Source organism: Mirounga angustirostris, unplaced genomic scaffold (genome assembly GCF_029215605.1).
Source record: "Mirounga angustirostris isolate CCGP_5_RB_7025 unplaced genomic scaffold, mMirAng1.0.hap1 SCAF_14, whole genome shotgun sequence".
Lineage (NCBI taxonomy): Eukaryota > Metazoa > Chordata > Mammalia > Carnivora > Phocidae > Mirounga > Mirounga angustirostris.
In genome coordinates, this window is record NW_026991722.1 from 9,607,519 (window position 1) to 9,674,003 (window position 66,485).

A 66,485-nucleotide genomic window follows, 5' to 3' on the forward strand; every position below is an offset into this window, starting at 1 on the left:
TAATCGGGATAGTTATTGAAAGAGCAAGGAGACACCATCAGATCACATTAGCAAAGAATGTAGTATCTTACTAGTCAACAAAAGCCGGCGTGCACAGATAGTGACTTTAAAACCTAGAAACCATATACTCTCATTCCTCGCTGTTTGTGTCCAAATCCACTCGTGTGAATGATCATGACTAGTTTATACCTAGAATCAAACATTTACAGAGGATTATAGTTGCAGATCACAGAAGACGCAGTGTTTGATGGTTGGTTTCCAAAACTGACCGTGCATCAGAATCTGCTCAGCCGTTTTTATAGATATGTATTCCCCAGCTTCCTGAGTTAGAATATCTAGAGGAGGAGCCTAGAATTAATATTAAAACAAACAGTGGACAAAACTCGAGGTGTTTTGCATGCATGGCCAAATTTCAGAAACATTAATCTAAACTTTTTTTTTTTTTTAAAGATTTTATTTATTTATTTGAGACAGAATGAGAGAGACAGAGAGCACATGAGAGGGGGTAGGGTCAGAGGGAGAAGCAGACTCCCTGCTGAGCAGGGAGCCCGATGCGGGACTCGATCCAGGGACTCCAGGATCATGACCCGAGCCGAAGGCAGTCGCTTAACCAACTGAGCCACCCAGGCACCCAATCTAAACTTTTTTATATGGCATGTGTGGTCACCTTTACATCTAGATTTCTGTGCATGAATACACACTCTATGGGGGTGTCTTAGATTTAGGGATTATGATTTTCCAAAGTTTAATGGGAAATAATGATGATGATGGAGAGGAGGATTCCATGACCACGGTCTGCTCCTTCTTTAGCTTTAGCAGCTGATATTTAGAAATATTCTAAAATACTTCCCAGTAACATCACCCAGCTACAATAAATTGGAATTGTGTATACGTGTCAAATGGGTTACAATAACTGTTCTTTGATGTTTAGTGTTTAGTGTAATCCTCAAAGGATTTATAGTTCAATTAGCATGCTAAATTGATAAATACCAAGTGATGGCTGGAAAACCATTAATTCTTTTGAAAATGCTGAAAGGGTTGGTGGGCTCAAAATCATTTAAGAGTATGGTTGTAATAAATAGCTCCTCTCTGAAAAAAATATGGATATTATTTTTAATTTGTCTCTGCCACTCAAGATTTGCAATTTATTCATTTCATTTTGATCAGAAAATTAATTTAAAAGGTATTTGCTCATTGATAGTTACTCTTTGCACTTAAAATGTTACACTGTAAAAGGCAAATGTTGTCCCTGTAAGGCAAGGGTGTTAAAATTCTCACACAAATAATACCTACACTCCTAAAAAGAAGGCTAATAGCCAAATGAATTCTAACTAAACAGAAAAGCCTCCTAAACGAATGACATAGTTCAAACATGGGTAAGTGCTCTAAATTATATATTAAAGTTATATCCAAAATCCTGCCTTTGAACTGATTCATAGTTAATCAAATTCATCTGGCATGAATTCACAAGCCGCTCACCTTTTTAGAAGATGGGCAGTCAGTATGTAGAGTCAGGCCAGATCGAAAGGTAAGTAGGAGTGAATCAAATTGTATTATCTCCGAAAAGAACTTAGGAACCGGTATCCGTGATTCGACAAAATTATATAATACAGAATTCATGCTACTAGAAAATACATTTAGTCCCCACAATTTTTAAAACTTACCATGGTTCATACATTACTCACCAGATGGATGCCATCCCCACACTTGGCAGTGACTCACATTCCACATTACTCGGAATGTGGAGATGGTCCAAGGTGCCTTCATTCCCATTTCATAATTAGTTTTCTCTGAATCTTTTAGGAGTGTACTTATGCGATGGTTGTTCATTAGTTAAATAGTTTATTGTATAACTTGTACTATTTTTGTTAGGTTTGTAATTCATGACTTTTGACTTTATTAAATTTTAACTTTTGTCATTGTTAGACTATTTTCCATTAAAAATGATCTGTTATTAATAGAAAAAAAAGTAAAATTTTGGACCACTGCACTGTTTTTATTTTGAGGTAATATTTAGATTTTTTTTCCTGTTTATTTTAAAATTGTTTATCCTGATTACTTCTTCATGTTCATTTTAGACACTGTTGTAGGGAATTTCGAAATCACAAAATCACTGCCTTCAAAAAGGTTATATTGTTGTAGAAGTAGGCAAAAAAGCAAATAAATAAATTGAGAGTAGAGGAGAAGGTTAATTTTAAATAGGATGGCCAGGGAAGGACTCACCCAAAATTTAAGCAGAGGCCAGGTAGCAGAAGCTTCTGGATTGTCACCCCATTTCCTTTCTGCACACATGTCTGTTTAGTTACAGGCTACCTTTTCTAATCACCCTGGTAACTGTATGTGACTATTTGCAGTGAAATATCACTGGAAGTAATCCATGTGATTTCCACTGCACTTTATTTGTTTAAATAAATCCTTTGACTTTTATCTCTTTCTTCTTGTTCATCCATGAAGGTGGCAACGATGCAGAATGAAAATGGAAGAAAGAAGCATCTCTCAACAATGACGTGGAACAATGATGTGCTTACAGATGGAAGAATGTAAATGAGGCAGATACAAACATCTACTCATTTAATATATTTTACTTAGGATCTCTTTGTCATAAAACCTTAGCCTTTGCCCAAATAACACAGGACTAAGAAGTAAAGCTGGAAGATGGGAATATTTGGGAACAAGTTCTTTGGAAAGGGACTAACCTCATCATGAAATCCCCATCCCTATGGCCTCATCTAAACTTAATTACCACCCTAGGGCCCATCTCCAACACCGTCACACTGGGAGCTAGGGTTTCAACATATGAATTTTAGGGAGACATTCAGTTCGTAGCACCATGTGTTACTTAACATAATGTTTTATACATAGTAGTTTCTCAGTAAATACTTGTTGAACTGAATTGTGATAGAAAAACTTTCAAAAAAGAAATTGGAGATAATGGTGGTAATGACAATTTTTCTGACTTTCAGCTTCCTTCTACATCAGCTCTACACAGAGAGAGAGAGAAGAACTTTTAGTCTAAGGAGTCTCTAGTAGGAAGGCAACCCATCATCACACCTAACAGGTAAAGAAAGGACCCTGGGAAAGCAATTTAAAAATCATGTTTGAGGGGCACTTGAGTGGCTCAGTTGGTTGGGTATCTCCCTTTGGCTTGGGTCATGGTCTCAGGGTCCTCGGAGTCCATACTGGGCTCCCTTCCCTACTCAGTGGGGAGCCTACTTCTCCCTCTCCCTGCTGCTTCCCCTGCTTCTTCTCACTCTCTCTCTCTCTCTCTGTTGAATAAATAAATAGAATCTTAAAAAAATAATAAAAAATAAAAATCATGTTTGAATAAGCTATAATATTTTGCAGAACAATTCAATGATTTCTTTAGAAAAGTAGACCTTACCTTTGGAAAGATGGTTATGATAAAAAAAAAACATATTTATAATGGAAAGTAAGAGAAGTTAAATAATAACAGTTTTGAAACAATTTCTTAAATCTATGTAAATAAGCTCAGGTTTTGTCTATTCTGGCAAAACGCCATGCAGACTTAACTAACTTGCAATTATAAGTCATATCACTACTTGTATTATTCAGTATTGAAAGCCCTTTTTCCTTCCTAATTGTATAGATCATTATTCTGTCTTATTCTTCATTGTATTCTCAAATAAATCTATAAAAGAACTCATTATTTTGTAGTGCAAATCTAAATATTAAAAGAAGTTATAACATTGTATGGTAAGTATTTAAAGCGAGAAAGGAAAATATAACTCTCCCAGGAGAATTAGGTCATTATATGACAAATCCTGTGATAGCCAGAGACCTACAAATTTTCTTCAAAACATAGGGGCTACAATCTAATAGCCTCACTAAACTGTACACCTACAAACACCTTACTAAATTCATCACGATATTGCAAAGATACTATACTATCCAGGTTATAGGAACATAAAAGCTACCTTGGAAGTAACCATATATTAAATACAAGGCAAGAAAGAACAAGGATATGGGCTCAGATGGAAGGAGATTGTATAAATATGAATAGTACTGTATTTAAACTATAAGCCATGTTGAAATGATATTCAATGTCTGCTCTATTTCAAAGATAAAACAGACAGGATCACTGCATTTGAGTATAGCCAGAAGAAATGATTGCAGTCAAGAAGGTGGGGATTTTTGATGAAAAACATCTGATTGGGTTTCCTTCCATGTCCTGTCCCCAGTGGGTTGGCTCTTGCTGCCAAATGAGAGCTGAGTCATTGGATACTAATACTGTTGATACGGGATTCTACAAATTTGGCTTTGGTTTCTGCCTTCCAGTGTCTCTTGATTCCCAGAAAAGAAGGTAAATTATTACAAATCTCAAAAACTTAATGGTTATTCCATACTGATGTGCTCTGACTCTGAGATTGTTGACACATACACTTAAGACTTATAAAACACTGATGTATAAATCAGTATGGCAAATCATAACCTTGTAGCATGAATTCAGCACTTTGGTATGGTGGTGGAAATATGCGCTCTAGAGACAGACTGCCTGGGTTGAAGCTCCAGCTGGACAATTTACTAGCAAGTTATTTAAGACCCTGTGTCTCAATTTCCAAATCTATAAACAATGGAAATAATAGCACCTATCTCATGCCCTTGTGTGTGAATGAGCTAACATCTATAAAACACTATTTACAGTGTTAGGCACAGAGTATATATATATAATAGGTTGGCACATAGCGATTTTAGAATTGTGAGAAATGAATGTAAATTATTAGTGTTAATAATAGAGCAATGCCTAGAAAACTAAAATTAAGTAAACTGGTTCATCTGTTTTCTGTAGTCAAATTCACTGGGAAGAGTTTGAAAATTGTTATGTTTTTGTTTGTTGAATAAAGTCATATAAAACACTTGAGCTAACTCCCTCTACTATAAGGAAAATGTCTCTACATAAATTGGCATTTTTGTCTCTAATTATTGAAAAAGACATCAGTGTTTCCAGATATTGAAAAAATAAAACTGATATTATTTCCCCCATTTTAAAAAAGAGTTCTTTTTTAAAAAATTTTATTATATTATGTTAATCACCATACATAACATCATTAGTTTTTGATGTAGTGTTCCATGATTCATTGTTTGCGTATAACACCCAGTGCTCCATTCCGTACTTGCCCTCTTTAAAACCCATCACCGGGCTAAACCAGCCCCCACCACCCTACCCTCTAGAACTCCCAGTTTGTTTCTTGGAGTCCATAGTCTCTCATGGTTTGTCTCCCCCTCCAATTCCCTCCCTTCATTTTTCCCTTCCTGCTATCTTCTTCTTCTTCTTTTTTTTTTTTTTTAACATATAATATATTACTTGTTTCAGAGGTACAGGTCTGTGATTCAACAGTCTTACACAATTCACAGTGCTCACCATAGCACATACCCTCCCCAATGTCTATCATCCAGCCACCCCATCCCTCCCACCCCCCACCACTCCAGCAACCCTCAGTTTGTTTCCTGAGATTAAGAATTCCTCATATCAGTGAGAACATATGATACATGTCTTTCTCTGATTAACTTATTTCACTCAGCATAATACCCTCCAGTTCCATCCACGTTGTTGCAAATGGCAAGATTTCATTCCTTTCGATGGCTGCGTAATATTCCATTGTATATATATACCACATCTTCTTTATCCATTCATCTGTTGATAGACATCTTGGCTCTTCCCATAGTTTGCCTATTGTGGACATTGCTGCTATAAACATTGGGGTGCACGTAACCCTTCGGATCCCTACATTTGTATCTTTGGGATAAATACCCGGTAGTGCAATTGCTGGGTCGTAGGATAGCTCTATTTTCAACTTTTTGAGGAACCTCCATACTGTTTTCCAGAGTGGCTGCACCAGCTTGCATTCCCACCAACAGTGTAGGAGGGTTCCCCTTTCTCCGCATCCCCGCCAACATCTGTTGTTTCCTGACTTGTTAACTTTAGCCATTCTGACTGGTGTGAGATGGTATCTCATTGAGGTTTTGATTTGGATTTCTCTGATGCCGAGCAATGTTGAGCACTTTTTCATGTGTCTGTTGGCCATTTGGATGTCTTCTTCAGAAAAATGTCTGTTCTTGTCTTCTGCCCATTTCTTGATTGGATCATTTATTCTTTGGGTGTTGAGTTTGATAAGTTCTTTATAGATTTTGGATACTAGCCCTTTATCTGATATGTCATTTGCAAATATCTTCTCGCATTCTGTCGGTTGTCTTTTGGTTTTGTTGACTGTTTCTTTTGCTCTGCAAAAGCTTTTTATGTTGATGAAGTTCCAATAGTTCATTTTTGCCCTTGCTTCCCTTGCCTTTGGCAATGTTTCTAGGAGGAGGTTGCTGTGGCTGAGGTTGAAGAGGTTGCTGCCTGTGTTCTCCTTTAGGATTTTGATGGACTCCTGTCTCACATTGAGGTCTTTCAACCATTTTGAGTCTATTTTTGTGTGTGGTGTAAGGAAATGGTCCAGTTTCATTCTTCTGCACGTGGCTGTCCAATTTTCCCAACACCATTTGTTGAAGAGACTGTCTTTGTTCCATTGGACATTCTTTCCTGCTTTGTCAAAGATGAGTTGACCATAGAGTTGAGGGTCCATTTCTGGGCTCTCTATTCTGTTCCATTGATCTATGTGTCTGTTTTTGTGCCAGTACCATACTGTCTTGATGATGGCAGCTTTGTAATAGAGCTGGAAGTCCGGAATTGTGATGCCGCCAGCTTTGCTTTTCTTTTTCAACATTCCTCTGGCTATTCGGTGTCTTTTCTGGTTCCATACAAATTTTAGGATTAAGAAACCCTCTTCTATTTACATATTGTTACATGTTTAAAACTTCCAAGCCTGGGATTTCTATAGACTGGCAGGCTTTGTGATATTGGGTCATATTATAGAATGACTTCTGTGAGGATGAATTGGATATTACTATTCAATCTACTCCATACATTGCACACTATTTGCTTTATAATCGTGTTTACCATAAAGTACTTACCAAAAATATAAATGGCTTAATGCACAGTGCAGGCTTAGTCATTCCAACAAATCCTTTATAGCTTTTAAAGATTCCCTTGTTAATGAACCCTTCACGCATTGCTAAATGTAGATATTTGAATTGATGAGGCATCAATTAATGATCCCATTCAAAATTCTTGCACCTGGGTAATCAAAAATTTTCTTTTTGGGCACCCGGGTTCTGTGCACCCCTCCTATGTTGGAGACCCCAACCTTCAAGGCACTCCTGCTTTGTGGAGTATGAAGAGAACCTGAACATGTCAAAGTCTGGCTTCCCCAGCCTTCCTTATAAGACGCTGCCAGCCTGAGACACGGGTTCTGTAGCTCAGAAACCACTCCCTGATGGGGCAAAACCGGGTCCGGCTGGGGAGAAGGAATGATGCAGTACCCACTCTGGCCACGGGGAGGGGCGCAGGTACAACAGTGGTGGCTCCTTCCAGGGGCGACAAAGACTGCAATTCCCACAGGGGCACCGAGCTCCCAGAGCTGCCAGAGTGCATGGGGCCAGCCCCTGGGACTGTGCCATTTGGTCACAGCAGCATGAAGACACCCGCTCTGTGCTGTGACATTGGACATGGTTCCTCACTCTCCCTCGAGGCTTAGATCTCCTGCCCTCCTAGATTCTGTGAACTATGCAAAATTCTGGTAACAAATCTCATGTCTTCCTTAAAATAGTGAGGCTCTGCTTGCATTGCTGCCAGTCAAGAACCCTCACTAATACATGAGCTGCAGAATGTGCCTTACGGAAAGCCTCCTGAGTGCAATCTCTTCTCACCTGGGCAGGTGATTCATCGCACTCTCTTCATCATGACTCATCTCAATGGTATGGGGAATGTATACTTCTCCACATTTTGGTATTTATCAAAGTTACACATTCTTGTCTCAGACTTCGTTCTGCTAGGAGCCTTATTATTAATTAAGCTTTCTGGTTATTCTCATACAAGAAAGGAATCCTCTAGATGCATGCACTCAGGTTATTCTCTTTCATATTCTCCAACTGCCTATAGAGAATTGTGTAAAACAATCTCCCCAGAATAAATCAAGTCCAAGGTACTTAAAAGACTAAAGGGCCCTAGGACATCCCTGCTTGTCCAGGAAGTAATTCTTCTGGGGTCGGATTGCCTATTGATGGCTCCTTGCAAACCTCACCAGAACTATTTCCTGCCTCTGATTTGCCTTATCATTCTGGTCTGTTCTACACAAATATTGAGATTTATGACTGTGTTGCTATAGCTAATAGTCACTATGATATCATGACTTTCCATTTATCAGATGGCTGGGTGGCTTTGATGGATATGATTCCCTGATGAGAAGTGATGGAGTATTTCCTCTCAGAAAATACCAAGCCCACAGCTGAAGCCTTCTCTGCTGAGAGCAGGGCCTGGTGTCCTAAGTGTCTCCTCTAAAAAGACCTTCTAAGCATTCAGCAAAATGGACGAAAATAGAACCATATCATTTATACTATTTCATAATACTGTAAGCAATGGAAAGGATATGCAAGCTTCCCCCAGACAAGGAAAGAAAAAGGGTTAATGAAAATTTTAAAGAATCAGAATGGATTCAATATTCCAAGTACAGAAATTTCTGTATTTCTTTCTTCTAAGAAAGAGATCTAATGACAAATTATTTCTAACCAAAGTTGTCCAACAAGCCAATAAGCAGAGCTGGAAGATCTGGGAAACTTTTTTTATAAAAAAGGAAATAGAATATTTAATTCATGTGAAGAAATTAAAAGATTTTCACAAGTGAAATTAAATTTGATGCTGAACTCGCAATAAATAAACAGGAAACTAAATATGCAAACATACTACAGCCATCACAGAGCAAGACAAGAAGTAGTTTCAGACAAAATGCATGCTTGTGCAGGATAGAAAAAGCAGAAAGGGACTTCTGTCCAGCAAAGGTGGAACGATTTCAGAGAAAAAAACTACTTCGTACTGTATGCTGGTAGGCAGGACCTTCTACAGTTACACTGAATTTCCTCTACCTCAAGGGCCCAGAAGAAGCCAGATGATCTGTGTGTGCATGAAAAGATGATCTGTGTGTGCACAGAGTAGCAGAAGGAGCCACCACCCTGGAGGTGGACATGCGGTGGGGGCGTGGAAAGAGTGTGTAGGGTCCAGGTGGAGTGTTGACAGCAGTCTTGACAAGGTGTTGGGTGGAGAGATGCCCAGATGATCCCAACACCAGACGTCTACAGCCTCTGTACTCGCCATGCAGTGGTGGTGTTTGAGGACTTGTTTGAAACCCTAAGAAAATGGGAACGGAGATGAAGTTTATGCTTATCCAGAAAAAAAGACTTAGTGTATAAATTAACAGGTTTATTAAAACTAGTTATATTTATATGTGTAACATGCCGACTGTGTTTATATATATATATATACAAACACATACATGCATACTATATTGTATATATAATATGTTTATTTATGTGTTTATATATACATACACACACATACATGCATACTATATTGTATATATAATGTTTATTTATGTGTTTATATATACATACACACACACATGCATACTATATTGTATATATAATATGTTTATATATATGTTTATATATATACACACACATACATGCATACTATATTGTATATATAATATGTTTATATATATGTTTATATATATACACACATACATGCATACTATATTGTATATATAATATGTTTATATATATGTTTATTTATGTGTTTATATATGCATACACACATACATGCATACTATATTGTATATATAATATGTTTATATATATGTTTATATGTTTATATATACGCACATACATGCATACTATATTGTATATATAATATGTTTATATATGTTTATTTATATGTTTATATATACACACATACATGCATACTATATTGTATATATACTATACATGTATGCATGTGTTATGTCTGATATATATTCATACTACATATATACATAATGCATATATATGTGTTTGAGGGAAGATACACAGTGAGAAGAGGCTCATTGGTGCAACAGGAAGCAGACTCTCCCCAGATATCAGATTGGTGGCACTTTGATGTTGGCCTTCCCAGTCTCCAGAACTGTAGGAAATTAAATGCCATGGACTGTCACCCAGTCTGTGGCATTTTTGGTACAGCCACCCAATGGACTGAGACACGTATATTCAATATTCCTTTGATTTTGTGATTATATATTTAAACACTAAATGTCAAAAGATGTGAGATCAACTTATTTTAATCTCCAAAAGACTATTAGCACAAATTAAAAATAAATTGTGATAATTACATTGTACCATCCGAAAACATAGACAAGTCTTAGAAATGTGTCCCTACTTAAGCAGAAAATGTATGAAATTGCTAAAATACAACTCAAAATGTCCAGGAAAACAAATCCTATAATAAATTTGCCTAACTATTTGTAAAGATATTTTAAAGTGACTTCAAGGACATATTTCTTTGGGAACAATTTGCAATGATTTTAAAATAGTACAATTATAATTAGACCCTGAAATATTTTTCTAAAATCTTAGCATGAGGAAGAAGAATGCAAAAAGGTATCAAGTCCAACCTTCTCACTTTGTTATGTATTTTTTCTTAGAGCTGTAATATTTTGCTTGTAACACAAGTATTAGCCTGCATCAACTCAGCCTTGATCTCGTCATTGTCCATTTGCCAAGTGATCCCATGCTCGCTGGGCTTCACTGTGACCCTCATTAAAATGTCACTGTTCACCTGTGTGTATCTAAAATCTCTCTAACACAAATTGGAATCAATAGCACCTCACTCCTTTGGAACCCAGGGTTCTTGTAAATTCTCGAATCCATGTTTAAATCACAAATATAAACGAATCAGTAAAACAATACTATCAAGCTAGAAGAATGTGACAGGGCGCTCCAAAGTGCAGTACCAGACTTAAAGCCAAAGCTTTTCAGAATATGATTTATGGACTTCCATCAAGCCTCTGACTGAAGAGTATGGTGTAGCCGCTATGAGTCCAGAAGGATGCAAAATAGAGAAGCCTGAATATTTAAGGGTAGGCGTTGCCATGTTCACCTGATCCTAAGTTCTTTCTTCACATGATTCTAAAATTTCATGTTGAATGAGTATGGGAGAGTTTTTATATACCAAAGCTACCAAAATTTCCATTGTCCCTTCTACTTTTTCTTAATCCATTTATTCTCCAGTGCTTTGGATGATGATTTTGTATTTTGTCTTCTCTATTCAAACGCCTAACTCCTCCTCACCTAAGTTCATTCTCACACATGACTATTTCTTGCTTCACTGAGAAAATAGGAGCAATGAGAAGAGATGATCTATAGGCTCCTGACATCACCATACCCAGTTACGAGGCTCCCTCTCCATGAATTCTGCCCTCAATCCTGTTCATCTAGATGCATTTTCTGCCACTGTCTACAATTAGGCTTGTACACTAAATACCATTGCCTCCCACTTTCCAAGCATAAAAGTCCAGAAATTGCCTCCATTATCTCATGCATAATCACTTTTTCTCAGTCAGCTGACTCATTATCTTCAGCAACAACAACAAAAATTCTGATCTTGAAAAAACCTCTTTTGCTTCCCATGTCTCCCTTTAGAAACCTCCCCACTTCTCCACCCTCATTCACTGTAAAGCTTCTAAAAGGGTGCACTTACTGTCTTCAATTCCTCTCCTTCTATTTTCTCTTTAATCCATTTAAACCAACTTTGTTCCTACTATTTCACCAAAACTTATCATGGAAAGATCTATGGCTTCCATCTTACAAAATCAAAGGGTGTATTCTGAGCTGTCATATTAATTGACCTGAGAGTAGCATTGGAAGCCATGAATCCCTTAGCCCTCTGAGAAATTCTTTCTTACCTTGTTCCAAAATGCCACACTCTGCTGATTTTGCTCCTCTATCTCCATTGATCCTTCCACGTCTTCTTTGCTTGTTCTTCGTTTATCCCTATCCACTAAACATTGGGATGTCCCAGATCTAGTAACTTTCCCACACACTTACTCTATTCTTTATCTTCTGTAATCTGATGATTTTAAATAATATGCAAACAACCTCTAAATTTATGTGTAGTACCTGAGTTTCTCCCTTAAACTTCAGGCTCAACCATGCAAGGGTACACTCAACATCACTACTGGGATTGGCATAATCCACATCTGAAAACTTTTTTAATTGAATTAATCATCCCAATTCCCTGTCTGTCCAGTTAATAGCATCTCTATACCAAAATCAAAGGTAACTACATTCTCTTATTGCTATGAAACTATATCAAGATTCACCTTCTAACCCCCTCCATGCTACTACTCTGGACCAAACTGCAAATAACTCTTGCCTATTTTTATTTTCTAGAAAAGATCCTTGCTTCCTTCTTTACTCTCCTATAATCTATTCTTAAAGCGAAGCTAGAGTGATCTTTTAAAAACATGTCAGACTATGCTCCTTTGCTCAAAACTCTCCCATGGTTTTTCATCTCATTAAGAGTAAAAGTCAAGTTTTTGTGATGGCTTATAAAGCCCTACATAGCTGAACCTCTACAGTTTCTCTGACTCATCTGCTCCTATTCACCCCTTGCTTACTTCACTCCAGCTACACAGAATTCTTTGCTCTTTTGTACCTGGATACTTGCCCCCAGATAATCTGTATGATCACTCTCTCATCCTCTTTAGGTTTTTGCCCACAAGCTACCATATCAATGAAACCTGATTTTCCAACTTGTTTACATCAACACACACACACACACACACAGCCTCTATACTTCCTATATTCCTTTGTACTTTATATTTCTTGATAGAAATTTTCATCATCTGAAACATATCATTATTACTTATTTCATTAGCAACTCCCCCACCTCAGTGGAACACAACTCCATGAGGTCATAGAACATTTGTTGGATGAGTGAATGAAAAGCAGTTGGTAAAATGATGGTGCATTTTAGAGTCAAGAGCACTTCAGAATAGAGGAAATATGGCAAATCCTACATTTTAAGTGTAGGCTTTTGAGATTATTTTTGAACGAGTTAGGGACATAATTGCAAATATTCACATTACAGTGAAAGTGCATCTTATTATAAATAACTGCCTCTAATCTCAGCTCAGCCCTCAATGGCATTCAAACATATCTCTTATAACCTTGGTCACATCTCGATTATTTTCTCTGGAGCAGCTATTCTTAATACTGGTCCTGTTAATTCACTTACATTTCTTAAATCACCTCACTCTCAGTAGATAATCCCGTCTTTTACTTCAAAAAGTCATTAAAAGCGAAAACACCCTGGCAGCCTGAAGTTCTGCCTTGTACAGAAGCTGGTTTGAGACATAAAGTCTACAGGGTGGGAGGGGAGCATGGGCAAGAGACAGAGAGGGAGTTCTGATTATATTTTTGTTTTCTTTCTAGTTCTGTGCAAGGGACATACCACACACCTGTCATCCCCAGAGTTTCAACCAAACATTTCTTCCTTCATAGTACCAGTATTGACTCATGGATATTTATGATAAATTCTGGGTTATAATCCAATTATACTTCATTTTCTGTTCAAATTGTTCCAGGTTTGGCCATTAGTAATGCTTTCATCTGTCTCCTGTGTTCCACTGACATTATTGTGGGTTGGTGTTTTTTGTTGTCATTCATTTGCTTGTTGGTTTCTTACTTTGGGGCACTATAATATGCTCCAGACTTATATATCCTTCACCCCATCCTGGAATTAGTCATTTCTCTGAAGAGTCTTCATTCCGATTCTGCAAGAATGGTATGACAAACCAAGATCTGGGTGATCTCAGCTGACAGAGAAAGGGAATATATGTATGTATAATGCCCTGTGTGTGTACCATTATCCATAAATGTGTCTATATGTAACCATCTTTACATATATTAAGCTTCCTGTGAGTTTATACTGATGTGTCCAACTCTAATCCATAACCACAGGGATCATTCCAGCCTTCTTTCTGGCTTACCTCTTATCTTCCATTCCAACACTGAGAAATCTGGTTCCTATCATCCTTCATCCATTTATATATTGTTCAGTTCCAGAATACATGTATAGCAATTTAAGAATTGCTTTCCATGCTCCAATGGAAAACAAATTTGCTAACCAGAGTTATTAGAGTAATTCTGTGTCTTAGGTTTCTTCTCTGTAAAATGGGATAGCAACCATATCTACTGCACACGATAATTGCAAGTGTTACAGAATAAATACATGTAAATTACTCAGTAAAGAGCCTGTCATATATCGAGTATCCCGTAGTTGTTGGCATTTGTTGTTTTGTTACTATTAATTATTAGGACATGTGTTTTCTAGCCCTGACTATTGTATACTAGCTGGGTAACCTTGACTAAATCACTAACTTCTTAAAAATATAAGTATCTTTATTGTTAAAAATGTGGGCAGTACAAAAAGTCTTTCAAAGTTGATATAAAATAAGCCAGAGCTTATTTACATAAGAACATTGAAACGGGTCCTGGGTGGCTTAGTCAGCTAAGCATTTGAGTCTTAGGTTAGGTCATGGTCATGGGTTCGTGAGATTGAGCCCCACATTGCACTCTGCCCTCAGCATCCCCACTGCTTCTCCTCCTCCCCTTCCTGTCTGCTTCTCTCCCTCTCCCTCTGCCCTTCCCACTGCTCATGTGCTCTCTCTCTCTCTCATAAATGGATAAATCTTTTTTAAAAAAGAACGTTGTATATTCTACATGTTAGTTATAAAATTGTATACATACATCTCTACCTATCAACCTATACCTATCTTTATGTCTGTATCTATACAACAATTTTCAGATATTTTAGTAATTGGTAAAATTGCCGCATTTTGGGGGGTAATGAATTCACAGCCTATTTTTTTAAGAATTTTTTTGTTCATTTGAAATCAATGCCACATTTTGGGGAGTAATGAATTCACAGCCTATTTTTTAAGAATTTCTTTGTTCATTAACTAAATACACCTTTGTCTTAGTTTTCCTTTAGTTTCTATTTATTTTTTTCATGCTATCGATACTTCATTACATTAAACATGTGATATTTGTAGGAAGGAACACTTTCACCCCTATCCTGATACTTCTTTTCTGAGGAGGGCTCTTTCTTAAGCCTTTGTAAACTCACATTACAGCCTTTATTCCTCCCATGGATGTATCATATGTTACCTGGTTGCTTGATTGAAGTCAGTGATCCTCCGTCTTGAGTGAGTGGAGTTAATTTCCCCATAGTCTTCAGCACCCAGGGGGATTATTTGATCTGTTTCTCCATCTTGTTCTACAAAAGCCAAGATGTAGTAGGTGAGAAGTAGCTGCTTTGTAAACTTTCTCCAGATGGTTTGTCTTTACTTGACTTTTCTGTGGGGGAGGAGAGAGCAAGGTCATTCTGAACAACCCACTCAGGGCTGATGTTCAGCAGGTGGCCTTGCTGTTGTCATTTTAGATGTCACCATTCTAAACGGTCTAAGCCTTGGCCACATGGTTGTTAACTATGTTGAATATCAACTCTGCCCTAAGTTACATACTCTGTCTCATCCTTTAGAAGTTACAAGAGTGATCCATTTTATTCTCCACTTACTGAGGATTTAATTAGTTTGTTTCTTATTTAGCAACTGGTTCATAACTCAGAGAAAAGAAGTGCTATTTATTGCTTCCACTGAAAACCTTAGGGGGCCATGTTACACGAACCCAGGGATTACCATTCACACTGTCTTCCATGATAAATGTACCCCCGAGCACAAGTATGCAACATCCCAACAAATATGTCAAGTGAAAAATTACCTGTCTTTTAGTACAAATGAGTATATTGAATGGCTCTTTAGAGATTTAAGAATTATTTCATAAATCCACAATTAATTCTGAACATTTAAGTCCCTTCTTTTTGTCCATGTTTTTGTCTTAAGATAAGTTATGTTAAATAGAAATAACTGGAGGCACTAAGACACACACACACACACACACACACACCGTATCTCCTCATGCCACAATTATTCACTTCAAGGCAACAGGTATTAAAGACACTGGAATATGATAAATCATGTCTATTGCTCTGTTCCTTGAGTTTTGTAGGATCTTGAATTGAGGGCACTTGAGAAAGGGAAGGAAATAGTTACATTTGGATCTTGCTTCCTCTTAAGCTTGGATCTGTTCTACACCACAAACACCATCATCCCAAATGACAAAGGCAAAGGGGCTTGTGAACTTAACAGATGGCCTTTTCATAATCCTCCTTCCTCCCAATTGTTTTTAACTGGTTTTGTTTGTCTTCAAAGCTGTCTTGGACACCTGTTTTAGTTCAGTACAATATCTACAAAAATATCAGGAGTTGTGAAGTATACATACAGAGAAATCAGAATGCATGTAGTGTGAATTTCCCCAGTTTCTATACACTGTAAAGAAGACTCTTGTTATAAAAGCACAGATAAACACAAAAGTACGGGGCACACTCTCTGCCCTCAGAAATCTGATGTCCAGTTGGAATTACTGAACACACAAGCACAACATGGTTAATATGGCATGTTCAATGGAGAAAGTAGGGAAAGAACTGAGAATTAATTCCCTTTAAGGGAATATTATCTACTTTTGTTTTGCTAATTGTGCATGTCAACTTTGTAGATCCATATTACCAGAGTAACGGTGACGAGGCTGAACACCCAAAGGAAGGTTTAAGAAGTAATTGATTCAAAAGTGTGATTTAATAGCCAGTGCATGAAACTTAGATTAGGAATACGTGCACGCGCACATGTATGTTCATGTCTGTGTATCTAATCAGTCTATCAGTTTTTACCAGATTATTCTTGACACTCCTAGTTGTTGATACCAATAAACCAGTAGACAGATACACAGATAGATAAATGAAACAAAGCATACAAGTGAAAAACCTGAAAGATTCCACTTACTGGGAAGAAAGAAACCCCCATACTCTCTTTTTGTTTGTGATATAAAGGATTGTAATTATACTCCCGCTAAGGGACTATAAAAGAAAACTGATCACTAACTTAAATCATGTGGCAAAAAATAACCATTCTTAAGGTTAAGCAAAGCCCCTAATCTTACTGTGGTCAACTGTGCAGGGCCTCACACAGGGGAGCTGAGAATCGGATTACAGTCAGACCTGGAATGCTGGTCGACCTTCCTACGCGGAACCAAACAGAAGGTAGAGAATGTAGTGATAATTTACATTCCCTGAGAGTGGTGCCAGGTTTTTCCACAAGCAATACCTGGTTTTCCCAGAGCAGAGTTTCTACACCTTGAAGGTGAACCACTTGAGAATCTTGTTACAATGCAGGTTCCGATTCACCTTTGTCTACAAAGGAGTCAAATAAATTCATTCCAGCAAAGTCCCAGGAGATTGTGAATGCCATTTGGGAAGTTTGAGTAGCAAGGCTCACGGAGCTTTCTGTCTCAGGGCCTGGAATAAAATAATCAGCTCAATGCTTCTGCCGCTCAGAGGCTTTGTAAGAGAACCAGTGAGGGGATACACCGTCTCCATTTCAAGTGTATTCAAATCCAGATAAAAACCTTTACTGATCCATGTTGATGTATGGGACTGGAGGAGACTATGCTAAGTGAAATAAGTCAAGCAGAGAAAGTCAATTATTATATGGTTTCACTTATTTGTGGAACATAACGAATAGCATGGAGGACACTAGGAGAAGGAAGGGAAAAATGAAGGGGGGGAAATCGGAAGGAGAGATGAACCATGAGAGACTATGGACTCTGAGAAACAAACTGAGGATTTTAGAGGGGAGGAGGGTAAGGGGATGGGTTAGCCCGGTGATGGGTATTAAGGAGGGCACGTACTGCATGGAGCACTGGGTGTTATACAGAAACAATGAATCATGGACCACCACATCAAAAACTAATGATGTATTTTATGGTGACTAACGTAACATAATAAAATAAAATAAAATAAAATAAAATAAAATAAAATAAAATAAAATAAAATAAAATAAAATAAAATAAAATAAAACAAAAAACCTTTACTGATGGGGCAACCAAATCCAAAAACTGAAGTATAGTGTAAAAAGAAAAAAGTTAACATTTTCATTAACGTAGCAGTTTTTCAATCCAAGAAAGAATACGGACGTCGCAATTTTAGAAATGTCTCTCATGACCTGTCTCTTTGGATTCTCACTCTCTTGCTTCTTCTCTCTCTCTCCCCACTCCCCCCCCACCTACTCTGTTCCCCTTCCTGTCTTTACTTTGAAGTTCCTATCTATTGACTCCCTGTGGGTCATGCAAATTCCAAGCGTTCAGACTATTCCCATTTTTGCAATTTTTCGGTAACTTTGAAATTATTTCCGAACAAAGTGTTCAGAAAAGGTCTCATGCAAAAAGAATGAAAAGAACAAATTTATGTAATCACAACCCAAAACCATTTCTGCTGACTCACATTATTTCTTCATCATCTGATTTTGCATTTCATACACACACACACACACACACACACACGTATGCATATGTATATGCTTAGGCTTACTTTTTGTATAGGTATATATATTTTCTATATATGTATATATGCATAGATTTACTTTTGGGGATTAAAAACAGTTTCATATACCAAAGGATTGTTCTATGTACTGTTGGCAATATTTCATACAGGGAGGAACTGATTAGTTAAGATTTTAATCATCAGTATTGCTTTCATAGAAATAGAAGGATAGAACCTTCTTCTATCCTGATTCTGTGCCCCATTTCTTTCTTCCCTGGGACATGTTGACAATTATTAGTGCTGATGTTTTGGAAAGTAGGTTAATTTCTTGAAGTCATGCTTCACTTATGTTTATATTACAGTTTTTATAAAATATTATTTTGCTTATCTTTGATCTTTTCAATGATTAGTCCTTTAATATTTTAAGATGTAAAGAAAATAATCACTTCATTTATGCCACTCTCTTTTTCTTATACTACTTTCAATGTAAAGCTAAGCCGACTACAATTTTTTAAGTGCCAAATCATCTGTTGTCAGCAATTTTATCCTAAATGCATCTTAGATTCAATCTTATTCTTTTGGGCTTGGAATTAAAAATAGATTCTGGCTTAATCAGTTTTTCTAAAATTCTTCAATTTAACATTTCAAATCATCTTGCTTCTAATTATTATAAAAGTCTAAGCTAGTGTTGATGCTTTGTTGGCAATAAAGTTGAATGTAAAACATTTTTTTCCAAAGTAAGTGTAAAACTAAATCACTTTAGAGGGAGAGATTTGAAAGGATTGTTAATAGCTTTATAAACACCTCCACAATGTTAGAAGAACGGTGATGAGTGTTTTTTAATAGTTGGGCTGGGAAAGAGAAAAACAGAGGAGATGTTACAATGCAAAAGGGAATTGTTAAATTTGTTTCCAATGATAGTGCAAGCACTTCTCGAAAATAAGCAAATCCATCTCCAGATGTGCCCTCTGTGCCGTGCCACAAAATAGGAGATGCATTAGAAAGTGCAGGAGACGCCTGTAGGTTTGCTCCTGTATATTGGCCTTTTAAAAATAGGCACTTAAAAATTTCAGATGCGCTCTGTTACAGAATTTAGCTCCGGGGCAACTGCCTCTTTGTTCCTTTGCTTCTTTGCTTTGATTGGCAGCTCTAATCACTCTTTTGTGGAAAGGAAAATTGTAATGACATTTGTTCTAAGAAATTCATGAAAACAATTAAATGACTTTATTCACATATTAGTAAAATGAGCGATTTGGATTATTCAGATTTATATCGGCTTTTAAATCCTTCACCGTTCTTTTTTTTTTTAGAGGAATGTGAGCTCAAGCTAGAAATGAGCTTACATTGTTATTTTACTTAATTATAGATAAAGGATATTAAGTAGATTTAGGTTGGTTTATTGTCATGGTACTGAATTGAAGTAGGTTTAAATGGTTATTAGCTATATAGATTTTCCAAGATTATATTAGAAATTGTGGTTTAAATCTTAATTTCATGGCAATAAATTGCATGATAATCATATTAATTAATTTATAATGAGTTCTTATTATATGATAGATATTTTTTATACATTATATCTAATCCTTATAGGAAACTATAAAAGAAAGATATTTCTCTTCATCTCAATATATTTGCATCTTCTAAAAAAAATTCTGGATAGCAACTAAACTAAATATTTTCACTACCCCTTTTCTTCCTCAACCTCCCGTACTTGGTATTCCTTGGATTGGGATATTATCTCCTAGTCAGACTTCCAATCTCCTGATTATCTTTTTTCGTCTTTTGAAGTCTCAGCTTTAATATGTATTTTTTGTCGAAATACTCCTTTACCTCAATAAACTAGGTCACTTGCCACTGCTCTAAGTTCCCACGTGACTTTCTCAATTTTCTTCATTTTGTTTATTTGGTTGTCTGAACCTTCTTCTATCCTGATTCTGTGCCGGCAGAGGTCCTAACACTTCTGCTCGTGAATGCACCCCCAGGTTTTATCACAGTGTCTGGTAGATGATTGTGGCTCACTAAGCATGAGTTTGTGTGTTCATAGAAGAATTCCCATTTAGATTGAAAACTACACTAAAGTTCAAGCCAAAAAAGTGAGCATGAGAAGTCCAACAGTCAAAAAATGGCAGAAACGGGATCCCAAGCAAGGTGGTTTTCATTTAAATCTTACGTTGTCTTCAACAACGCAGGTCCCCTTAACATGGACATATGTTTAGTTTGTGAACTACCCTCTGGTCTAGTTTCTGGAAAGACAGAATTCAGAAGAATATTAGCATCCAGTGCATTCAGATTTAAATATCTTGGGCTAGGCATGTGCTGTTTATCAGTAATAACAGAGAAGACAGGACATTACAAGAGTTCATTTGATATTGGATTGGATAGGAACCACCTAACAGGAACCTTTGGGAATATATAAGATGGCTTTCATTTGATAAATAAAATGCAATAATAATCAATACAGAATAAAAAAGAATAAGACAGAATTGTTAAACACATATTAAAATACACTTGCCCTACATTAAAATATGCTTTATTGGCCTTGTACCTTTTAGGTACTATATTCACTACCCTCTTACTTTTCTAAAGTGATTTCTTTTACATCTAGAAACAGACTGCAAAAAAATCCAGATTTTTACCTTTTGCAATGGTAAATTCTAGCCAGACAACAGTAACAAATGAATATGGAATTTCTTTTAAGTCTCAGCTAAGGTATCAGCTAAGGTATCTGTTTTCCTATTTCGATAAACAGATTTCAACCATTTACACAGCCTCAAAATGGTCAGAAAAAGAACAGATTTAAAGAAAATTTCATCACCGTCCTCCTTGTGCTGCTTTACTAACATTGAATTCATTTTTTTGTCTGATAAACTTTGATTTTCCACATACATAGAATTTTAATACAATGGGCTAATACAATAGAAGTGCTTTATGGCTCTTTTGACTCTCTTTTCTTGGAAACCAAGAAACTGACCAGACCTTCACCTGTTTGGTGTTTTGTTATATATTAAAGTTCTGAATCTCAGTGCTTATGAGTTCTATAGCCTCTGAGATGTTGTTTTCAGTTTCCCTCTATTATTATTATTATTATTATTATTATTATTATTATTATTATTATTATTATTGCTGTTGTGGTGGTGATGGCGATGAGGATGATGTCCAAGGCAAATGATACAAATACATCCTCTAATGACTACCTAGGTATCATAAATATTGCAAACCTCTCTGAGTGTCTCATTCAACTGAAGGCAGAAGGCAATATGATATTGTATCATTGGAAAAGGGCTGCACTTGGCCAGGCTGCCTTTTTCGTGTTGGCTCTAGCATAGCTTATCTTCTTGTAGGGACATAAAAGAAACTTGTCACTTGACATTTCACCGGAGAGGCACTATTCAAACTCTTCTTGTCCAACTAGGACTTGACACTGTTCTCAAATCCCACAGACCCTGGGGAAGCATCTTTCAAAATTTCAGTTAGACACACCATCATTGTCTGTCCGATTCCATTTACACACGTACACTTACCAACCAAAACATCTCTTTTTATGCAATGTCATTTAAGAGAGAGAGGGAAAGAACAGAGGGATGCAAATCTCTGAGGTGAAAAGAGCCATGTAGTTTGAAAAATCTTCCCCAATGAGCTTCTAATTTGCTCGGAGGGCGATGTAGGGATGGTGAGGTAGGATTGGCCAGCCCTTCCCATCCCAAAATATCAATCATCAGCAGATGATATAAAGTAAAATAACATGTAAACATAAAATTTACTAGTCTTTCCTACTTCAGCCAGTAATTACTTCTGATCTTACATAGCCTGATCTCTGTGCATTTACAGTGTCTGTCTTCAGAACACCTTGCTATGTGAGGTGCATGCAAATTGCAGTAGAGTTAACAATCACACGCTGTTCTCCCTTCGCTTTTGCTTTCTGCACTGCTATTAGGCTATCTCTTGAACCGTGCGTCTGGATGATGCGATCTGTCAATCTCCCTAGCAGAGCTGGCTGGAGGGTATAATGTGCTGATCTCAAAGAAACAAAAGACTTCATTTTGATCGCTGAAAGAAGGAGACCTGCAACTGCCTTTATTGTAATCTTAGCTTTGCACCTGGCAAATCCAGATATTACAGAGAACTATTGTTCAGCAAAGTAGAGGAAGAAAAAGTAATGTGGTTCTGTCTTTTTATATTTCTCCCCTGAGACCCGATAAAGTCGAAGGTTGTGATTCAGAAGAATTTGTTAATTTGCCATATGTGATTCTAAAACAAAATTATTTTTATTCAAAGCTCGAAATTTTTTTTTCAAAGATTTTATTTATTTATTTGAAAGATAGAGACATAGCAAGAGAGGGAACACAAGCAGGGGGAGTGGGAGAGGGAGAAGCAGGCTTCCCACCGAGCAGGGAGCCCAATGGGGGCTTGATCCCAGGACCCTGAGATCATGACCTGAGCCGAAGGTAGACACCCAACCAACTTAGCCACCCAGGTGCCCCCAAAACTCGAAACTTTATGTACTACTGAGGACTCTCTTTTGTTCTCTACAACTGTGCTTACTTGCAGGCATCATATTAAGGAAATCAAGAGTTGGTTTCACAATCCTATTTTTGAATCCAGATAAACATAGCAGTAAAAGCAGCCTATTAGCAGTAGAACTAGATGGAGGGTCTGGAGAATTAGATTTTTATGACTGCGCCATTAACTGTTGGGTGACTTTGAACAAGTCATTTCTGCTCTCTGGGTCTCCATCTTCTTATTTGTATGATGTGAATGGCAGGAAAAGTCATTTTGTATGGGTAGTTTTTAACTCTGACTGAGCAGAATTACTTGAGGATCTTGTTAACAGAATGGGCTCTGAGGCAAACCCATGGGGACCCTAATTTAGTAACTGAAATGAGGTGAGAGAACGTATATGTTTAGTGAGCTTCCCAAGTGATTCCGATGCAGAAGTCTACAGACTGGCATCTGACAACTATTAGGGGAATGATCCCTGTGATACCTTTAAGTTCTAGATGAAATTCTTTCCTGAGGTAGATCGTGGCTGCATGTTAGAAAAACCTGGTACTCCTGTGAAAGCTACTGATGCCAGGAGCCATACAACAGCATTGTGTTATCCTTGGTCTGAGGTAGAGCCCGGGCACAGATGTGCTTACAACGCTCCCCCAAGTGACTCCAACGCACCGCCAAAGAAGAGACCCGCTGCTTCAATAGGCTTGGTTGGATTTTACCTCCCGCTTATGGAGGGCCTATTGCATGCCCTGCGTCTGCCATATTGTACACACTTTCTAGACAAATAGTGTTGTGTCCATTGCACACAGGTGGGAGCTGAGGCTGCAGGTGAGTAACTTGCCAGAGGTCAAATAGTTACTGAGAGGGAGAGAGGAGAGATAGTTATGATCAGCAGTCCCCTGTGTTCCTTCCAGCACACCGCACTACCTTTTGTTGGCTTATTGAATGGATACACTACACCGACATCAGAATTGGACTAACTAATCAGATTTGGCCACATTCCCAGTTTTCCTAATTCCTAGAATGATCGAAAGCGTTTCCTTCTAGGAACTAAAACTACTACACACCATCCCGGGACTCAGTTTTATGAACTATCTCGGGTCAACTTCAACTGACATAATTATGGAAATAAATCTCAGCACACTTATGTAGAGTCCCCTTCTCATGACCCATAGCCAAATTTAGTACTAGTACAAAATCCTTGTGTTAGGAATTAGTCTTTGAGTCCCAAAGCAATTAAGAAATTGCCAAAATTTTTTGGAATAGATCATGCTGATTCTGTTTTCGGAAGCACCCTAGTTAGACATTTTAATTAACTCCAGCTATAGGTCAATAAAGTACTTGTAGAAAAGCCAACAATCAGGTTGAGGTTTTCAAAAATGTTAATTTTCTTTTTATGGAATAAATATTTCTAGTCCAAAGTGCTATAATATGACAAGGTGGTAAAGTCATAATGTCTCTAAACTATTTATTGCATTTCCTGGGTGAGTTATTCCATAAGTGGTGTAAAAATTTCTCATGTAGAGAATTAGAATTACTGCTTAAGACTTACCTTAGTCACTGAAAATATTCTAAGAAATTTGTTAAATATGCCTCTTGGGATACTTATTCTGGAGGTATTTAGCTTACTTATTCAATTTTGTGATCAGTGTCAAACATTGGATTTACAATATTGTACCTTTAAGATATGGGGGATGAATATCTCTAGTGATGAGATAATAGACCCCCAATGGAGTTCACATTTCAGCAAGACTGTATTCCTAAATCTTTGACTGAATTTAAGGATATGTTTATTACTCTTTTTGTTTTTATACTTATTTATTTATTAAAACTTGCAAATATTTGCTTCAATCTTTAGTTCCGGCTTCTTGCTCACATCTGGTTTGTTCCCATGTGCTAAATCACTAACCTCAGTCTACTGTTGACTCTTCCTTCACATCAGGCTCTGTTAATCCAACAATAGTTTTTTTAATGTCTAACTCAACTTGCTTTCAGTTATTCTAACTCTTGATAGGTGCTAAAAGGACTAATAGAAACTGTTCAACATTATTTATAGGAACCATGAAGACAGCATATGTCTGAGTGACCCAGAGCAAGATGGGTTCTAAGTAATGAACTGGTCCACCAGTGATGATTCCTATAAAAGGTCCCCCAAGCCATCCCAAAACAGGTTTTCACAAGCTTTGGTAGTCATAAGATTGACTATGACTTATGACTATAAGGCTATGCTGACCCGACTTGTGATTTCTTGATTCCTATTTTATTGAAAATTTCCTTCCACTCCTATTTCATTGTGTTTTCATCAAGCATAGCACCCTCATTTGACTGCATTCTGGATGAATGTCCCCTTGCTTCATGGAGGCGATTTGCTGCCCAGAGACTTAACACAGAATGCTGAATATTAGTCTACTGTGTGTCTTAAATTGTACTCAAGGAATTTGGGTTTTATCTGTAGCATAAGTTCTGCAAAATTATCTGGACAGAATCTAAATAGAGTAAAATAAACTTGGAATTATTTCATTTGTCAAAGTACATTATCCTTTAAAATACAGATAATGTTATCAGTGTCTTTGAAGTTAATTAGCTCTTTTCATTTTTTTAGCTAATCTAATGGGACATAGAAGGGGAAAAGTTCTATTATGAATGCACTTTTGTTCAGAGTAACTGCATCCTGCAAATAAATAATTTTAACTTGTTTATCCTGAAACCTAAAAGAAAAAAAAACCAGAAGTGGATAATAAGGTATTTTGCTTGATTATGATTAATCTACACATTACACTATACATTATGTTATATAGACTAATAAAGGCTGAATAAGGTATCTCTAGCTGACTGGTTCTAAGAATTTATGATGCAGGCTTAAAGACTATTTCATCAGAATGACACCTCTCTGAATGAAAAACAAAACAAAACACATAATTGGTTTGACTCTTGTGGCTATTGACTGGCACTTTTGATCCAACTGTTCAATTTGGTAAAAAAGCAATTCTTCGGGATTGTGTAATAGTGCACCAGACCCAGTAAAATATAGAACTAAGCAAAAAACATGAAAAACTGCAACAGCTGTCAGTTGCCGCCCACTTCATACACTCTAGCATATCTGAAAGATTCTTTAATTTGGGACTTAATGAAGAAAACACAAAAGATAACCGGAATCATACTGTACATAAATATATATGACTATATGTTAACTACCTATATCCTATGAATCAATCAACTTATAAAATTATATACAAGCTAAGAAAATTGTGTGTGTGTGTATATGATATATGTACATATATATGTATATGAAGTCTGAATGAGTATAATTACATGTGTATTGTAATACAAAAAGACATTTGGGTAACAGATAACCAGGAAACAGCCCTCACCAGAGGCCAAATCTGCCAGCACCTTGGATCTTGAACTCGCAGCCTCCAGAAGTGTGAGTAGTAAATTTATGTGTTTATAAGCGACCCAGCCTAAGGTATTTTGTTACAGCAGACAGAATAGACTAAGACACAACCCAAACAAAGGCAGACAGCACACACACCAGGTCAGCTGAATCACATTAGACCAGCAGTGTTCATTGGCAGAAATTCATGGAGAGTCCAATCATGCAGCTGGCTAGGGTGATTGCCGTAAGCCCTGGGTTGGAGAGGCTTTCCACAGAGGGCAGCAGAAGGCCTTGCATTCTGGGAGACCAGGCTGCAGGAGTTCAGTCTCAATCAAGCTAACCCTTAGCAGTGTTTAAAATTCATTTCCTCTTTAAATCATCTTAACAACCTAATGAGTTGGGTAGTATCCTTATAGCTATTTTTATAGTTGTATTAGCAGACCCTTAAGGAGCAGAGATTGTTTTATAAGGTATTTCAGACATTCAACCACACATTTGAATCTTGAACCAAATTCTATGACACTATACGACCCACATACTAGCCTTCTTAGGTCAATTATAATTTGTGTAGACACTACATTTCTTTTTTTTTTTTTTAAGATTTTATTTATTTATTTGACAAAGAGAGACACAGGGAGAGAGGGAACACAAGCAGGGGGAGTGGGGGAGGGAGAAGCAGGCTTCCCGCCGAGCAGGGCGCCCATGCGGGGTTCGATCCCAGGACCCCAGGATCATGACCTGAGCCGAAGGCAGACGCTAAACGGCTGAGCCACCCAGGTGCCCCTAGACACTACATTTCTATATTAACAAATATCCACGAAACAAAAGTGTTTGAACCATTTATATAATTGGTTCCATTTGGCCGGAGATCTTGTTTGCATAAATGTAACTTCATCTTTCTCTTTCCCACATTTTGTTTTAAAATATAGATAGATAATTATAGGTATAGCTACAAATACAGAGATACATAGACATAGCTCACAGATACCTCTAAAACCTATAAAATTACATTTGTTTCTGGGAGAGACACATAAATGGTCATTTGGTGATGTACGTCCTTATCCCAAATTAAGGATTTCTAGATAAAAATAATTCCAGATTATAATTAAAAGATTATGAAAGAGTTTGCACTAGTCTCTCATTATTTCCATCAGCCTGGCATTCCCTGTAATCCTTAGTGTCACACTGTGATATTTCTTCCCAATACATGCACACTGTGCCATTGTTTCTATGACAAACATCTTTTCTCAGCTGAGTTTCTCATGGAAGATACCTGTCTATGTCTCTCTCTGTCCCTATCTCTCTCTCTGTTTCTCTATCTATCTAGTGTCTCTCTTTTCTTTGTCTCTGACTCTCCCCACCCCCTCTCTTCCCATCCCTTGGTAAAACTGTAAATAATAGGGAGAATATTTGAGGAGGAGGAGGTTAAAAAGTATTAGAAAGCAGCTCCAAGTTTCACCTTGGAAGTCTTCAGTGAGAACAACTCTCCCGGCTGAGGCAAAGAAATGGTTCCACATAAAAAACTCTATTGATTAATTCATGATTTTGGTGCTATTCTCTTATTGCTGAGCCATCCTCAGCTGCGGCACAGATTTCAAATTCTCAATGCAAAGATTTCAATCATACTGAATCACATTTGCCTTGTTTTGTCATGCTTTCAGAAAGTGTTTTGTATCTGTTTTTTTCAACTTCAGGTAGAAGTTTCCATAAATGCCAGCTTGCTGGACATCGGAAGCCTCTTTCTTGGACTGGATTACATACCATACCACGCCTGCTTCCATCACCAGGCTAGGTAGAGAAAGTTGGTTCGTATTTTCTTTCTGCATGTTGGGGTTTACTGACACTCTTTTCCGGAAGCATAGTTAGCAAAGATTAGCTCAACCAACCAAGGAAAACTAGAAAGTTCCAGTTCCCCCACCTCTTCCTCTACTTGTGAGATGGAAAAATACAGCCATCACCTTTACCCATTTGCATGAGGTTTCTGATACTAGGGGACCAAACACACTACCCAGTCTTTCAGTGGTGTGGAAACAGCTATCCCCCACATTCTTCCCCCGCATTGCCTGAAATTTCCAGGGACACTTTACAAATCGTTTGAGTTCATTTTGTTACAAACATCCCCCTCACTTCAGTGCCCTCTCTCCAGTGGACACCCACCTCCTGAGATCATACAACTGCTCCACTAGTCACTTAGCCTATTACACATCAACTTTGTTAATATGAGAATCCTTGTTATATATGAAAGTGGTCTCTGATTTCCCTAACTTCTTAGCCTTTTGACTGCTTACAAGATCACGCATGTAACATGAGTAAGTTCTTTCATGTCTCCGATGAGGAAACTGAGCACAGAGGGATCTGAAGCCAGAAGACTATAGGACTAGAGTCCAGCTAATCTGCACATTCAATTTGCCATATTAAATATTAATCTCTCTCCTTGAAATTAACTTCTTAGAAACCTGTAATTTAAGCCTGAATATGTTCAGTGTTACTAAGATGTAGTCGATTACCCAGGCATTTTTCTGTTCCATGTATTTGGATTTATTTTAAATGACTTGCATTCTCTTTTCACACTGATATCATTCTCTTTAAAATGACTTCAAGGGCACCTGAGTGGCTTAGTCATTAAGCGTCTGCCTTCGGCTCAGGTCATGATCCCAGGGTCCTGGGATCGAGTCCCACATCGGGCTCCCTGCTCGGCGGGAAGCCTGCTTCTCCCTCTCCCACTCCCCCTGCTTGTGTTCCTGCTCTCGCTATCTCTCTCTCTGTCAAATAAATAAGTAAAATCTTTAAAAAAAAAAAAAAAAAGACTTCGAATATTGTGTTTGCTCCTATTAACGCTAAATCTCTGATCTCTGCAAAATATATCATCATTCAGCTGAAATCAGCTTTTTGACAATGTCCTTCCCATTTTGACTGTCACCATGACTTAGCTGGGTAATTCCAAACCACGGTTCTTATCTCTTTGTTCAGGTTTTCCTACATTCTTATTGGTCTTGTCAGTACAATGAGATTCTTTTGCATAAATCTCTTTTGTGTTTTACCTGATTGCAACCTATACTTCATACTTAAACCCTGTCAGCTTCCCAGTCAGCGTGTCCTTTCCTGTCAACAGGGGGATTATATATCATCCAGAACAATAATTTTACATTTTGTCAAGTTTTCGGTTTTATTCAGTGAGCTTGTCCAAAGTTTCCTACTTAAAAAAATGTTTTTTATGCATGGTCTTGCAGCTTTTTCATATAAAATGTTTGAATATAAAAAGTACCAGTGCCTTTTATGTTATCAGACATCATAATCTGTGACTACAAGTTGTTCAATATTTTGATATTTCAAACTTACAAACTCTCTTCCTAAATATCTCACATTTATATAATGGTTATCTTTTTAAAGGATGATCACATGCATTATTTTATTTGTTCATCACAGGATCCCATGAGTTAAGCAGACAGAGCAGATGGTGTTAAAATAACCGTTATGGATGTGAAAACTATGATTCAGAGAGGTTACAAGTGACAAAGTCACACAGTGAACAAAGAAACCTAAAGGAGATGGTACAATTTTTTTTAGTAGTAGCAAAGTGATTTTTCTAATGGATCACACTTCATGCATATCAGGCCAGTGAAATGCTTTGAATTTCATTTTTAAGAATCCACTCTCATTATTCTATCTGCATTCATGAATTTTTTTTCAACAAATAGTGATTCTTTGCCTACTACATGCCCAGGTTCTGGTGACACACAGTCATGACCATGACCCTATAATGATGGCACTTACCCTGTAGAAAAATAACCAAAATAAAATTTCAACTGTCAGTGAGTGCTGAGTGCAGAAAAAGGGGAAAAGAGGGAGAGAAACAGGAGACAGAGGTGGACCAGGATTATTAGTGCAATCTCTCTGAAAGGTAGCATGTGAATGGAGACCTAAAGAGAAAAGGGAGCAAGCCATCCCTGCTCAGGAAGGATCCCTGCTTCTCCCTCTCCCACTCCCCCTGCTTGGGTTCCTTTTCTCCCTGTCTCTCTCTCTCTGTCAAATAAATAAATAAAATCTTAAAAAAAAAAAGAGAGAGAGCAAGCCATGTGGTTGTCTGATGAGAAAGATTTCAAGATTTACTTCTTTCACTTGAATACCTTCTACCTGTTTGGAACACCACCATCGAGCCATCCTTTCCCAGAGCTGTGAAAATACCTTAAGAAGAGATCGGGTTTACGTTTTTAAAAGACTATCCCAGCTAGAGTTCTTTATGTAGAGCTCACATCCTCTTCTTTTGCCACGGTTTGTATTAAATGGGCCTTTTGTAATTCAAAATTGATTTATACAGACCACTTTTAAGCCCTTGTACCAGGTACAAGATGCATTTTTCCAAGTTAATCCTCAGCAACCCACTTGAAGAAAGTATTATCCTGCAGATGACACAGCCTGGCTCAGGGATGATAAGCTATGCACTCACGATCACGTGACTGAGGGACCAGCACTTATGGATTATTGGATGGTTATCTGGTGGTAAAAATGCTGATACTTGGACTCAGTTTGCTACCAGTTGTTTCTGCATAGACTAGGATGAAAGATTGGGTGAGTCTTAAGTTCTCAAATACCAAGACTCAGTAAAATTCTGCTATTTAAAGGAGGTTTTGAATTATCTTGTCCAAAGTTTAGTCAGTGTGAGGTAGATCTAGAAGCTGAGCACTTTCAGAACTGAGGCAATGACCACTTCCAAGGAGGTGGTTTTATTGCTGGGTAATTTATGAGTTTGCTAATGCCTGTAATGCCCCAAATGCCTATAGGAATTGCATTCCCCTTTTTTACATTAATAATTCATGACCTTTAGAAAAAATTTAACAAACTTTAAAAACTACAATTATTAAAAATTATAATTTTATCAGCTAAAGATAATTTTTGTAAAAAAAAAAACTAAACAAAGTAACCTGTATTTCCTATAGAACACATTTTTTGTGAAAGCATCTAAATATAAAATAAATAAATGTTTACAAACTTAGGCTCACTTTATATACTTTACATTACTTATATTGAGACTGAATTTTTAATTAATTAACATAGACCTTTATTATTATTACTGACTACAATGGCTATATTACATTAATCTTATATTATTAAATTAACTTCATATTATTAGACATAGAAATTCTCTACAAATTTTGTTTTTATTTAAAAAGGCTGTCCATTTTCATGTATAATATTCTTCACTTACCAAATTACTTTTTTCAATTATATTTGTTCTTAGATATCACTGTAATTATTCTTTCCTTACAGTTACATTCTATAATGCCATAATAACACATAAGACAGACTTACTTCCCAATTTCTGCAAAATACAGTTACACTTTTTAACCTGGGTGGTGAACACAGGTATTCTTAGTACTCATGGAATTAGTATTCTTTTCTCTGCAAAGATACATTCATATGTATAACACTTACCAACTACTGTTTTCATTTAAAGTTTAAATTTCTAGCAAATATAATTGGAAAGTAAATGTGGTTTTGTTCTTTTTTTTTTTTAAGATTTTATTTATTTATTTGACAGAGAGAGACACAGCGAGAGAGGGAATACAAGCAGGGGGAGTGGGAGAGGGAGAGGCAGGCTTCCCGCTGAGGAGGGAGCCCTTTGCTGGGCTTGATCCCAGGACCCTGGGATCATGACCTGAGCGGAAGGCAGACGCTTTAACCAACTGAGCCACCCAGACACCCCAATGTGGTTTTGTTCTTAAAACAAACAAAAATATTCCTCAATTTTGTTCCTTTCGTGTCTTTCTCTTTGTCTATTTTTACTTTAAATTCCTCCCAGACCTCACTTGCATTATCTATAGAGCTTACTACCCTCTCCAATCACCTTCAGTATCTATTTATTTCATCACCATCAGTAAGTGTCTATCTCTTCCAATGGGATTCAAACCAAAGGTTCTGGATATGTCTCATTTCTGTCCACACACAACTGAGACCCAAGGGACCAGATGGCAAAGACAAAATTCTTCTTAATGAGTAAGGAGCAGAAGAGGCTGAAAAATTCACATGTTCAATGTTTATTTCTCTCCCATATATCATTTAAAATATCTTCATAATGATAGCATGCCGTGGAGGCTGGAAAATGTGATATTTTCGGGAAATATAGAGAAATCTGATGCAGTGGTTTGAGATGGGTAGTGAGAGTTAAAACTGGGTACAAATTATAGACTGCCTTGAATGCACTAGAATAAATTCTAACAACCAACCAAAACAATTTTGTAGTTGGAGAAACATCTTTCTTTAGATATACAACTGGAGAGTATTGTAGATTAAAAAAGTTTATAAACAATTTGGGTTTTTATTAGGAGAAAAGGGGGGGGCAGTGAGAGCAGTACAAGAGAAAGCATGGGAAAAGTCTCTGAGAAAATGTTCATATTTCCCACATTCTCCCCTCTGCCCTCACCTGGAACTTTCTAAGAAATATTTTACACATGCAGTTTGTTAAAAAGTCAATGGTTAATCAATTAAGGATCTTCTATAAATCTGAGACTTCTTGAATTCAATTCTTAGTTGTGTGCCACTTAAAAGTACAAACCATTGAACTAAATTCTTTGAAGAGTTAAAAAAAGTAGAATAAGTACCTTTCTAATTATGATAAAGTTGGAAAGATGAGACATGTGTCAAAAGAGATCATGAACAATAATATGAAGCTATTTGCAATTTGGCTGTCCTGAAATCACATGTATCTTGTTCAGCTAAAAATTGGGAGGTAAATATCTATAGAGATCTTTCACAAGAAAGCAAATAATATGTTCCAAAAGGTAAGCACTAACTCTCAGGGACTTTGTACACTATATGCATTCTGAGCCTAGTTATCCATATTTTTGGTAGGCATTTAATTAGTTCAGTGATCTTATTATCAAGTTCTTAGCAAATCAGTAGTGACTGCTGTAAGTGGGAAAACTATCAATAAAAATCTGTAATGGAAACAACAAATAAAGCTGTAAAGCAGACAAATATTGCTCAGTAAGAATGGTAGTTTTAGGCAAACTATAGTATTATTTTGGAGAAACCCTAGATACACTAATAGAATTAATAAAACACTAGAAAAACTTATATGCTTATATAATCACTTATATAATCACTATATAATAGTGATTATATTAAGCCACTAAGAAAACTAATTCATTATTTTTTATTCCAAAAAAGTCTATTTTATTCCAATAGAAATATATTCTCTATTTTAAAATTTTTTGTCCACAAGGGCTAAAATAGTAATAGTAATAAAAAGGTTATGCCAAAAGGAGTAAATTTCCAGTTAACCAAAAAACTTATCTTATGGATTAAATTATTTTCCAAAGGAGGTTTTGAAAGGCAGAGCTTTTATTAAATGGAAATGAATCCAAATAACAATAAAATAATAACATGCCATAAGGTAAAGCATGATTAAATACATAGAAAATTGCTCTGGGAGCTCAGAAAAGCAGCTGTGTGATGGGAAGTTGACACTTATGAGCATTTTCAACTAGATATTGAAAACCAGAGAAGATTTGGACAGGCAAATAAAAAAGAAAAAAGTTGATAGGAGGTTAAGATTGCAGGTACCTTATCAAGAATTTCAATAAATGCATTGTATATTCACGAGACAAAGAGTAGAGAGAAGTAGCTGACACTGGGTGTTCATGTATGGGAATAATGAAATATTACAACGTCAGGGAAGAGTTTTTGAAATGTAAAGTTGATATCCTTTGTATTTCAACACTTGGGAATGCGAAGTTATTAAATGTTTTTGTTCAATAAGGAAACTATACAATCAAAATAGTACTGAAGCATGGAATGGGGCAGAAAGAAATTTAATTGGGATGAAGTAGAGATGAGAAGAACTGCAAAGAAAAAGCTATTATTAAAGATATTAATAGCAATCCAGGCATGAAGTTGACAGTTCCAGTGGGAATGGAAGGCAAGGAACATTCTGAACTCACAGGATATCCAGAGGTGACCCCACGTGTTTTAAAGATGAGGACTCTCAGAGAAGGGAAGATGGGTAATTAGCCCCAGGTCATACCCCTAGTTAATGCTGAAACCAGAGCTAGAGTCCTGGTTCTGAGTTCCAGGATATTTTCTATTATGATACCTACATAAATTATATTTTCTTAATTTTTTTTTCCTCAAAAGCACTAGTTTTCAGAATCTGGGTTAAAAGCCAAGAATTTGATATTTTATTTCCCAGTGTATCCAGAACTTTTTTTCTTATTGTCACTTAACCTAACTGTGTCTTTCTTCTACACCTGTTAAGAGCATAAGAACTTTTCTGCCAGATAATATTTGTGGAGGAGAAACACCATTCTTCTAAGAATGAGGCTATGTAAATGGGACTTGTTGCAAATGCAGCCTGTTGTAAAATACACAGATGTCAGCCAATGTTCTTCATGCTGTGATGGATTTTGGTATGAATATCACAAGGAGAGATGTGCATTATTCACAGAAATGTGTTTTCCTATGTATACTTTCAATTTAATCTCTACAGAAATTTAGGTTTCCACTGAGCCAGCAATAAATCTTCATTAAAAAAAAATTAGAGGAAGAATACATATAATCAAAAAGACTAAAAAGGGACTTCTTGCAGACCACTTCCAACCTTTTATTATCTAGTAACACATTCCCTTTACTTCCTTTCTGTGCTTGTCTGTTCATTTTGTGCAGTGCTGAGTCAACAATGACCTTTCTGGGGGGAAACTGGAGGGGGAGACGAACCATGAGAGACTATGGACTCAGAAAGAAACTGAGGGTTCTAGAGGGGAGGGGGGTGGGGGGATGGGTTAGCCTGGTGATGGGTATTAAAGAGGGCACGTATTGAATGGAGCACTGGGTGTTATATGCAAACAATGAGTCATGGAACACTACAGCAAAAACTAATGATGTAATGTATGGTGATTAACATAACATAATAAAAAACAAGCAAACAAACAGTGACCTTTCTATGAAAGCCCAACTGAGTCTGCTTCCTTCCCCGAGGTAACGTATCTCTAACCTGCTATCTGACAACACCAACACATCTTACTCTTTAGCAATTTGTTCCGTTTTTTATTTTGATTGCATTTTATTTGTGTCAACATAACACATTCTTCTCGAGGCACAGAATGTGTTTCCCTTCAATTTAGCCTCAAGATCCTTTCCTGGGGTTCCCTGTTGGATTATATCCCATTTTATGTTTACGGTTTCATTTGGTAACACTGTTAGGTTTTGTGACTGGTTTTGTACCCCCAAATTCCCAAAGTCACCCTTGCAAAGCAGATGCTTCTTTTGTATCCTCAAGATGGTCCTCAAACAAAGTGCACCACTGATCATCTAAACGGGGTCAGCAAGATGGACTTCAGTGGTCTTTTCTCTGTTCTTCTAAAGCCATGTTTTTCCCCCAGATGCTGTGTTTCTTTAATGGAGTTTTCAATTTATTTTATGCTCCTGTCTTTTTGATCTGGGAACAGGGAGTAGGAAATAAACAAAAGCAGAGATTCCTAATAGAACAGTACTTCGAGACACTGCTGTTAGTATTGAACCTGCTATGGTTTTATGTCTTCACCTTTATTATTTTTGCCACATTTGTGGGTTTGGTACTTAATTATCTTGAGAAGTTCAGTACAAGGGAAAGGATGACTTGACAGGTAGACAGAGCAGAGCAATAGGGAATCTTGGAGCTGTTGGAGGTAGAGAGACACGCCAGCAAGCAAATGGCTGTGACCGGGTGATCCATCGGTGATCCATCAGCAGATAACAGGGCCCAGGGCACCTATCTGGGGGATTGAAAACAGAAGGGCAAGATCCACAGTCCTGCAGAATAGGCCACTCAGGCAGACATTTAGGCACACACACAGTAACTAATCAAAGACAAAAACAAACGAAACAAGACAAGAATCCAGTCACCAGAAGTAGAATAGAAGTTACAATGTATCTTATGAATATGAAGGTTTCTCAGGTGTGGAATTTGGGTCCAATAGTATCAATAGTTTGCAACCATAGACACCGGACTGTGTGGTCCTCTGTGTGAAACTGCTCATTATTCTCTCTTTCCCTGAGGTCAGCGTTGGTGCAGGGTCTGGGGCCAGTGTATGTCTTCTGATGGGCTGCGAAGGTCCCCAGTGTAATCAGAAAAGGATGGAGAATGACTGCCAGGGCACAACTTGAGAAAAGCATTCAATTCCAATTCAAAGTTAGGGACTTTTTTGTTGTTGTTGTTATTAAATGACGTTTATTAGAGGGCTGGACCGGCAGAGGAAGGATGTCTGGTTTCCGGTGGCAAGTCAAACACACCTGCACACCTCCCGCGGGGCTGAGCTGCGTCAGAAAGGCAATGGGCCGGCTGTGACCTCACTCACTCATAGGGCGAAACTACAAAATGACCTCAGAGAATAAACAAGTACTCACAGTCAAATTAAAACATGGAAGTCATTCTAGAGTTTCTCTGATGAAAAATCACCATCGTTTTTTAATTAGTCTCTCTATTGTAAAAGGCTATGTTTTGTTGGAGAAAACATGTTATTTCTTCCAATGTAGTGGTACTTCAAAAACAGCTTGCCACATAACAGAGCACTGTGGTCAGTGCAGGGGTGAGCAGACATGGCCATCTTGGAACCAACCCTCTTCGCTGTACTTCAGCCAGAACACAGGAGGTGTGTCACAAGTGAATCTTGGGTTGCCCCGGGTCAGTGTCCTGGTGGTACAGCCCTCCAGCCCTCAGCGATGACATTATGAGAAACCGGGAGACTGAAGCGAGCAGGTGGTGGGCATTCCCATAAGGCATGGGTTTAACCGGACATGCTCTTCCCACTGGCCATACGACCTTAACACTCCGAGCCTCAGGTTCCTGAGTGATAAACAGAGAAGTGTGGCCATCCGCCTTACGAGGATTAAGTGAGGGGATGCTAGCAAAGGGCCTGTGGCATAGTAGATACAAAGTCAAGAGCAGCCCTCTTTACTCTGTGTCAGTGTGAAGTATATCGAAGGTTTAAATATCTGTACTCCCCCTCCAAATGGCAAAGGGAACTGCTTTTGAAATGGCGGGACTTCCTGAGAAAGCCCCAAATGCAACACTGCCCAGCCTAGCATTAAAAGATTCTCCCGCTGAAAACAGCATCCCAACCCCTCCTTCTGGTACATCTTATTGCTAATAGATCTTTTGTGTGTGGTGAGTGTGTGTTCTCAACGACAGTGATCCCCCAAGGTGACAGCAGCTGATCCAATTATTGGTAGAAGCTGCGTCCCTCCTCGGTCAGTGATTGCTCCCAGTGACCAGAGTCTCCAGGAGAGGATGCTCTTTCTCGTGGCAGTCTCTGTTCATACTCCTGCATCCGTTCACATGTTCCAAATGTTGCTGAGTAATACTCTTAGCATGGCGTTGTGTTGGACTCTGAGGAGACAATAGTCACAAAAACAAGCAGACGGTTCTAACTACTCACAGTCAAGTAAAGGAGACAGGTATTATCTCTCTAGAGACATATCTAAATTGTTACTTTTTTTTTTTTTTTTCACATCATGGATAGTCAGGAAGAAAGCAGACTAGACCTCTCCATCAGCTCTACCCTGTCATCAATGTCACAGATCACTTAGTCTTCCATCTGTGGCATCCTTTTTGGGTGGTCTTTATCCTCTTTTTCTTAAGATGGCTCTTCCATCTTTGGTTGGACTTTCACATTTCAGGTAGGAAGAAAAGAAGATTAAGAAACCAAAGAAGCTAGACCAGGAAAGCAAAACTTACTGAAAAATGCCCAGCATATAGATTTAATTCTCACTGGTCACAATGTGTCCCATGGCCCCCACGCTGCAAAGGAAACTGGGCTAGAGAGCTTCTGCCTGGCCGACTGCCCCACCCCCACCCCAGAGCAACTCTGCTTTCTTATGGGAGACAGAATGGATGGGGATGAAGCAGCCAGCAGTCTCTGCCACATTGTGCATCGCCCTGAGCGGATAGGGCTTATCAAAACTGGTTGGCCCAAACTGATCAACAACTCTCAGTGTCAGCCAACTCAATAAAGAGTGGTTAGAAGTGCAGATTCTAGAATCTGGCTCATGGATTCAAACCCTAGCTCTGCCACTTGCCAGCTCTGTGACTTAACAAGGAATTTAACCAGCCTGCACCTTAACTTCCTCATTTTTAGGGATAACAATAGTCCCTTACCTCAGACTGTCAATATGGAAATTGGTTAAGCGGACATAGACTGAGCCTTTAAACACTGAATGGGACTAGTAAGCATTTCTTATATCAGCTATATTTTATATTAATCAAGGAATCTTTTTGTCTTGCTTTGCTTTCCCGCACAGATTTCCCTGCTGGACAAAAATGAATGGACCATTGATGTGATTAATTCCAGTTGGCTCGGCAGCTCTCTCTCCATTGTACTTTAATCCATTTACTCTTCTGGCATATATCTGTTTTGTGTGAATGGAATAATGGTGCATTTGAGGAAACCAAATCAAACTGCGCTACATAAAATTTCTGCACCTGCAGAGCTGAAAAACAAGATTCGCCTCAGTGGGGCAGAAGCAACCTGTAAGGTATGGCCCCTTAAATGGCAATGATAATACTGTGCATATTGCTCTTCTCTCTTGCAACTCTGAGAATCTCATATTCTTTTTATTACTTTATTATTAAAAACTTATGAGGTCTTAGTTAATACTCTCTTTGAAAGGTTTTTTAAGACCAAAGACCCACAATAAGCATGATGAGGGGTCGGTTGTGGATTCTGAGTCTGGTTCTACCACTGACCCTCTGTTGGGCAATCTATACTCTAATCTCCAGGTCATTAACTTTTCTGACAGCTGCAGAATACCCCGTAGGAACACTTAGCTGCCAGGCACTTTGCCCTGATCAAACTCATAGCTATTTCTTTATTGCATTACAGTTGCACAACTCTAAACCCATGTGTCTTCATAAGCCCAAATTACTACTGGCAAGTGAGTTAGTCCTGAGAACAGAGAAATGTGTGCAATTCTTTTCTTTGAAGACTGGCTTGAGCTTTGGGATAATTGAGTTACTTAAGTGTCCTTTGGTTTGAAAAATCTCAGGTACTAATTCCTAAGCAAAGAGCACTATGTGTAAAGTGCAAATTACATATCTTACAGAGTTCAAATGTAAACTGCTAACTACCAGGGAGGTCCTCCATTCTTTTTCACTCCTCTTTTATAGAGTCATTCAATATTTCTCACAGGTACTAATCATACGTACGTGGGGAAATTCTTCATCATTAGGAATGACTGGTCTCCACCTACTAAGTGCCAGTTGCACTTATATCCGGTAGCTATTTCTGCAAAATAAACTAGTGTAAATGCAGTAGAGTAAAATAATAATTATTCATTTCTTAGGCATTTGAAGGTTGGTGCAGGTACCTCTGCTGATCTCAGATGGGTTCAGTCATCTCTCTGATGGTAGCATAAATCTCTCCTGTAGGTGACTTTGCCCGCTCTGTTCCATGTGGATCTCACCCTCTCCCTACAACCAGAATGCTAGACGAGGCATGTCACTCTCTTGAAAATGTCGGAAATACTAAAGTGATCAAAATCAGGTTAGTTCTTAAATCCCAGGCTGGGAGGAGCTGGTGCATGAAACTGTTTGCCTCACTTCATGGGCTGAAGTAAGTTCCATTTTTGAACCCAAATTCCAGGGATGGGGAAATAGACCCTACTTTTTTAAGAAGAGGAAATGCAAAATTAAAGGTGGCAAGTCCAAAGCTTTTGTATCAGTTTCCTTTGACCACCGTAACAAATTGCTACAAACGTAAGCCTAAAACAACACATATTTATTCTTTTACAGTTCTGGGGGGATCAGAAATCCAAAATGAGTTACAACAGGCAGAAATCAAGGTGTTGAGAAGCCATTTTCCCTCTGAGGATCTAGAGAAGACTCTGTTTTCTTGCCTTTTCCAGGTTCTAGGGATGCATCCATCGCATCCCTTGGCTTATGCCCCTTCCCCACACCATCTCCACAGGGTGGCCTTATAGCATCTTGCTTTGGTGATCACATGCCTTCTTCTGTGTCAAACCTCCTTTTACCTCTCTCTTATAAGGACACCTGTGATTACTTCTAAGGCCCACTAGAATAATCCTGGATAATTCCCCAAACATTCAGTTTCCAGGGATTAACACCTGGATATCTGTGGGAGCCATTATAAAGCTTACCACAAACTTTGAGTTAGGGAGAGATGACACATTGGGGCCACTCCTGCAATCTATCACACACCCACTCAGATACCCTAAAACACCTTCCCATGTTTCTAAATGTTTCTGTGGAAGGCAGTGCCACCCTCAGTAAAGAGCCTTATTTAGCGTTTAGTACTTTAAGAATGGGACGGAAAAAGAAAAAGAAAAAGAAAAAGAAAGGGAAAATGCTACAAGGGCAGTAACGTAGGTACCAAATATTCTGTCATGTAAAATTCAAGTTGTAAGGAAGAAATCACGTAGCAAAATGATCCAGAGATGTGTGGTTCTCTTGCCCATGTGGAGCTCATAGGACTGAACATATGGTAATAAATCAGCAAATTACTTTTCATTCATCAAATATATCTTGTGGCTGCCTTCTAAATAATAGAAACTAGAACAGTGAAGAAAACCAATAGAAGCCCCTGCCCTCGTGGGTTCATAGATGTGTATTTTGAGTGGGAACAGCAGAGCCTGGGAACAGGAAGAAGACAGGGTGGTGGAGGGACCGAGCAGGGTGGGGACCCTATGTCGGAGAGCATGCACGTGGCCATCTCCTACAGGCCTGCAGGACAGCGCTGACGTTGGCTCATCCTCTGTGTCAGGCTCTCAGTGGAAGGGTTTTAGCAAAGGCTTGTCATAATGTGACTTCTTTCAGGACAAGAACGCTTCTGGTGGTGGTGGAGGAGGAGCAATCCTCAGCAATGACCTCGAGATGGATAGCAGTGCAGACTAGGATGGCAGTGGTGGAATTGGGCAGAAAGGAATGGCTCTTGTTAGAGCACCAAGATCCCTTCCTTTTTTTCTCTTTTTGTACTACAGAAGTAAACCTTCACACATCTACAAGTGTATGAACGCGTTGAAAATGACCCTTCGATCCTGCTGACTTCTCCTCATCCTTAGGTCCTACTTTGTTCCCAGGGAGCCCAGAGAGTCTATGTGTGTATGCAAGACTGCGGGACACACACACACACGTACACACACACACACTATTACTTTCAATGTTTCAGTATGAGGTTTAGTGTCTGCTTAGGTTTCTGAAAGATACCTTTTATCAAATTAAGGGGCTTCCTCTCCCAGATTAATAATAACTATGGTCTGTCTGCTTATTTATTAAAGTCTGAAATTACTTTGGAATTTTAGAGAGATTTTATTGTTTTTCTGATTCTTGGCATCATTTTCTTCTTTCCTGAAGAGACCCCACTTTTCCTTTTCACAATGTAAGATCTGATCTGCCTTCTTTTTGGGTTGGGAGGGGGAACGTTGTATCTGTATTCGTGACTAAAGCTGTACTATGTTTTAATTGTATGGACATATGTATGTATATCATCTTTATTGGGATTTGATGGAATAGAGTAGGAAATTATGCACTATTTATTTTTATGTTCTGGAATAGCATGAGTATAATCTTTTTCTAAAATATCTCCTTAGAGTCTGTGTAAGACCATTGATGCTAGTTTTATTTTGGGAGAAAATTGGTGAAATTTATCTATACCTTAAATTTATTCAATATGTATTTCAAGGTTTTCTGCTTTTTCTGTATCAATCTTGGAATGTATAACTCCCTAAAAAGTCACAAATTTTTGCTAACATTCCAAAAGTATTAGATGAGAATGATGTACATACCTTAATGTATTTTCTTAGTATGGTGGGTATTATGATGCCTTTCTGTAATGAAGACAATAATTAACAAAGCTTATTGAGGTCATATATGGTGGCCCAGCAGAGACCTAAACCCCAACAACCTAACCACAGAGTCACATTCTCATCAACACAGAACCATTACTCCATAAGTTATGTGATGCAAGTTTCTCACTGTGGTCCACACAGTCTACACATTCAATTATTATTTCTTTAACTCAAGCATAATTCATGTAAGAAAACATTAAAAATATTTTATGTGTACATTACTCTCTTGACAATGCCTATTTGTAGTGCTTTATAGTCAGAATATAAGGCTGGTATTAATTTTACATTGGGGAATTTATCAAGTTTTCATTTTGGAATAATACGTCTTAGGGTAAAATGTTTACTACCTGTCTACAAAATATATGATTTTAGTATTAATTAATTACTCTGAAGTTTCACTTATTTTTGGCCCCTGGCTCTGCCTGCAGGAGAGCTGTAACTCCAGCTAACATGATTGAATAACCATTTTCTCCTTCCTTTTCTCTTGATGTGTTTTTTTGTGCTATACTGTGGGGGCACATGAATTTTTAAAATGCCTTTTGTTATTTGTATTTTCTATCAACATAATACACACCATCTGGTTACAATTAATGGTTTTGATCTGAAATCTATTTTAACTGATACTGTTATTTCTCTACCAGCCGTTTTTTGTATGTGTGTGATGTTAACATTTCTCAGCATATCTTTACTACTTTCAACCCTTCCACAGATTATTTTAGAATCTTTAAAACAACATGTCTTTAGAAACAACATGAAGTGGACTTTTCTTGTTCATCCCAACCCCCACACTCCCAACAAGATGAGTCTAGAAGGAGATTAACAAATACACACTTGTTGTCATACATTGACTCATCTATTCTTTTTTCTGACACATAATTTTGGTTGTTCTCTTTTGTTATCTTCATATTTCTCCATTCCAAGAGATCCAATTGTTTCTCTTTTATTATGATTTTTATACTTATTTGTAATATATCTGCTACTTTTCATATTCACTCTATTACCTGTGGGGTCAGCTGTTGTTTATTGTTGTTGTCATTCCTGTTATATTTAGAGCATTGTTAGATTTTCAGAAAGGCTTGGTTTTCTGTTTATATTCATGGATGAGCATCCTAACTGATCAATATTAATATGTAGACTACAGCCTTAGCCAATGTGAAAATTCCTTTACTTTGACAGTGAGTTTATATTTTACTGGGAAAGGGAGAATGCAACTAGACATGGGAGACATGACTTGTGGCATGGTTTTCTTCCAGGAGTACAGGTGGCTGTCTTCCAGGTGCCAATGTAACGGCCCATGGCAAGAGTGGGGTTTGAAAGAAAAATCACTTCAAGGATTAATCTGGGAATTTTTTTTTTATGAATAAACATCCACTTAGATAGTTGTCGTCATGTTTCCTTAACCTTGGATTAAAAATGAGGAGTCTGGTGCACTTGGGTGGCTCAGTTGGTTAAGCTTCTGACTTGGGCTCAGGTCATGATCCCAGGGTCCTGGGATCGAGTCCCAGATGCGGCTCCCTGCTTAGTGGGGAGTCTTCTTGTCCCTCTCCCTCTCCCTCTGCTCCTGCTCTTTCTGTCTGTCTGTCTCTCTCTCAAATAAGTAAATAAAATCTTTTTTAAAAAATGGTTAGTCATCTTTTCTCAAGAAGTGATAGAGCCTCCCAGAGTCCTTTATTTAATGTACAGCTAAGCACCTGACAGTACACTGTACTATTTGTCCACTGGGATTCTAATCCTGGGGAAACTCCCAAGATTTTCTGGGAAAATCTCATATTTCAAAAGTTCTCTCCACTCACAGAGGATAAAAACTTCTATGAGTCTCAAGGTTTTGCTAGCACTCTGATTCCATTAGACGTGTTTTTCAGAAGCTTCTTTCTCTCTCTCTTTTTATTTTTCCGTTGATGGCACTGTTCCCAGATTTCCACTGCTGTGATGATTTTATTTTATTTTACTTCATCTCATAGATATTTGGCAAGGAAGGAAAAGTAAACTCATATTTTCCATCAAATATTCTTAAATTCCTCACTTATTAAACTTGTAATTTTGTAATGTTATTTGAAAGTTTATACCTTATTGAAAGTCAAAAAATATATGACACCTATAAAGATACTTTTTATCAACGAGTTTTAATCTAAGACTACCAGATAGTCAGAAATTTGAACTTGGATTCTATGCCCTTTTCATTTGAAATTGGTCCGCTTGTAAAAGGTGGGTTATTCTGAAATGAGTTTTTTCCCAAAGTCGATGTAAAAAGAGATGAAAGAACTTTGGAAATTTACGATTTTCCTATGTGTATATGTGTTAGTGAATGACATCATAAAAATATTTAAATGTATTAATTGAAAATATATTTTATTGTGACATTAGCATTTTTAATAGTCATTTTTAACTTACATTTTTAAAGAATTATAGTTAATATACTGTGATATATTAACAACAATGTGGTTATTAGAGATTCTCATGTTAATACTTCCACTATGCAAAGGAAGAAACTCAAATGCCTCATGGTTAAAGAAACACTTACTCATTGATAGAGGCCGTCTTCTAAGCTAATACTCTATCAACTCTACACAAAAGAAAAATTCTGTGATAATTTAGTGGAGTGATAGATGTTTTTTCTATTAATCAATGGAATCCAAATTAATCTTGTAATCAATTAATCTAATTACAATTTTAAAAATATTTTCAAAACCGCAACTAAAACAAAGTTACATAAAGCCCTTATTTTCTTAAGTTTTTATTCTAGGGACTTGAGTATTAGAACCTCCTTGCTTTTTTAGCCAATGTTATGGACGGAAGTGTGTTTCCCGAATTCATATGCTAAGGCCCTAACCCCCACAAGTACTCAGAATGTGACTGTATTTGGAAATAAAGTCTTTAAAGATATAATTAAACCAAATGGGGCCACTAGGGGTGCACCTTAATACAATGGCTTGGTGTCCTTATAAGAAAGGAGGAGAGACAGAGGAATAGCCATTTGAAAAGCAGACAAAGTGGGGGGTGGCATCTGCAAGTCAAAGAGAGGCCTCAGTGGAAACCAACCTTAAAGACATCTGTGGATTTAGAAGGCAGAGGGCTAGCCTCCAGAGCTGAGAGAAAATAAATTTCTGCAGTTTAAGCAACCCAGTCTGTGGTATTTTGTTATGGAAGCCCAAGCCAACTAATACACCTGGGGACATCACTTGATATAATTAGAGCAGGTACACCTGTTTTAAACTTTCTCAAGAGAAACAATAGATGAATGGGTCGTATAAGATCATGTTTAGCTTAAATTGTGACATATTTCTCTTACTGTTCTCTAAAAGGTAGTGCAATCTTATTTCAGCCATTTAAAGATCAGCTGTACACCAATTCACCCTGTTGCAACTCTGTTCTTAAACTGAAAATTTAAGAACAAACAAGTGGAACAAAAACTTTTCAGCAATACGTCACAAAATATCTAGGCAAAAGTTTAATTATTCTACTCATGAAAGAGTCTCAGAGGGACTCTACTATTTGCTCTTTTTTTTTTTTTTTTTTTTTTTTTTTTAAAGATTTTATTTATTTATTTGATAGAGAAAGACACAGCGAGAGAGGGGACACAAGCAGGGGGAGTGGGAGAGGGAGAAGCAGACTCCCTGCCGAGCAGGGAGCCCGATGCGGGACTCGATCCAGGGACTCCAGGATCATGACCTGAGCCGAAGGCAGTCGCTTAACCAACTGAGCCACCCAGGCACCCTACTATTTGCTCTTATATTAAACACAATTCAAGGTATTTTGGTTAAATGGCTTCGGAATTGACAGAACTCGAACATTAAATTAACAATAGGGAGACTGACAAATACAGAGAGACATGGTAGCATCCATGCAATATACTAGCTTGTATTATCACATTAATTTTAAAAAGCAGAAATCTTAAATCATCAACCTCAGGAATTACAATAACACATCTTGATGGGTGTACAATGAATCTTTACATTGGTTAATAATTGACGTCCTTAAGCATCACCCAAGATTATTAAGAAGAAATATTATACTGTGCATACCGTTAATGATAATAGATTTTTAGAATGGTTCCATTCAAATGAACATAAATGGATTTTTTTGTCAAAAAAATAAACCTTCAACCATGTAGAAATAGATGCTCTGAGTGTTTAGGTTATTTTCAAAGATTTACTATTTACTCAAGGTTGTATTTTATATGTACTACATATATATTTTGAGGAATTTAAAAAACAGTGAATATACAACACTACAAATCATAAGTTAGCATCAAAATAATTTCACGTGCCAAATTTTGAAAGCACTAATATGTTAAATTTTAAATATAGTGGTTGAGAAAAAAATAGAACTAGAATACACTACAAGTGAAGATTCTAAAATGTCATATTCTGGAGAAGCAGGAAAACAATCACCTGCAAAACCATAATGTTCACAAATGAAATATCCTATAAATTATTATATTAAAATATCCAAGTGATGTTAAGTAAATTATGTACTGTTTAACTTGGAAGGTATTTTAGATGAATCACATAATCCAACTCCCCAACATATATCCTGGACCTCACTTTACAACACACACACACACACACATACAACTCTTGGGGGTGGGGGCGGGTGGTAACAGTGTTCATGGAGAAAACTAAGACAACAAAGTTCACTAAAGGAGCACCAAACAGAACTTCTCAGCCGAGAATGAAAAATACGGGAGCTGGAAGACATTTTAGTGATCATCTTTTAATTCTGTCATCTGACAAAAAGATGCCAATGTTAAGTGATCTATCTAGAATCGCAGTTAGGCACACTAAGTACTACATTAAAAACAAACAAACAAACAAGAAAGACAATTTCATTGCCTAAAAAAAAAAATTACACTTCTTCCATATTGTCTGAAATTGCACCTACCCTTAATTAAATTATATCATTTTCTGCAATTATCAAGTTGCCAAATTGCTATTTGCTAACCTGGAGGAAAATAGTCGCATTGTTAGAGTAGAAAGAATTCAAAGAAGAATGCGCAAGTGTTTAAAAACTAAGCATGATTGTGGAGAACAGAACAGGATGAGGTTGGAGTCAAGCCAATTACATGAGAGTCTCTGTGGGTTGCCCTGAGTAGAACACGAGGTGGGAAGATGCACAAAAGGAAAGTCAGCACGTGTTAAAGATTAAGTTACACAAATTTTAAATTTGATCTAGGTCTAGAAAATTCTTCCCCCATCATAAGATTATAAATTTACCTCCTCCTTGGGTCTTTTTATATATTGTTATCTTTTTCACACACACACACACACACACACACACACACACACACCTTTTCTCTGTTCTTTCATGAGGCTCCTTAATTTTATTTCTGATTCTGAGGTTCTGGATTAGGACTGCCAACATTCATAACCCTGAAATATTTATTAATAAGTCAAAAAGACAAAACAATACTTGAGGCAGAAGTTTTTCATTAGCTTCAATTAAAACATGGGTAATAATTTCACCCTAACCCAAAATGCCCTAAACTCTTTTTTAAATGGACAAAGTAGGAACACTAAAAATTTTGAGCACCTGCTCAGGTCACAAATTCATTGCAGCACAAAACAGACTTATGAAATATTTTCCAGCACAGAAATACAACAAGCATGTATGGAAATAATGTGAACAATTTCACAAGTGTTCACGCCTGCCTGGGCCAGTGGATCCTCTCCAGCCATCTGCCCCACGGACTGCTTTCTGTCGTCATCCTACTGTGTTAGGGACAAGTTGTTTGGGGTTTGTTTTTTGTCATTGTTGTTTTTGTTTTTTTTTTGTTTTTGTTTGTTTTTAGAGCTGAGAAATAGTATTTTAAAAAACCCAGAATGGGGGCGCCTGGGTGGCTCAGTCCTTAAGCGTCTGCCTTCGGCTCGGGTCATGATCCCAGGGTCCTGGGATCGAGCCCCGCATCGGGCTCCCTGCTCCGCGGGAGGCCTGCTTCTCCCTCTCCCACTCCCCCTGCTTGCGTTCCCTCTCTCGCTGTGTCTCTCTCTGTCAAATAAATAAATAAAATCTTAAAACAAAACAAAAAACAAAAAACCCAGAATGGCTCTAAGTAAATGTTTTAATGCAAGTTTGGCAAAACACACCTATAATCAAGGAAATGCTGCTGGATATCTTTCTTTCATCTTTAATTTTAGCCCATTTTTATTAGAGGACAAAAAGTTCTTAGGAAGCCTGAGGTCCTTTTTTAACCCTATTCTGTTAAACACTGTTAATACTGATTTCTTGCTGGTGAAAATGTGATAAAAAACAATTGGGAGAAAGAGATAAAGATGAATCAAATTTCAATAAGGCATCTGTGAACTGCAACCATGCAGAGATCAAAGGTCTGTGCGAGTGTGTAATGCAAATCAGGCCTTTTCACTTCCCTTTTTAAAAAAATTTTTATTATGTTATGTTAATCACCATACATCACATTATTAGTTTTTGATGTAGTGTTCCATGATTCATTGTTTGCATATAACACCCAGTGCTCTATTCAGTACTTGCCCTCTTTAAAACCCATCACCAGGCTAAACCATCCCCACCCCCTCCCCTCTAGAACCCTCAGTTTGTTTCTCAGAGTCCATAGTCTTTCATGGTTTGTCTCCCCCTCGGATTTCCCCTCTTCATTTTTCCCTTCCTGCTATCTTCTTTTTTTTTTTTTTTTAACATATAATGTATTATTTCTTTCAGAGGTACATGTCTGTGATTCATCAGTCTTACACAATTCACAGCACTCACCATAGCACATACCCTCCCCAATGTCTATCACCCATCCACCCCATCCCTCGCACCCCCCACCATTCCAGCAACCCTCCGTTTGTTTCCTGAGATTAAGAATTCCTCGTATCAGTGAGGTCATATGATACGTGTCTTTCTCTGATCAACTTATTTTGCTTAGCGTAATACCCTCTACATATATACATTGGAATATTATGCAACCATCAAAAAAACAAAATCTTGCCATTTGCAACGACGTGGATGGAACTAGAAGGTATTATGCCTTTTCACTCTCCTGCCTCAGTTCACTCACAGTGGCATCTCACTGCTCCTACGTTTGCTTTGCCTTTGCCCTCACTATGGCCACAAAGCTCAACATGAGCTGACTCCTAGTAGCTTTCTGAACAGAAGTCACAAACCTCCATTCAGTTACTCAAAATCCCTGAAAGCCTCTGGCTGGGATTCCCTTTCCTGAAATGCATTTTCTCCTATCCTCACCTACTTAATTCCCAACCATCCTTTACAACACATTTCAAGCATCCGTTAGGGCATGAGGAACCTCCTGCACTTTCTCTCTCCGAAGTTCTTCCTGCCATCCCCCATTTCATTGTGGCAATAATATTCCAACTGGAGTTGAATAATGCATCATGTGATTTTTGTTAAAAGTCACGCTCGCCCACAAGAACATATTGCTGCAAGAGCAAGGATTGTGTTTTTTTTGCTCACCGCCGGGACGTGGCTCTTATTTTACCACCTCATTCAGTAAGGGCAATCGATAAATGCGTCTTAATTTAATGAATGAAACAATGGAACAAAAAGCAAAGAGCAACAAGATTATAGATAATAAGGGTGCATCTAACATAAAAATCAGCTGTCTTAACAATGGATAGAGGACACTATTTTCACATCAGTCGCTGTTAAACTGACCTCGGGTCTAGAGAATTCTACTGTGCCAACAACGACTGAGCTAACAGTCCTATTCCAATCTTACTGTCAATAGATCTTATCACACTTGGAATAGCATATTGTAGGGGAGGAAAAATTTCCCCTTCTTTCCCTCTAGGTTCTTTGGCTGACCTCATAATTAGATTGACGTAAGACAGATTAAAACTAGAAAACAAATTTAATTTCACATGTATGGGAGTCCCATAAAATCTGAGACTCAAAGGCAGTCAGGCAATTAGGCTTATATGCCGCTGGAGCTAAGGGGAGGAGAGGAGGGGTCTGGGACTTCAAAGGGGAAGAAGACAATTCACAGAAAGATGTGGAGAGTAGATGTTTGCCGCGCCCTGGAGGTATGTCTTCACAATATACAAAGTTTTATACTTTTATACCTTCCCAGTACAGGTCCCCATCTAAATTCCTTTAGGCAGTAGGGTCTTAATTGCCTTCAGCTCAGAACAACCCCCGGGCCATCGTGCCATCGTGACACCTTCTGTTTCCTCTCAATATCCAATTCTGAACCTCAGGATTAAGGAAAGCATTAAAACCCGAAAAGAAGCAGAGGGTGAGGGGCACCTGGCTTAGTTGTTAGGTGTCTGCCTTTGGCTCAGGTCATGATCCTGGGATCCTGGGATGGAGCCCCACATGGGGCTCCCTGCTCTGCGGGGAGACTGCTTCTCCCTCTGCCCCTCCCTCTGCTCATGCTCTCTCTCTGATAAATAAATAAAATCTTAAAAAAAAAAAAGGAAGCAGAGGGTGATGCTATGCTCATACAGTAAGAAGTAGCTGGAGACTTCGGTAGATGTCTGAATACCTATCAAGATAAGGGGATTTAGATTTATTCTTTTTTTTTTTTTTAAGATTTTATTTATTTATTTGACAGAGAGAGAGAGAGATAGCTAGAGCAGGAACACAATCAGGGGGAGCAGGAGAGGAAGAGGCAGGCTTCCTGCCGAGCAGGGAGCCCGATGTGGGACTAGATCCCAGGACCCCGGGATCATGACCTGAGCCGAAGGCAGACGCTCAACGACTGAGCCACCCAGGCGCCCTAGATTTATTCTTTTTAACTCTAGAGGAAAAAATAAGGTAAATTTTTGGTTCAAAAGAAGAACAAGAGGGGTGCCTGGGTGGCTCAGTCGGTCAAGCGTCTGCCTTCGGCTCAGGTCATGATCCCGGGGTCCTGGGATCGAACCCGCATGGGGTTCCCTGCTCAGTGGGGAGCTTGCTTCTCCCTCTCCTCCCTGCTCCCGCTCTCTGTCGCTATCTCTGTCTCTCTCTCAAACAAATAAATAAAATCTTCAAAAAGAATAAAAAATAAAATGAAGAACAAGAAACAATCTAAATTATCTATTATCTTCTGGGGTATTGAGCTCCTGTCCCAGGAAGCCTAGAAGCACAGGTTGGATGATGGAGCATGGGCCAAGAATCAAGGGTGGAATGGATGCTGGAGGAGAAGAGCTTTGTTTTGTTTTTTTATTTTCTTTTTTTTTCTAACAGTCGTTTTAATTTGACATGAGAAATGTCAATAATTTTTACAAGTCCTAAGATCATGATAAAAGTCTTAACAGCATGCTAAATCATTGCATATATCAATTATTTCCACCTCCCTTTCCTGCCATGAGCTATTAGGAAGAAAGCAAATTTATAATTTTAACAAACAGTGGTGTTAAAAATTAGGTTGCAGAGATAAGGTATTTGAGTACCATCACAGAGTTTGTACTATATTTGAATTGATGTCTTTTCAAAATTGTCATTAAAAAAAAGGTATCTGTACTAGTTCTGCTTGAAGAAACTTTTGGAAATTTTACTAATATAGGAACACTATTTTGAATTAAGTCAGTTGATTCCATATGCTCCTAGAGAATTACCCATCATTACCATATGTCAATGTTTAGAAATTACTATTGGAGTAGATTTCTAACAAAATTTACAAGATGCTTTTGAGTCTGGAATACCCAGTTGGCTGATTTATTAATCTCACGCCGAAGTATTAACAGACATACCAGGGAATTTCTACTTATGCAAATTAAATTAAATTATGTGTGCATGTTTCTGTAAATGTGTGTGTATATATGTGATTTAACACAATAGAGGGTTGAGTTTGAGATAAATCTGGGGTGAACAAGAAACTTCCAATTTTAAAAACTTTTAATTACGAGATGCCATCTTTATTCTCTTATATGCATAATTCTCCTGAGAACTCTGTTCATAATTTCCAAAAGTGGGCTGCTCTGGCTAAAAGGGATATGAGTGCTGTAGTTTATTATAAATGTTTATCAACAGGTATAAAGTGTGAGTTACTTCCATAGGTTTTTAGATGGAATATAATGAGATTGTGAAGGACCTCTCAATCTGACGTATCACATATTAGTACATAGACCCGTTATCTAATCTGCTGGTTTGTTTTGAATAGATGTTAATTCTGATCTTTTTGTCTTCAAGAATTTGTACAAACCTTTTAAAAGTTGGTCCACCTGCCAAATTATTCCATCCAAAAGAAAGTGTGGCTAAATTTAAATTTTTTATGTATCCTTTCTTACCCACTGAAGTAATTAGTTCTCATATTGACATTTTATTTCTTTTTTTAATGAATCCATTCTTATATATTTCTTCTTTGTCATACCATTATTATAAAGACAATTTTAAAATATTTTTAATTTTTTTTAAAAAATAAAAAATAAAAAAATATTATAAAGACCATCGCCATTACCTACACACTATCATCATCATTTAATTATCTCAGATTTTCATTTAACATGTTTATAACTATCTGCACGACATCCCATATCCTTTTTTTTTTTAATTTTCTCAGTCCTATGTCCAGATCTAGTGTTGGTTCGATCAAGATAAAGCTTTGAGTTTTTGTTTTTCTTTTCTTTTCTTTTTTCTTTCCCCAGGATTTTTGAACAGTTGTATTACTCTTTCCCCTTGGATTTCCTCCCTCTATGCTATTCTCTGACCGGGGCTTACAAAGTTAGCTTACAGGGGGGCCTGTTTTTGTTTTTTGTTTTTTTTCTCACCCATCTAGCTTTAGGTGACTAGTGAACACGTTGACTTAAAATTCCAGAATTGTGAGGGACTAGAGGCATGAGAAAATACCAACCAAAAATGAGGACAGACTTCGAAAATACAACTTACAGAAAGTATGCACAAGGATCAGGCATGCATTTGATTTGTTGCTTTGGAAGGTGTTTATACAAAGGACTTGTCTTTTTTTTTTTTTTTTAATTTTATTATGTTTTGTTAGTCACCATACAATACATCATTAGTTCTTGATGTGGTGATCCACGATCCATTGTTTTCGTATAACACCCAGTGCTCCATGCAGTACGTACCCTCCTTAATACCCATCACCGGGCTAACCAGTCCCCTCTCCCCCCTCCCCTCTAAAACCCTGTTTGTTTCTCAGAGTCCATAGTCTCTCATGGTTCATCTCTCCCTCCAATCCCCCACCCTCCCAAGGACTTGTCCTTTTTAAATGACGCCTGACATTTAAGTAGGGCTTCTGGTAGCGGGTAGAAGATTCTCCATACTCAAAGCAAAGGGCAAATGGCTGTGGACTTTGAAAAACCCCCTGCCCACCTATTCCTGGAGACTATTTGATATTCTCACTATCTTCTGGTGGTTTGAAAAGAATTTCAGTCCTTTTATCAAGAAAGAAAAAAGAATGGCTTAGAACAGTACTTTTCAAACAGTGTTCTATGGAGCCCTAGGATTTCAAATCTCCCTATCAATGTGGATGAGGATGAGGACAAGGATTTGTGTTTACTGGGGGAGGAACCTAAAGTCAGGGGGTGCCAATTAATGAACACAGGTGGCTTAATCACATAGAAAAAATTTTGCAAACTCAGGAATCACTTGGTGTGCCTGACGCATCTCCTTGTTCAATAGCTCTCCCGTTTACACTGCCATCTCTCTGAGCTGCACCTTTGCGTCTTTTACTTTTGAGGATGCATGATTAAATCGGACCTGCACACATAATCTGGGATAATGTCCCCACCTTAATTTCATCTGTAACCCTCGTTATCTTTTGCTGTGTAACATACCATATTTATAAATTCTGGGTGATTAGAATGCGGCATCTTTGTGGGGGGGTTATGTTTTCCCTACCACCACATTCTATGGGGTTTCTTTTCTTCACTTTGAATAATTCTAGATTAGCAAAATTAAAATTTCATGGCACATACCTTTTGTCCTTAGCAGTTTAAACATTATGTTGATTAATGATTTTCAAAGAGCAAAAGCATGTGTTAACACAAAATGTGCAAATTTGTGTATATTTATACATGTGTGTTTAGAATTATATATATATACAAAAAAATTTATATATATATAAACTATTTAATTCAATGAATCCCCTGGGCACATATTATGTGCAAAGCACAGTATTTGTGAATATAAATAGAGCAGACACAATCTCCTTACTGAAATTACAATCCAGTGAAAATGAAGGATCGAAAAATGCACAAATAAATACATTTTAAACATCTGAAATTTTTGAGTGTATTAAAACAAAATGTATTCAAAATCTATAATGATTGTTTCCCTTATAATTGGGGAAATATGATGTTTGACTTTTCTATTTTTTCTTCTCTTATTTCAAGCCTGGGTTGAATAAAAGTTTGATTTTGCATATTTAAAAAAATAATATTGAGTGAGAGAAGTGTGTTATAACTATTTGGACAATATTTCAATATAATATTTGGCAATTCCCTTAAGGCTAAGTGAATACTCTTTGAGATAATATCCAATCTCACTACTTTTAAGAATGTATGTGGTTTATGCTTGCTCTTTAAGAAACTAGATAATAGGGGCACCTGGGTGGCTTAGTCCTTAAGCATCTGCCTTCAGCTCAGGTCATGATCCCAGGGTCCTGAGATCGAGCCCCGCATCAAGCCCCGCATTGGGCTCCCTGTTCAGCAGGAAGCCTGCTTCTCCCTCTCCTACTCCCCCTGCTTGTGTTCCCTCTCTCGCTGTATCTCTCTCTGTCTAATAAATAAATAAAATCTTAAAAAAAAAAAAAGAAACTGATAATAACATTGTCGTATATTTAAGAAAGTATGAGACAGGGATTTGGGTGCATTCAATTTTTCAAAATAAATTTTAGAAACATATTAATATAAAGTAAATATTAGAACTAGTCAGTTTCTAAGACCAGAAGATGCTGATAGTGTTTGTGTAGAATTTTGCAATTTTTCTACACCAGGAGAAAGCAGAAATATGCAAAGCCTCACTCCTGAGTTTAAAGCTGACAGTCAAGTATTTTCTGGGTAAAGAGTACCTGTCTCTCAGTAATTCAAAATGGACCCCAATTCCTATTTACTTCCCATGAACATCAAATGTTATTTTAGCATAAATGCTATCTGGACAAAAAAAAATATGACTATATGTTGACCATATGTTGGCTTAGAAAAAGTTCCCAATTTCACTTAGATCTTACCAACTAAATTTTTGCAACATAATTTAAAGCAACTATGAAAATATAAAATTTTGTTTTTTCTGGTTATAATTACACATCTTTTAAACATTAAAATATTGATAATACAACTATAATTTTCCCATCATCAGTGGAAAGTTTGATGTATAGTTTTCCAGATTTTTTCTTTGTAGACACTAAAAAAGAAAGCAATATAAAATCACATTAAAATCATAGATCTCTGACTTTGTACTGATTTTCTTTGGCCTAGCATGCCTTCTTTTCCAGAACATCTTCCTGAAAACATGTTCCATTATTCATCTTTCATTAATACTTTCTTCCATGAGATCCCTGATATTCCTATTATTAATGGAGACTTCTTTCTTTCTATAGGAATACATTTTAGCTTAAAGTTTCTCAATAATGCTTATTTCCACTGGTGAAGGTCTATTTGTGGGCATTTCTGAGTCTAAAAAAAATTCAGTGGGAACAATATTTCATGTTACATTAATCATTAATCTTTCCAACTTTACAAAACCAAAATGAGAAATTTAGTAAGGCCAATCTTAGATGAGATCTCCAGTTGCATAAAGTTTAAAGTTATTTGAACCCTGCTCCCCTGTGCTCTTGGTACTAGTGGGCATGCATACCCACACCCACGATAAGAAAAATGAAATACAAGACAAACTTTAGAAGGCAAAACTCCTTGGAAGATTTAATTCCATTTCCCAAAGAGTTGTCGTTCTCAATTACAGCTTAATCTGTTGCTTTAATATTTATTGTGTTAAATTTCATTGACTTAAATTGAACCGAGTACCCCTAATTCTGAAAGTAGGTCAGCATCACATACAACATAGGAAGCATCTGTGCTTTTTTTTTTGCTATTAAGTCAGTCTGAACCTTGTAGGGAACCATCTCTGGTGAGATTATCTGTGCTTTTCTGTGTAAGCTTGTGGAAGGTAGGAATTGTACAGTTTTCATCTTTAAAGCCCCTTCTTTTTAGCAGAGATTCTGGTACACAGAAGCTCAATAAATGTTTGTGAATTAAATGTGGAACACAGAATCACAATTTATTTTGATTGTTCCCAGATTTTATTAGAGCCTAGAATTGTTATCATTGAAAAGGTTGAGGAATTTCATGCTTTATCAAATTCTTAAGCATAGTTCTAAAGGTTTTTATGCTCTTTTTACTTTGCCCCTAGCCTAGAAAAAGTCAACCAATGCTACAAATCTAAAGACAAATGCTTGACATTTTAGTTTAAAACTTTTGGACTTCAGTACATTATCAGACTAACGGGGGGAAAAATGCTTAATTGGTTTTACTGACAGAACTGATACTCCAGAAGTAAATTTCACCAGAGTCAAAATGGTCTGTGAAAGATTTTCTGTAACCACAGGTGTAATTAACATTTGGTTATGAGGAACCAATCTTGGATTTATGTGTAGTTAGAAAAAAAAAAGAAAAAGAAAAAAAGAGGATTGGTTGTAGCTAAATTCACCCTGGGTAGGTTTGTTATGAGCTGGTAATCCTAGGCCTGGGATAGAAATAATAGGTGATAGAAGATCGATTAAAGGAAGAGCTGGGTTGCCCAGAAACAAATAATAAAAGTGTAAACATAATATTTTTCAAAAGTTATTTAAGTTTCAACAACTGTCTTCAACATTATACAAAAATAATGTAGCAAATGTATATAAAGATTGAGGAATTATTTCCAAGTCAGAAACAATAAGAAATTTAAGATTGTCCATAAGAACAGTTTGACACAAAGCTTTAAAAAGGACAACATACCAACCTCGCAGGTGGAACTCTTCTAAGGTTTAGATTGTTGTTTATTCTCTTAGGTTGACCCCCAACTCTGATGTCAGGCGCCCTTGTATCTATTCACACATGTGCCGTAGTTCTGGTGTATTTAATTATGAGTGTGGAAGGACCTAGGAGGAAGGGACAAAAAAAGGAAGAGAAGAAATGGGACGAAGAGAAAGAGAGAGATTTTTTAGTGTTTCAGCAATCCAAATACATGAGTCATTTGGATCGCTTGCAAATTGTGCTACATCCAACAAAAGCAGAGACTCTGAGACTGTGTAGCTTAGAGGCATTTTCCCTTCTCTGTTTTATCTGCAATTCTTAAAATACAAGGTTACTCATCTATCCAAAACATTGCATTCGGATGGGAATTTATTAGTCAAATACAAGGTAGAATAATGTGATTAAAAACTAAAATAAAATTAGATGCACAAGTCTTCATTCCAGTACGTTTTGAGTCTTTCGACCATTTTCAAAGAAGGAAAAAACAATAGCAACATTATCTCATCTTACATTACTCTGAAATTTGCTGCTATCTACAAAATATTCACTTTCTGACTTATCAGACTTTTTCTTACTAGTTTTCCAAGTTGCTGGTATTAGTTAAAAGATAGCCATGTAGAAGCTATGGTTTCTACTAGAGATAGAAAGGTTCCAGGCAGAGTTTTCTCTCCAATAAATCAATAAGAAATGTCCTCTTCAGTTAAAGAGAAATGGACATAACCTCAGAATGGCAAACAATAATAAATTATAAGGGAATCTATATTTTGATCCCTATGTAACACAAGTAAGAATGGGTGGTAAATACAATAACACCATAGATTGTGGATTCTTCTGTTTATTTTATAAAATAAAATAGTGTATCACAGTCATGCAAATAAAATTTTCAATTTCAACTTCTCCTAAGGATCCAAACATTTTCACAAAGGAAAGACAGCTGTCCCAGGCACTAAATGGTACAGTTAGTCAATGCACCATGAAACCCTTATAGAGGAAAGCAATCTTGTGAATGCTTCCTGAGTAAGATACTTGGAACTACGCATTAGTACGCTTTTCCCTTTTATCATACCTCTGCTTCTCCTGGAATGGTTCCTTTAAGAATCCACCATTATATTCCATTTGACTCCTAGCAACTAATTTATTTAATTTTTTTTTTTTTTTTTTACTATCATCTCTAAACATTGGGGAACACAAGTTCACATGCGCGTGCGCGCGCACACACACACACACACAGGGCTGGCTTATAATTTTATCAGTAAATACTGTAATTAGCAATAATCAGGGGCTTTGGGTGAACTGAGATGCCAAAGCAACATACAGTCAGGCCCCTCCCTTTTGTGATAGTTATAGTCCCTCACTCCCTCTGTCTCTGAGTATCTGCGTCTCTTTCCCCTGTCTAGTTTTCTTTTGGCGTCTTTCTCACATATATGCAAGCACAAAATTACATGTCTCTGATAGGTAAGTGAATATCTCTGCATTTTATGAGATTGTATCTGCCTCTGTGATTGAATAATACCACTTACTGTTCTTCCACTTTTAATTTCTTTGAACTGTTGCCACAATGGTCCTAGCCCACAGCAGGGCACCAACTAACGCTACTGACTTGAATGGTTCTAGACACAAAAGGATGCTTGTTGCAGTCCAGAAAAACGTGAAGTGCACGACAGAAAAAGAGAATTATTAATTTTTTTGGTAGCACTATATTCTAGATACTGTACTAGAGATGCTGTATGTATTTATTTTAAGCATGTGATGACAGGGTATGTACTAATTTTACCATTTGACAGATGAAGAGATGGACTCATTATGGAAAAATAAACAAGCCATCAAGTCAACCTTGTTCTGGGTGGTAGGGTCAGAATTTTAATTCACAATGCTTTGGCACAAAAGCTGTTTTATTTCTACTAATTGGAGAGTGAGAATTACCCTTAGTCAATTTTCACAGAATAGCTCTATTCAGTAAGAAAAACTGCATATTCGGGGCGCCTGGGTTGCTCAGTTGGTTAAGCGTCTGACTTCGGCTCAGGTCATGATCCCGGGGTCCTGGGATGGAGCCCTGTGGCGGGGCTCTGCACTCAGTGGGGAGTCTGCTTCTCTCTCTCTCTCTCTCTCCCTCTGCCCCTCCCCCCACTCATGTGCACGTGTGCATGTGCCCACTCTCTCTCTCAAATAAATACATAAAATCTTTCAAAAAATAAAAATAAATTGCATATTCTATGAGATCATGGCTTGAAAACTATTTTTCTAGATTTTTTTTCAGTTAGTAAAGTTCCTAAATTTCAGGAGAAATGGATGAAACCATACATTTAGTGGATGTCTACTACAAATCAGGTAAAATTCTCCCCTCTCTCTCTCTCACTTATACCCACCTAGTTATTCTGCATCTATTTCTACAGGTTGTCCTTCATTTCAGGCTAATATGTATAGACTTGCTACTTAAAAGTCAGGGTAGAATTGGTCTGAAGCCTTGGGAGCTTCCCAGGTGAAATCTGAAGCTAGCCCTCATATAAGGAGAGCAAGGAGAGACCAAGAAAAGAGGCCACCACTTCAGATCAGTAGATGGCAATTTTAATAAGGAAGGGAACTTACTTATGAGGCTCATCTTGGCTGGCCACAAGATGAGTAGGTCCCAACACCAGAATCTTAAGCATATAGAGAGGCCTTAATGGGCTCCATCATGTAATCAGTCCAGATGGTCTCAACAACACATTGCTTTCTCAAACCTGTGCCTTTGAAAACAGCTCCTACTGTGCGAATGGTGGGTGAAATGTACATTCAAAGAACAGGGGATGAGGTGGGAAGCCTCTGATTGTCTGGGTGCACCACATGACTTAACCAGCAGTCATATCCTCTGGATGACCTCCTCCAACATATCACCCCATATGACCAACTCTTGCAGATTTACGCTCCCCACTCTTCCACAATGAGACTGAGCAGTCAACAATGTTAGCACGTTTCGTTAGCATGGGGGTGGTTCGTTTTGGAGCTATCTGGCCACATTGGAGACAGATACCACGGAACCAATAGAGGTATATGCAAGAGAAAACATAGATTAAGATAATAATTCCCAAAATAAATAATATATATATTTTTTCCATCTAGAGCCCCATGATATGAACCATTGATTTAGTAAGTCCCCTAGGCTAAAGGTTGAATCGTTCAGGGCATTCACTTATATCTTCATGTGATTTAATAAAGATGACATATTAGCAGACTCATCAGTTATAAACATACAACATTCTGCTTAGACAATGGCACAAATGCCTCCTTGCAAGGCAGTAATAATGTCTAAGACCATCCTATTTTTGGAGGACAGTTTTTCTCTTCAGAGACATTTCAGTGTTCAGTAAAGACAGGTTTTGCCCACTGTCATTTAAGGCTTGTTGGGTGAATTTATTAAGTTCTCCTACATGGGCTCTACCATCCTCCAGGCAAATGGAGGGGACAAAGATGCTGGCCAAATGTTTATACCAGTGAAAACAGAACATACCCATCCGGCCTTGAGGAAGAGAGGTTGGCGACTTTTGTTACAGAGGGGTAAACTCTCCTCTATGTCTAGGAAAAACCCAGGGTGCAATGGCTCAACCACCCCAGGGGGAAGCCATGGCCAAAGATTGTGCCACACAACAACTGGGTCTCATCTAGGACTACCTAATAAATACCTGGACATATCCATGCCAAACCAGTTGCTATTATTTTTAATATGACAGAATGACTGTACAGTTCTGGTGATATCCGTCCCATATTCCTGGTACAATTGGGTTGGTTTCCTTTAGAGTAATTTTTCTGTTCCCAACATAGGGTTACCTGGGTGATCAAATGCCCATAACCTGGGATGAGCCACATGAACCAATCCCAAATCTGAGTGCAGGCACCCCTGACTCTGATGGTGGTAGTTTTAAGACTCCTCTGGTCAGGAGTTTGATGGGCTGCCTTTGAAGTTTGATTGACAGGAAAAGAATACTCATGCCCAGGGTGATTGATAGGTTGTGCCACAGGCCAAGTTTTGGGATCACTATTGGTGGTATTAAATGAATTAAGAGTGCTAATCCCAGTTTGTTTTCCTTAATATATTGTTCTAGTGCCTTCCAGTCCCCTCCCTGGAGTGGCGATATCCACCATGGCAATCCTGATAAGCTAGAGAGGGCAGCTGCCAACATAACCATCCCGTGACTGGACACCACAGGAGCAGTCTAAAGTCAAAAAGACAGATACTTGGTGGGAACTTGTATGGGAAGTTCTTCCCCTTCTCTAAGAATTCTATCTGTGCCCTGATCCTTAGAGGTTAAAGTGGCTGCAGTGTTAGGAATTCAACTTGGTTGTGCATATTATACATGTTGGCCAGGGAAGCCAACACCATCAGACATGAGGAGCTATGGTGTGGGTGGATATGCCAAATCAGGATTCCCATCTTTTCCCTTCTTTCAGTGGTAATGTGTTCCATTCCAGGTGTGGTGTGTTTCCAGAGGTCTGGCTTGCAGCAGAACAGTGGGATCCTAGTGGAGATTGAGTAGCTCCCTCTCACACAGGAGTATGAAGTAACTCACCCATCCTGGTGGGACATACCATTGCAAATTCCAGTAGATTGATGCTGTTCCCGGGCAAGATGGGGCCTGGTGTTCTCACCACGGTGAGAGTCAGTCTACTTTCTGTCTTCTGTGACTTCCATACCTTTAAGGTGTTGGGTGACTTGGCAGGGTTCCCAATCTGGCATATGAGGCAGCAGGCCTTATTTACTGGTTGATCATTCAAATGTATTAAAACCTAAGACAGTGCTTTATTCCACCTGGCCTAGGCTGTTTTAATATTCTATTTTTACTTTCTACCAACCTGCTGCTTGTGGGTTATAGGGGAGATGGAATCTCCTTTCAATGGCATGTTTTTTTCCCAGTCTTGCACATCATGACCTTTGAAATGTGACCCCCAATCACTGTCTATTTGATGAGGGTATCCATTCATGGTACTCGGTTTCTCTAATCCCCTAATGGTGGCAACCTGGTTTTCACTGTGACAGGGGAGATCTTGGATTTGTTCAGACACAATGCCTACACAAACCAAGGTATACCTAGAACACTCATTTACAGGGAGGGGGTCCATATCCCTCATTGGTTGAGAACTTTGATGGATGGCCCCAGACTCCTTTGGCAGTTGCTTTCGGTATTATTTAGAACACATTGCATTAACCAAGTCACTATATTTCAAGAGCAATCTTGCATCACTGACAGCATGTCAACCCACCCAGGCACTCTTCCTATGCACCCAATCTGCTGCATCTACCAAAGGGTCAATTGCTAGGGTTCATACCTGGGTTGGGGCATCAGTTTCCTGATTTCCAGTGGGTGTCAGTGCCTTATGAGCTGGGACATGGAAGACAGTGAGGGCTACCTCAGGCTATTGCTGTTGAACTTAAATGTTTTTCACATATCTTAACCCCACAAGGGCTTATTTATGTTTTCCAGGGTTCAGTTTTCCATTGACCAAGATGTAGGGCTAATCCCTTTAAACCAACCCAACTATCAATGCAAATGGTTAGCAGTCAGGGGTCAGCATGGGTATCAGTGCCCTGTACTGGGTGATAGGGTTGAACTGGAGTATCCTGGCTTTCATTCCTGCAGTGAATGTGGCCTGATCAGGTCCTTCAAAGACAGAGATGCAGATGGTCTGTCTTATTCCCAACTTCCTAGGAGTTTGTTGTACCTCCTCTATAGATTTCCGAGTTACTGCACGCCTTGGGAGATAGCCCTCACTGGGGCAAGCCTCCTTGCAGGCTAGACTAATCCAATCTATGAGGGAGTGAGTACCTTGAAACCCCCAAGCACTGTGCAAAAGCTGCCATAGGGCAGGCTGTGCGGTGATGCTGCTCACTTCCTCCTGCCCATTGCCACCACACAAACCACACCTGGATACTTCTCTGGACTTTTGCTGAAACTTGGTAGCTGTATCAATGAGCTCAGTGGGCATATGTTCTCTCATCGTGATCCCTTCCTGAATGGGGGGCTGTCCTACTGGCTGGGGTGCTGTGGCTGTGCCTTTGCTTTCCTTTGCATTAGGGGTCAGACAGCATGCAACTTTTCATCTGTTTTACTCTCAACAATCCCAACATCCTCCACCTCATTCCCCTCACTTGCTCAGGGATTCCGTCTCTTAGCATCCCAATCAGGCTCTGCCACAAGTGCTGGGACCTTAATCCACAGAGTTTGCAGCCTCCTAGCTTCACAAAATGGCACGCTTAACTCTCCAGCTGGTTATCCTGCTCTCCTTTCTTGTCTGCCAGCCCCGAAGCCAGTAGTGGTGGACACTGCACCTCCTCCTCCAATTTCAGCCCTTCTTCTCACTTCCTTACTTGAACTTCAGCTTCTATGTGGGAGGGCTCAGTTGAGCCACCCACACTCACGATGGCCCTCTGCACAGCCCCAAGATTCCCTTCTCTGCTGCAGTTGCTCCGTGCAATTCCTCAACCAAATGTATCAGGCCACAGGGTGTTTTCAGGGTCTCCCCATACTCACACAGTAGTCCCCAAGCATCTGAGATATGGGCCACCCCTCCCACACTGAGGTCAGTGGCCAACCCAGGATTTCCCTTGGGTGCCTCTTTCCCTAGGGCCACTTATTCCATCTCCTGGCTGACTCAGCAATTATTGAAATTGTTTGCAACCTTCGGAGCTCGCTGGGTGAAGTTTTATACTGGTCCCCATAAATGGAAGGCAGGGAGAGACTGTAGAAAGAGACAGGCCACTCTAGACAGTAGGTGGCAGGTTTAACAAGCAAGGGAACTTATTAACGAGGCTTGTCTTGGGCAGACGCGAGATAATGAGATCTCTGCACCCACCTGCCAGAACCTGAGTAGTTTACGGAGAGGTCTTAGCAGGGTTTAATCACGTATTCAGTCCAGATGGTCTCAACAACACCTTATCTCTCAAAGCTGCATCTTTGAAATGGCTGCTAGCATGGGAATAGTAGGTGGAATGTACATCCCAAGAACAGGAGACGGGGTGAGGGGCTTTCAGTTGCCTGGGTCCAGCTCACAGGTCAACCAAGAGTCACATCCTCTCAGTGACCTCCCCCAATAGATAGGCATTGGGTAAGTTGTTAGAATGTCAAAATATGTATATATCTGACTTTCAGTCTCCTCTTCTGGGGATAGCATCAATAATAGTATATATATCACAGTTCAAGACAAGATTTGGGCATGTAATATAAAAAGGTCATGGGGCCTTTGGATAAAACTCCCTTGACTATTTTGAACATTGACGTTGAATCAAAAGTTGAGAGTTCCAAGAATGGGACCACTGGCAATTTTTAAAAATAAACTCCATTCTAGATGTCTTAATTGGTAATTCAATCTCTTCTTCCTTGCTTTTTTTGTAGAAGATAGTAGGCCATTTCTAATGCTTTCAGGGTAGGCATCTGGGAGAAAAAAATAGTTTTTCTTGATTCATTGTGTTTTAATTCTATGATCTGTGAAGGCATTCTGAGCTTTCCAGAAAACTATTGATGTATCTGGGTATGCATGATTTCTTAGTCACTGTTGATATCACTTGAGCAATTACACCGTGGGTGGTGGGGAAGCTGCATAAACTCTTGAAATTGTGGGGATAAAGGTTACATCTAATCATCCATAACTCTACAGCAGTGAGTCATAGCCCCAGAGATTTACCCATATGACTGACTACCTGACCAGGGGAAGACATAGAAAGTGTATGTTGGAAACAATCTTCTCAGGCTGACCAAGCCTTGCAACATCTTACTGTGAAACTTTCAGCTATTGTTGGAATGATGGAAGAGAAACCTATTTCTTGTACCTACATGAAAAAGTCAGATTTCCTTCTCTCTCACACACATATCCACAATCTTCCTCTCTCTCTCTATGTGTCTCTCTCTCTTCCCCCAAATCCCTCAAAATGAATGATATTTAGAGTAAGCAATTACCAAGAAATAGATTCATTTTCCTTGGGAATTATTACTCATCAAGAATTATTTATAGAGAAGCTTTGATAGTTAGGTAAGCACAGTTTAATACTGAGAATTCATCAGAGGCTTTAAAAAGATTATCCTGGATTTTTTTTTTTTAAACCTTCGGGGTATATGGCTTAGCTACCTTTGTAGAAATATTTTATGGAAGAAAAGGATAATTTTTAAATTCACCAAGAATGAAAAGACTTTTTGTCACTGGATTCTTGTGAAAATTCTGACTGTTCCTCCTTTTTTTACTAGAGGAAAAAAACAAGGAAAAATGATTTTTATGACTTTTCCAGAATTTCAGAGTAGTTTCTTCCACAGATGAGATCATGCCCTAGCAGTATTTCCATTCAGAAAAGCCACAAACATTATTATGTCTTTTTCCTCATGTGAATTTTAATGGAAAACAGTGTCAAAATAAGAAGAAGTTCATATGTAAGCTGTTGTAGATTGCCATGAGACAAATTTCATGTTATTTGTGAGTAAGTCTTCGAAACTGCTCTTTGAATTTGGCCTAAAGAATATTAACTTTTAATTATTAATAACTTTTAGTTAGAGGAGTGTGGAAATAAATTGCCTCTCCACCTAGTCTATTACAACTCACGTAAAGTCCTATAACCACACGTGCCTGCCCAATAGCCATGTCTGGTTCTTGAGCAGGAGATAGGATGCTTGTGCATGAATGCGGAAAGGCAGGTAAAAGGGTGGTCTATGCTCCTGTCACACGAGTTCTCCTCCTCTTTCAAGGCTTTCTGTTTCACCTTAATGCTGTCACCAAGACAAAAATAGCCTTGTGACTTGTTTACGTCCCAACTGTTCCACTTTGGTCTAAGGCTTTTCAAATCTCAGACTGTTGTAATCAACTTTCCCACTGTAGACATGGTTGGGTTTGATGTCTAAAGACTTCAGTGTTTTCTATCCTAAATGTGTAATAAGCCCACAGTCAAAAGCATTTACATATTATATGCTTATTACAGATTTTTCACACATTTTTATGCTTTGTACTAAAGACTGTTTCATTTGGAAAAGCAAAATAAAAACACTTTGTGCATTTCTCAGCAAGTTAACCCAAGCTCAGCAGGTAGTACTATGGTCAGATAGAATCCAGATTGACATGGTAGCTGGTTAACCCACCTCCCACAGATTATAGCCATAGAAAGGGGAATCCCAACTCAGCCTTGTTTTCCTGAAAATGTGTATCTCTAATGATAATTTTGAATACTGCTTTACAATATCATTCACTTTCTGATATAAAAATGAATTAGATGTATTATTGTTTATAAATATTATACATCTGGCAAGTTCCAGGACCCAAGGACTTATTTTATTCTAGGGTGTTCAAAAAGTAATATCCTTTCATGCCACATCAAAATGTAACTGAGACAATGCTCTGTGTGCCAAACCAGACCACTGAGAACATTTGAACTGTGCTCACAGCAGAAAACACCTGGGTAATCTTCATTATCAATTGGAAAAACTTGTGTCAGTGGTTAGAACTGGGAACTCTGAGGACCAGGATTGGTTTTGCAGCCCATACTGAAATTGAACTAAACATAGAGATAAACATAGGTCAAGTGCATAACAGATTCATAAATCAGGAA

The 66,485-nt window shown here is 38.0% G+C and overlaps 1 long non-coding RNA gene across 2 annotated transcripts; it reads right to left on the reverse strand.

Annotated features, from left to right (window-relative positions):
* Window positions 1–6,450: 6,450 nt before the first annotated feature.
* On the reverse strand, window positions 6,451–57,067 carry LOC129046174 (uncharacterized). Of its 2 annotated transcripts, none has more exons than XR_008506991.2 (3): window positions 56,916–57,067; window positions 15,097–15,205; window positions 6,451–9,241 (listed from the first exon to the last, which is right to left on the reverse strand). It is a non-coding gene; the product is annotated as an uncharacterized LOC129046174 (long non-coding RNA). The 2 variants fall into 2 exon arrangements; XR_010407196.1 differs by lacking the exon at window positions 6,451–9,241 and adding an exon at window positions 13,269–13,700.
* Window positions 57,068–66,485: the final 9,418 nt, after the last annotated feature.